The sequence below is a fragment of the Phaseolus vulgaris genome, chromosome 10 (assembly GCF_051622355.1).
Source record: "Phaseolus vulgaris cultivar YP4 chromosome 10, ASM5162235v1, whole genome shotgun sequence".
In the NCBI taxonomy this organism is placed as follows: domain Eukaryota; kingdom Viridiplantae; phylum Streptophyta; class Magnoliopsida; order Fabales; family Fabaceae; genus Phaseolus; species Phaseolus vulgaris.
This window is the reverse complement of record NC_143507.1, coordinates 6,452,198-6,524,286: the sequence shown is the minus strand read 5'-3', so window position 1 is coordinate 6,524,286 and position 72,089 is coordinate 6,452,198. Positions and strand designations below refer to the sequence as shown.

The following is a 72,089-nucleotide window of genomic DNA, read 5'->3' as shown; positions in this document are numbered from 1 at the left end:
TTTATATGACTTTTTATAATAAGTTTTTGTTTAGACATATTGAAATATTTTATGGTGCACGTTTAACACTTATAAATGGTTATTCTATGTATGCAAAAAAATGTTCATCTCTTTGTTTCTTCTAAGAGGATCTCGCAATGAATTGTTTACATAAAAGATCTCTTGAAGAACGAACTTAAAGTTGTTCCATGCAAACAAAAAGGAAAAATGTTATTTATGTAAAATAAATAGTCTTATTAGGTCTTATGCTTTACTTCTATTTTGAGAAAACTATCTAACTCAGGCCTCATAAGTCATGTCGTGTATTAGAGAGTTACATAAAGAAGATATATCAATTTCCTATTACATGAAGAACATTTAATGCATCTTCAAGCTTGAACGTGGATTGCATATTAGTAATCAACAACTAACTAAAGGAGAGTTTTTCTTAAATGATTTTTTAAAATTATTTTTTTATATCACGTTTGTTAACTTGAAGTTGCATCTAACGATCTTTATCAACGCTACCCTTACAAAAATTACTTGGTAGTATATCTATCAAGTTAAAACTTCATCTGATAAATTTTATAGATGCAGATTTGAGTAAACTTTCAAAAGTTTTTAAATACACAATTCAATCATCCCTTCTTGTATATTTTTGCTTGTTTTCACCGTGTAAATGTTTGAGTATGGATCAATACATTTGTTGAAAAAAATATAAAACACCCTAAATGTTTTGATTGTATGCTTAAACAAAACAAGTTGAGAGCTTGAAAGACATGAAGAAGTTGTGTGTGGAAAACATTGTGTCTAATAGACATTGATCAGATCGCAAATGCATATGCTTCGTTTGACAGACGATAGACCACTATGCCAAGTTCCACTTTGTTTGATAAGTTAATTGAATATCATTAAAATGATAAGTATAGACCAAGAATTCAAGGTGACATATGAAGAATATTGCAAAGCTTGAGTCTGAAGAAATAGAGAATGTCTTTTATTTCTGTCCCAAAAAGATCCATGACAAACAACAACGTTAAAAAAAACTATTGGATATGAGCTAAAGCTACAATGACCATCAACTTCTCTGACACAATTATTTTCAACTTTGGCTTAAATTTATCTTGTATGGTGTTCAATTTTAATCATTGTTTGGTGTAAAATGATCTACTATCGACGAATATAAGTATTATAATCTATCAGAGGGTTTGCATGAAGAAGATAATTTAATGTTACATGTCATGCATTTAATACTTGATCGATGTCATTTTCAATTAAATAAAATAGTATGATTGTAGATCATCTAATGTAGTGTCTTGGATCATCTGGTGCTCAACATAAACCATATATTGCATGAAGAGTCAACAAAACTAGAGCATTTTTTATTATCGGTATATTCTAAGTAGCATTTTGGAGTATTTATGTATAGTATTAAGTATTGGAAGTAAAATTTGTATAGTTTGTTCTTGAAAATATGTTCTCTGGTGTGTTATCACTCTAGTGGTAGCATACCTCTCAAGCAACGTCCAAGTGGTGAGTTATGAAGCTTTAAGCGTTAGGGTGTATAACTCAAGAGAGAGAGAGGCCAAGACAAAATCTCTCTCATTTAGAGCAGATGAAGCTCAAATGACAACATGGTCACTCAAGCATTGAATCTTGATGATGATGCATAAGTTTTGGAACATATAAGACTATGCAACTACATGTTGGGACTTAACCAATGGTATGATCATTCGTTCAAGGGCTAGTGGAGTGGTGTACTTTGTGTTTTTGGAACTTGTTATAGGTGACAAACAGGTGCATTGCTCAAGAATTGCGAGGACACTTAAGCAATGGGCGCTCAAGTATGGAATGAGCATTTGACTGAGTGAAAGATATAACTAATTATGCTCCCTGGAGTCATATCACTTAAGAAGTGTAATATTGCTCAAGCAAGAAGGTCTTCCTCAAGTAGGAAGCAATGCCATCAAAGCGAGAGGAACTCACTCAAATGACACCTAGTTAATGGTGATGAAGATATTATTGTTTTAGATGTGATGTTAATTATATATATATATATTTTGATGTTTGTATTGCATGTTACCATTCATGTGTGTGGCCCTTTATGGATGTGTTCTCCGTCATGATGTGTTTCCCTTTTATGAGTGTGTCGTAAGAATATCTAGGATGGTATTAGGCCCAAGATTCATAGTATTAAGTACAAAACTCTTGAGAAAAGGATATACCTCATGCTCCAGTGATGATATGATAACATAAATAGACTTCAAGTAGCGAGAAAATGAAGTATATTATTGTATCACTACTTTCTACAACAAATACAAGTAGTCACCTTGACATAAGAAACTGAGGTTGATTTTTTATCAATGGTGTTTGTGATGAGTCAAGTATTAGTCTCTAGTAGGACATGTTTAATTTGATACAATGTGATTATTATATGTATAAGGGTGTATATTGTGTTGCATGGTATTTCTTTTTAAATTAGTTTATCCTTATGTGTTTGTACAAATTCATATGATTATACTTTGTACAAAAATAGATGAGGTTGTTAGTAAAGTATGAAAAAACATTATTTGTTGATTTGATGATCCCTACACCTTTTATTGATGGTTTCTTTCTCCATTTCTCATATTCAATCAGGTCATATTAAACTTGATCGTCATTTTTTGAAATTGAAACAAAAGCTTGAAGAGAATAAGGAAGCAAATAAATATCATAAGAAGAAAAAAGTTATATTGACAATATTTCCAGTTTTTCAAGTGGATCCAATGAATGTAAAGAAGAAGAGGTCAATATTTTTTTATGGCAGATGTAGAATAATCAAGTAAAAACAATGTGAGTAGTTCTAATTTTGAAATTGACGAAAACTATGATCAATTGCTTGATGCATTTAATGGTATTGTCCGGTTTGGAGCTCAAAGTTTCGTCATGGTTTTGTCCTTAAAAGATGTCTCAAAGGGTTAAGGGACGAAAATGTATTTAAAGTGTTATTGGCCTCGTGACTCCTAAGTGATGTGAGACTATTGGGTGTATCGGAACAAGCCCCCGAGTGTCAATTATTGCATCTGATGTATTGTCCTTTATTAAGCTCGAAGCTCTATCATAATTTTGTCCTTAAAAGGTGTCTCACAAGGTTCAGGGAGGAAGATGTATTTGAAATTTGTTTGGCATTGACTTCTAAGCTATGTGAGTCTATTGGACATACCGAAATAGTTGGTATTGATTGTTATTATGCCATCAAGTTTGCTTTGTAATTCCTTATACTTAAATTGAAATAACGTTTCTACTTTTATATTATTTTTCCCGTGTCACATACTTGTTTTTTTTTTACTTTACTTTTTTCTCATGTTCAAAGGGGGGGAAAGATACTTATGTTAATTGTTTCAAGAACCAATGTCATGAATTAACAACATAAAACTGATTTTGGTTGACCATCATAAAAAAATGGGGAGATTGTTAGCAAAACATGATGTGTTAATTTGATAGTGATTTTGATGATGTTTGCATCTTTTATTGATGATTCTTTTCTTCATTATTCATTATCTTATTAAGATGATTAAAATATAAAGCATGAATCAATATCTAAGATAATTTTAAGCAATTTTGCATTTAAAAAATGAGTTTCTATATTTTTTAACATAATAATCGATTGTGTTAAGTTTATAACATAATAAGTTGTATGGATTAACTCGATGTAGATTTGAGAAGAATCGAACAATCATAAAATTGTGCGTGTTTTTTTTTTACATCTTACTCGTGTTATCTTGATTTTTTTTCATAATATTCATTAATTAACGCATTTAATTACACCATCAACAAAAGTTGCAAAGAAGATATTTTTAAAATCTCTATAAATTACTTTTCAAACCACTAATTCTCTCCCATTTAGTTATGTTGGCAGTGATTATTGTTTTATTGAGGTTACATACATCAATATCAATAATAGATTCCATACAATTTAAGGTATATTTTAGTTTTTCTTGTCTTTTATATAGTGAATATTTTTTTTTTGGAAAAATAATATTCTAGTTATATAGAGGTAAAATAAAGTATATATAAAGTATGCATGTATGATTGAATTATATTATGATAGAGGGAGTTGTACATAAATGTGACGTTACAAATGAAGGAAACAAAATGTTTTGTACCTAAAATAAATTTCTATTTTCTTTATCTGATGGCCATTGATGTTCACCTAAACTTGTGTCCTTCTCAATTGTTTGTGAGTGATTTAAGATCACATGAAACATAAACACACAGTTGTGATGTAATAATTTGAAAAGATGGCTCACGTGAGTCTCTTAACTTTTTCTTATTGAGATTTTGCCATACCACCAAATACCAAAAAACAAATAAAGCTACACTCAATTACTTTAGGGTTAGGGTTCTTTAATTGCCCTAATTTGCATCATTTTTCTATCATAAGCTTCATTATTATTGTTCTTCATTCTTTGTTTAAGGTTTAATAACTTACTTATCTCCACAATTTTGAAGGTTTAGTTACTATATTTAAACATTTTTCATCATAATACTATACACACTTTTCTTAATTTGTTTTGTTATATATATATATATATATATATATATATATATATATATATATATATATGTATGTATGTATGTATTAATTAGTTTGTGTGTCTATTTTTTAGATAACAAAAAGTATAGTTTAAAAATTAATTATAAGAATAATTATTAAAATTAAAAAATATAAAATTTTATAGTAAAATTTTAAAATATGTGTACATATAAAAAAAACAATCATAAAAGTAAATACTTTTTTATTAATTTTTACAATTTATAGTTACGTAATAAAAGCTCTTGAAATTTTTCATCAGAATAACTACCACTCTTAAAAGTAATAAAGTTGACAGTGTTTATAAAAATATAAGTAAAACAGTCCAAAAAAATTATGTTATTAACTTTAAATATATTGGTTAAATTATAAATTTAATCCTTCTTATGAGACTTTGATCTTTCTATTTTTTTTTCTGAGATTTTATTTTATAGATTTTATAAAATTAATAATTTTGATCTAGTACTAAATTTTACTTTCATTTATTTTTATTTACACTACAATAAAATCATGAAATAAAAACTAATTTTAGAAAAAAATGATTAGTTGCTATAGTGACTAAATTAGATACCATTTTAGAAACTATATTTTTTAAAAAATAGTTTCTATTATTGTTAAATAGTTTCTAAATTGGTATCTAATTAGCTATCAAGGTTTTAACTACTAATTGATACCAATTTAAAAATCATTTAACAATAATAGAAACTAATTTAGAAATCAAAACTTTTTTTAGTCTCTAAAATGGTCTCGAATTTATTCACTATAACAATTAATTATTTTTTTTCTAAAATTGGTTTCTATTTCATTTTATTTTATTTTATTGTAGTGTTAACATTTTATTTAAGATACCATTTAAAAATAATTTATTAATCAAACATAAATATAGAAAATAAAATGTATACAAAATTGAACACTGAACTTTTTTTTTTTTCAAATTCTGAAGACTATGTTAAGGAATTAATTGATAGAGATTACTGATATATGCAAATTATTTTTTGTAAAGTAGGTTTAAAGTAATTATTATATTACATGTTTTGTGTTTTTCACAAAAAACAAAAAAAAAGATAAACCTTCAATTTAGGAGATGAGGTGGACCAAAACCAAAACCAAATGTGAGAATGTGGGTCTTCTCAAAGATAAAGGCATTCTTCTAAAATCCAAGTTGGTGCTGTGCAGTGTTTGCCTTCTTCACGCAATTTTTTCAATCCATTCTTTTCAGATTACTAGTCTTTGTCATTCTCCAAAAATGGAGTTTTTTGTTTGTTTGTTTTACCCTTCTACTTTTACAATCACAGGCTTCAGTCTTTTTACAAAAATAACTTCAAACACTGCTGAAGAAGTGCTATATTTTAAATAAATAAAAAAACAAGGAATAAAAATAGGATTAGATATCAAAAGGGGTGAAATTTTGAATTAAAAAAATGATTTTTTTGAAGGAAAAATAGTAGTATTATATTGATTTTTTTGCTTTAGGAAAAGGCAATGAGTGATAGGCATATGGGTGTTAGGAAAGGGAAGATTTTGGCAATAAATAATTGGGGGTTAGCTCAAGTCTTTGCTGGTTTGCTTCTACTCCCAACAACACTAAGAATCATCATTTAGGTCCACTTATGAATCATACCTTAATAGTGAAAAAAAAACACTAAATTTTTCTATTGCATAGTGAATCACAATGGGGCCTTCCAACACATGCTTTTCCTGTGCTGCAAAAAGGACATGGAAGCTTCATGTTGCTTCTTCATTTGGGGTTTCATCACATTCATCATTAAACATGTGATTACCACTTTCTTATTGTTCTTCTTTCTTTGCTATTTGAAGTGCAAGTGTGATGAATTTGATTTGTGAAGCTAGATGAGAGCTTAGTGTAATAGGGAGAAGAATTTGTTTATGTAATTTGTCAAGATTTTAAGTCTATTTTTGTTCATTTTTATTTTACAACTTCTATTCAATTTAGTGGAAAGTGTAATTTGTCCAAAGTGTAGTTCTTTTTAATTAAAAATATAATAATTTATTTATTAAGATTTGATTGTAACTTCCTCTTCTACCACAAGATAATTGATATAATCCAAAAAAGTGTTTCTTTGATCAATAATCTTATTAGTTACTTTGTCCATCTAATACAACATGGAATAACTTCCTTCTTTGTTTTTGCTCTCATTAGGAAATGAATAGTTATTTTTTTTCATCAACGATTGAAACTAAAGATTCATATTAAGTTGGGTTTGATTCGGATTTAATTTTATATTAAGAGTACAGAAGGAAAAATTCTTCATAAAAGCTTTTAAGATATTAAAATAAAAAATGAAAATGAAAATATTTTTTTCAAATAAAATTAGTTTATACACAAATAAAAAAAATTCATATAAAATTTTTACAAATGAATTTAAATTTAAGGGAAAAAAAACTCATTTTACTAAAACTCATTTTACTAAAACTCGTACAGTTGAATAACAATATAATATGGAGACTTTTCATTAGCTATTTGAGCCTCAAATGAATAGTGATGAATTCAGCCCATCCAAGAGGAATGAACCAAGAGTTGGCAATTTCTTTCTACACCATATCATTTAAGACATGCACCCAACACAAAATTTAAAATCCAACATTATCTTTGACTTCATTTTTTTCTTATGGATGCAAATATTCATAACTAATTGTTATATACTCTGGATTTCGATATTCAAAAGGTAATTTTGTACTTTATTTAAGATTTTGGATGCTATATCCGGAAGTAAGTTATGAGTTTCAAATTTTTATATCCAGAATGATGTGCTGTAAATGGTGTTGAGGATTGAGATCTAGAACTCATTTATGTTTTCTTACGGATCTTGGCATCCAAAAGGTCATTTATGTTGTCCAAGTAAGCTTCTGGATGGTAAAATTCGAAAGTGACATATTAGTTTCGGACTTCTATATCCGGAATTTTGTGATTTTACTTATGGATATGAATATTCGGAAGACAAAAATTTTTAAATCATTAAAAAAAAACAGACATTTCACGTGAGTGTGTTGGACGGATTTGAATTGATATGGTGCAGGGAAAATCAGCCACAAGAGTTTCTCATACCATACGATGGTATTTCTTTTAGGGTGCTTCTTCCTGCACCCCAACAATTTTCTCCCTGCACCCCATCATTTTTGGAAAAGACAATTTTACATCTTTTAAAAATGAATTCTGAATTGTTTTTCTCAAATATTTCCACAACATAATTTTCGAAACACATTTTATGGATTATGGACTTACCATTTAAGAATTAAAAAAAATGTTTTTTAAAAAAGATATTTTGAAATAGTATTTTTTCTTCCGAATTTCTTATTTCAGAAAATTTTTTACTTACTGGAACATCCCTGTTCTGGAATTATCCAAAATTGTCAAGGGAAAAAATGTCACAACATCCATGTGGAAAATGTAGGTATCAAAACTGCAGGAAGAAAATGTAGGTATGCATGAAAAAACATCCTATGTTAGTGTCTTCGAAGTGTGGGAAAAATTTAAATTATCCATTGATTGAAAACCTTCTAGAAATATATTTTGAATTGTGAAATATGAAACTAAAAAATATATTTTAAATTCTAAATCTAAAAACATATTATGAATTTTAGAATTTAAAATTTATTTTTGGATTCAAAGTATTTCATTATTTAAAAATACATTCTGAATTATATAATCTAAAAATGTATTTTAGATTATCCAATTAAAAAATATGAAAAAATATATTATATATCATGTAATCTAAAATTTATATATATATATATATATATATATATTAATCTGAAAATTTAGAAATATGTTTCAAATTATGTATTTTGAACTATATTTCTAGATAACATCCATAGAGTATTTTCATATCTAAAAATATATTATAGATTCTAGAACGGAGAACATGTTTTGAAATTTCACATTTCAAAAATCTAAAGCATGGATATTTTAAACCTTTTCAATATTCCATATAAATGTACGAAAATAATCATGTTGAGTGCAAAAAGTAATTGTTATTGTCTAATGTAAATAAAGGTAACAATAAAAATTAAGGGATATGTTTGGATAAAGAGAAAAAAAAATGAGATAATTTCTTGTAGAAGTAAAACTTTCATATTATTCTCTAAAAATTATTTTTTAATTTAAAATAATTTTATGTATATAAACATTTTTTTAACTTTTTCTATCAAATATTAAGAGATTTTGAAATTGATTTTTTATAATATAGAATCTAAAAAATTTCAAATATAATATTATTTAAACTAATTTTGTTTATATAGAATATTTTAATTGAAATAAGTCAAAAAGTCAACTAAAAGAAACTCTAATCAATAATGCCAAAAAAATAACCTTAATTAATATACGTGTTTAAATAATTATACTGATATCAGTTAAAAATAATATCAAATAATGTTAATAAGAAACATTACATACTAATATTTTTAAAGTCTATTTAATATTAAAATAAAATTGTATATTTTTTCCTAATTATAATATTATATTTCAACAAGAAAATTAAATTAATAAATTTAAATTATTTTATGCAATTGTAATATTTAAAGAATTAAAAATAAAACTAATTCAAATACATTATATATGAATTTTCTGAAAATTCTAAAATTTTCTATTTAAACATATTATTAGTGTTTTCTGGGTAGAACTTAGATTCATATATGCATGTTTAATATAGTTTGTCATGGTTTAATTAAAAGATGGCATCACTATTGTTCAAAAGACGCAAATGAAAAAAAAAAGAGTCCACAAATAGTTGGTTCCAATAATACTCAATTTTTTTATCCAAATTTTGTGAATAAAAAATATGTTAGAATCTGTATTGTGATTCTTCTCTCCTCAAGGAGGGACTCAATTAAAAGTAATCTATTTGAAGATATTTTTTAATTTAATTTATATAAATTAATAAACAATAGATCCTTTCAATCAGCATAATATGGATATTCTTAATAATATTAAAGTGAAAAGTTAATATGAAATCGTTTTATATAAGATGATACTTAAATATTTTATTATTAAAATAAAAATATATATATATATATATAGAAAATTCAATTATTTAGGTTTCTTTTTAAAAGAACCACTTTCTTTCTCTAAGTTTTTTTTCCTTTCCTCTCCATTCTCTTTGAGATTTTGATATCCTCGCTTATCAGTTTGGCGATGGAAGTCCGCCAATAGACATGTTGGAAATTAATTTGATAATTGGAATTGAAACTGAAATCTCTTATTAGAAAAATTGTACTGATACAATACAAGCAATGCTATTTAACTGTCAAAAACAGAATGAATTAAAACATTCTCATAACAGAAGTATCTAGCTTTAAGTTTTGGATAGTTAGAGTTAACAACCTAACTCTTTCATTTAGCTTATTCCAACACTCTTCCTTAAGCTAAATTCTGCAACACTTCTAACTCCTAACCACTTTCATAGTTCTTCAAATATGTCTAATCTAAGTGGTTTGGCGAAAATATCAGTCACTTGCTCCTTGGTGTTGCAATGCTTCACTTCTAGTTTTTCTTTTCCAACTTGTTTCCTTAAGAAATTGACCTTGGTCTCTATGTGTTTATTCCTCCCATATGAGATTGGATTCTTTGCAAGGTTGATGGTTGATTGGTTGTCCACACAAAGTTGCACAAGCTTCACATGATCGAGTTTCAAATCATCAAGCACAAACTCAAACCAAACACATTGATAAGTTGCCTCTGCTGCAACTATATACTTTGTCTCACAAGATGAGAGAGCAACTATAGTTTGCTTCTTAGAACACCAAGAAATTGGTGCTTTCAGATATTTGAAAAAATATCCATAGGTGCTCTTCCTTCCTACTTTATTATCACACCAATCTGAATCACTTCAAGCCTCCAAACAGTCTTCAAATTCATCCAAGCTTATTGGAAACAGTAAGTCATACCCTGTAGTCTCCTTAAGATACCTCAATATGTGCTTTGTTGCTACCATACGAGAGGCTCTTGGATTACACATGAATCTGCTTATTAGTCAAACTGCATAGCTTATATCAGGCCTACTGTTGCAGATGAACCTCAAACTTCCAACAATCTATTTACACAAAGTACTATCTGCTGCATTGTCCTCCAGGGCTTCTGTCAGTTTCAAATTTACAGCAACAGGCACCCTAACTCCATTGCATTGATCCATACTGAATCTATTGAGTACTTCATTAATTTATTTCCTTTGATGTAGGATAACACCTTGATCTTTGTATACGAATTCCATTCCCAAAAAATAGCTAAGCATTCCCAAATTTGTCATTTCAAAATTCAATCTATTTTTGAAATGCTCAATCTCTGTCATTGAGCTCCTTGTGATTAACAGATCATCCACATATAGACATACATAGATTAGGCTTTGACTTTGTGACTCTTTTGCATACACTCCATATTCCACTGAGTACTTTGTGAAGCCTAGCTTGAGCATAAACAAATCTATCACTTTATTCCATACTCTAGGAGCTTGTTTGAGTCCATAAAGTGCTTTCTTGAGTTTAAACACTTTGTGGCTGACATCCTTTACTTCAAAACCTGGTGACTGAGTCACATAAACCTCTTATTCTAAAATATCATTCAAGAATGCAGATTTAACATCCCTTTGATAGATTTTTCAGTTTCTAGAACTGGCCACAACAATCACCAATATAATGGTTTCCAATCTGGCCACTGGTGCATAGACTTCAGTGTAGTCTATTCAATGTTTTTGCAGAAAACCCTTAGCAACTAATCTTTCTTTATGTTTGGCTATGCTGCCTTCAGACTTGAGTTTTATCTTGAAAACCCATTTGATATTAGTTGGCCTTTATCCCTTTGGCAAAGCCACTAATTCCCAGGTTTCATTTATCTCCAGTGATTCCAGTTCTTCAATCATGACACTCTTCCATTCCTTGTCAGCTATTTCCTCCATCCAAGTGATTGGCTCAATGTCTGCTAAAAATGCTAAGTGAACCAATTCTCCTTCATCAGTGATCAAATTATCACTGTAAATTTCATGACTTGTTAATCTAGATGAGGGAAATCTTTGCCTTTGTGATCTTCTAGATTCTTGCTCAACTGTATTTTCATGCTCTTCATCTTGTTGTTGCCCACTGTCTTCTAAATCACAATGAATCTGTTTTACAGATTTGCTTCAATTCCAGGATGCATTCTCATCTACAACAACATCTCTGCTGCTGAGAATTTGTTGGTTTACTGGGCTGAACAACCTGTATGCACCTGTTGGATGATATCCAATTAGGATAAGAGCTTCACTCTTATCTTCCAACTTCTTCCTCTTCTTATCTGAAATATGCCTATAACACAAAGAACCAAATATTTTCAAATGACTAACATTTGGTTTAACCCCAGTCCAAATTTTTTCTAATACAACTACCTCCAATTTTTTTGTAGGACACCTATTGAGAATATAGGCTGTAGTGGTGATAGCCTCTCCCCAAAAGCTATGAGGCAACCCCTTGTCTTTGAGCACGCACCTTGCCATATCAAGGAAAGTTCTATTTCTTCTCTCTGCAATTCTATTATGTTGTGGAGTGTAAGGACCTGTAACTTCAAATTCTTTTTGCAGCCCAAAATTCTTCCAGCTCTTTCAAATTGAATTCTCCACATCCATCAATTATGAAAATTGTTAAGGCATGGCTTGATTGCCTTTCAACCTTAGCACAAATTTTACAAATCTTCCAAACACTTCACCTTCTCCTTTAATAGGTAAATCCAAATTTTTCCGGTGAATTCATCCACAAAAGTGAGAAAATACCTATTACCTCCAAGTGAGTTGCTGTCTAGAGGGCCACATACATATGAATATACAACCTCCAAAGGCTTATTTGCTCTTTGCAGTCCAGAGTTCTTGAAATTCTTTCTTGATTGCTTTCCAAATAGGCAGCCTTCACATGTCTTATGAGATAGGTTGATTGGTGATAACCTTGTAACCATTTGTTTACTGCTTAGTCAGTTCAAACTCTTGAAATTCAAATGGCTGAATCTGTAGTGCCACAGTAGAAATTTGAAAAGAGTAATGTGGATGATGAACGTGATAGACACGTGATGAAATTGTGAAAATGTGTGAATATTGATGGTTTATGTTGATATTTAAAGTTTTATATTTGAAGTTTTAAAATTAGCTAGCTTACCCTACACTTTGTTTTGTGTTTGTTTTCTTTATTATGTGATGATCATGTTGATTTACACGGGAGCAGATGAGGTTGCAGGTTATAGGGCTCATCACTGAACAGTCAAAGGATAAGATGCTTTTATTTTTAATGTTTTTTTTTTAATTTTTGTGCATATATTAAAATCCCTAAGAAGAGGATATTTTAAGATACAATATGAGAATTAGTATATGTTTATTTGTTAATTAGATATTGCATGCTTAAGATATTATCAATTATGAGTAAAAATAGGGATGTTACATTTTAACTATTTTAAATTTTCAAAATTTTTCTTTTAATTTAAAAGAAACAAAGTTAAAACCCTCTAAGAGAATTATTTTTCATAATTTTCTTTTTCGATATTTAAGGAATATAATATGTAATCTACATTTTGATTATTAAATTTAAAAGAAAAATAGAGATGGAGAAGGAATCTACTCAACCTACCTTTCGACCATTTCTTTCTACATCTCATAGTTTTTATGGATCATTAAAAGATTAAAATACTCTTAATAAAATATATATTGTTATCCTACTTTTTTTTCTTCTTTTTCACTTAATTGTACACCTCCTTCATTGTTGTTATCATTGCTCCATCATTTGCAACACATTGCCCCTTAGTTGGTTTTGTAAAAAAAATAATTAGTTATTATTATTTACTTCATATTCATTGTTTGGGGAAATTTTTAAACAGCACAATCTAAAATGTATTTTTCAAAAAATTTAATACATTCTAGATTGTGTAATCTAGAAGACATTTCAAGATTCGAAATTGCATTTTAGATTTTGAAATCCATAAAAAATTTATGGATATGGAATTGCATTTCGGATTGCACAATCCATAATGTGTTCAATTTTTTAAAATGCATTTCGAATTGTACAATTCAAAATGTTTTTTTAAAAGAAAATACATGTATTAAAATTTTCTTTTGATTTTTGAAATAATTGATTGGTATAAAGCATTATTTATTTTAATATGTACAAATATGGCTATGAAAAAATGTGGTGTCTCTCGAGGCGATGGTAGATAAAGACATATGGCGTCACTCTGTAGGAGAGATCGTGAACCAATTGTTGTTACTAGTGGTGCTAATGAAAGGAAAGCACCTGCAAGAGGACTTGATCACCAAGACGAATTCCATGAAGGACTTGTTGATCTGTTTGTTTTAGTCCACTATGCTAATCATGTTTCCATGAGATTGTGGGAGGGTGAGGTAAGAAACAAAGACTTCACTTAATTATGATAATTGTATTTGTGGTATTCTTTGTACTTACAAACACCCATATCTTTTTTTGTTAGGATGGAGGGAGCTGAAGTTGGTGTCCCACTGTCAAAATTTAAATAAACTTGGATCCCTCATCAACAGATCGAGGTTGTAGTGCTTAACTCTAGGTTGTTGTTGTTATGCAACATCAGTTATGAGATTAACTAACAAGAAATTCATATTTTTCTTTGTAGTGAGGTAAAGTTAAAGTTGTTTTCTTGTTCACTTGCTAACAACATAAAAGCCACAGAGAATGTCAACCCTATGGATATGACAATAATGATCTCAAGTAAATACAACCTATATTTGTTGGTTTTGTATGTGTTTCCCATCAACAATACAATGCTAAATGCATTCAACAATTTCACTGAATTAAGGTGTTCCACAAAACATTTGTAACAACTTGTAAGTACTCATTAAACCTATTCAAGTGAATATATGTTTTACGCTTTAAGAACATCATTAACTATTACATTTCAATTATTGATCCCCTTTGTGATCTCCTATATTCTTACCTGACATTGTACACTTGTTTGATTGTGGTCACATTGTCTTCATTGTTTTTCTTCAAAGTAACTAAAATGTTTGTCGATTTCACTAAACTTTTAGTCATGTCAACGATCATGAAATGCTCATTAGGTTTTAATTTTTCACCACAAGGGTGACCTACTAATGTATCAGTCAATTCATGATTATGACTCCCACATATTACCTTCAAAACTCTCCCTCCTCCATTGTGAAATGATTTTTCCCATAATGTAAATAAACAATCACATTTTCTTGTAACAGTTACACTAACTTATAAATCATTTTTGTTTCTCCTATACTTACCACTCCTTTCACATCCTAACAACACATATGTCTTTCTTTTCTATTGTCCATTTGTTGTATTAAGCCTCAAAATGAAAATTAAAAAACCAAGTGTAAAGGTCATTCAAGGAAGTCATCACGCGTACAGAATACCAACACAAATACATTACAACTTAAGATACAACCCATGTCACATTTTTTTACCCAAATAATAACAAATTTAACTTACCTCATATGTTCTAAAAGGTTGACCACAATATTCTCCAACCAATTCACCTTTTATTGCCTCAAATTTCACAATATCAAGTTCATCCATGTTAGACCACTTATCAACTGCATCTGATATTTTCCTCCAAAATTTAGATTTTATTTCTATATTCCATAATCATTGGCGAAATAAGGGTAGGAGTAATAATGTAATACTTGATATTGTGGTACAATTACACTTTATAAGTATGAACTTAAAAAAGTTAAGAAAAAACTTTAAAATGTTGCACAAGTTTGACTTTTGGATTATTCCATTTGGAATACAAATTTGACTTCTGGATTGAACAATTTAAAATACATTTGAAATTCTGAAATATATTTTGATTTGCATAATCTGGGAATACAAATTTAAGTTATAGATTATGCAATTCAAAATACACTTTCAAATTTCAGATTGTACAATCTGAAAGTCAAATTTGACTTATAGATTATACAATTTAAAATACATGTAAATTTCTCATATTTTAAATTGTACAAATTGGAAGCCAATCTTAACTTCTAAATTGTACAATCCAAAAAATAATCTTAAATTTCAAATTAAAAATTTAAAACTCACAGAATATTTTGTATATAAAATTCAAAGTATACCATTCAAGATTAAAAAATCTTAAATTACACAATTCGAAAATTATATTTAAAATCATTAACTAGATAAAAACTACAAAACAAAACCACAAATTTACATTTCATTCCTTCAATATCTTTATTCATTTACACTTCAAAACATCACCATCAAGTATCACCACAAACATAAAGTGTATACAAACGCTTAAAGAAATCACAAACATATCAATAAAATCAACAGTCACTCTCTTACCATTTAATACAAGAAAGACAAACTTCTGAATTTTAAAATTTATGAAGATGCATATAAAAACTATGGTGCAGAAAAAAATAATGGCCCTACTTTTGATGTATGCATGTTTAAGTTAGATAAAATGACCCAAAAGAACAAATCATTAAAATAGTCTTGTCTCTTGTATATTATTTCATTTCTAAATAATTTTAATAAAAACATTATAATTCTTAAATTCATAAAATTACTAATAATAATTAATCATAACTGAGATTAATTTATGATTTAATACAGTGAAAAATTCCATAAATAAGCTAAGATTAATATACATTACCTACATAAACATATACACTAATCATATAACAAAATCAAATCCCATTTTTAGGTACAAAACTTCAATTTCAGTGTGGGGCATTGGCATTTCTCATAACTCTGACAGGAACAAAAAAAAAATATCTTTAAACTTCTGGTTCAGAGCTTTTACAACCAAAGTTCAAGTCCTATCAATGATTTCACCCAAAAGTACATAGAAAAAGACAAACTAAAACACCCCAACAAAAACCAAACGGTAAAAAGTCCAAAGAATAATTAAACAACAAAGACCTTGCCACAATAATCATGTGACTATATATATATAATGATGAAATCTTCTTGGTCCCTTTTGGAATAAATATCATCCAAATAAGTATCTGTTCTCTATTTCACTTGTATGTACATTGGCTCCTCAAGTTTCCTTGAATCTCAGGCAATGCATGTTGGTATCAAACAGCTTGGAAAGAAACACAGTCCTCTCTTCTGCATTCAACAAAAGGACAAGGTAAGATAACAATTAGAGGAAAAGGAAATTTGTCAACACTTTGGTTAAAGATGCAAAAGGAAAAGATTTGAGATTGAATGTTTGACACTATGAATGAACAAAAGTGTGAGCTTAGTGGAGAAAACCACAACACAACCCTCTTTTGTGCATTCAGAAAAAGCAGAAGATACAATAAAATAAAAATTAGAAAAGGAAGCTTGTTAAAACTTTTGCTAAAGATGCAAAAGGAAAAGGTTTGAATATGCAATGAATTATTGACATTATGAAAGTAAAGCTCAACAAAAATGTGAGCTTAGTGGACAAGAAGCACAACCCTCACTTCTGCATTCAACAAAAGCAAAAGGTAAAACAACGGTTACAAAAGGAAATTTGTCAAAACTTTAGCTAAAGATGCAAAAAGAAAAGGTTTTGAATATGCAATGAATTTGACATTATTATGAAAGATAAAGCTCAACCAAAATGTAAGGTTAGTGGAGAAAAAAAGTTAAAAGGGGGGTAATGTGTGGAAGTTAAAGAATTAAGACCTTCCTAGTTTTGGCATAAAGTAGCTCTGGTGAGATCTTGTACAAGTCTTCATCCACAGGTTTTGGTTTTGGTCTTGCAATTGGACTAGTTGGGCTAGGTAGCTCCTTCACATTACTCACCCAATTCTGCTTTTTTGCTTCTTTTTCATGCTGGCAACGTACCTTTTCCTACATTGTCAGCAACAGATTAAGAACCCCATCACAGAAAAAAGCTACCTTTCAAGTTACATGTTAGACATGAATGTTTACCCAGCATTGTATAATTCATTACTCATCATTACATTGAAAATTTCAACTTTGATTACTTTACTACCTTGGCATGACACCAATGGATCCCATTGTCTGTGTTTTCAGTGACCAATTTACATGGACAATAAAGCCTAAAGTTGCACCTATTGCACTAAGTCCTTTATAATCATACTTTATTGTAAAAATGCTAATATAAAACTGTTAATCATTGACAGATACACAACTTCTCCAGCACTCTGTGTGCTCTTGAAAAAGTTTATGTTTTAATAATTTCTCACCCTGTGGCATGAATCATGAATGTCATTCAATATAGTAGGGCCCACTATAAAGTGTCTCTATAAAGTATAAAGAAATTTCATAGAGAAAAGAAGAAGACACAACACTCATGATCTAACTCTAGGATATGGATGACTAAGGATATGCATGGAACATTGGAACTTCGTCTTCTAGTCATTAATTTTCACCTTCTTTTGATGCACCAAACTGCGTTTTACAAAATTGAAAATAGAACACACTTTATCATGATTAAGCACAACCTAACACAAGATAACATAAAAAAATGCTCAAAAGACATGAACCTTGTTAATGGGGTTAAGTTGATTAATGCCTATAATATTGTGCACACAGGGTTAATTATAGAACAATACTTGAGTGTCACTTTAATCACTTTAATAATCGCCTATTAACGTGAATGACTCATACAAGTAATGATTTACTTATTCCAGCAGAAAAAAAAAACTCTTGTTTCTGTCCAAGGAATTTTCATTTCTCTTTCAGCTAATAAGAAGCAAGTTGTGCTAAACCAACACAGAGTGAAGAAGAAACATAACTAAAATCAAAACTCATGCATGACTCACTAAGAAGTTTGATCTAAGAAGTTTATCCTAAGAAAAAAAACACTAAGGAAAAATTCAGAAAAAAGAACATAGAAGCATACCCTTCTACGAGGAACAACGATCATAGCAGGTGTGACAACATCATTCTCATACAAGTCCCCAGTGACATAAAGGTCTCTATCTTCAGACTCAGAATAACTATATCTTAACAAACCAGCTTGTCTTGCAGACTCAAAGCACTGAGTGAAGGGAAGATTATCATTCCAATCCCAGCTCCCAAATGCTGGCACATGATGCCTCTTGTAGTAATATTCCTACACAAGAAATCAACACATTACCAACAAATTCTAAACACAGAAACCTCTATTTCTTTGTATCACAAAAAAAATAGTGACAGTTTTTTAAAATTTTATATATAAAGGTTTAGTCACTTGCATGAGTTATGTTGACAGCACCAGTAACCAAAAAACATCATGGTTAAATAAACAAGTAGCATAACAAAAGACAAGACTTCGTTTGATTTTCTGACTTGGGTGTTTTTTCTAATCAGTTCAGAGAATCACTTCAGTTCCATATTGTTGATTACCCTTAAAAAAACATTAACACGTTGCCTAAAAACTCAGTTTTCATATTCAAGTCAAACCTTAAATTCAGTGTTCATATATTTAACTCAGTGTTCATATTGCTTCTGAAAAACTCAGTGTTCACATATTTAACCTCAAGTTTAAGAACTCAAATCAAAACATACACCATGTGGGACTAATATAAATACAAAATTACCAATAACTCAAACATGAAAGTTGAATAAACAAGTAGCATAACAAAAGATGAGTAGAACAAGAACAAGAACAATACAAAGACTTATCATGACTTACTTCCATTGCAGCTAGAGAAAGTGTTTGGCAAGTGAGTGATTGAAGAAGGAAATAGGCTTATGGTTGTTGGTGTCCAAGTTGGAGGAGGAGGATTTAAAAAGAGGAGAATGTGTGATGTGAGAGAGAGGGGTGGAAAAAGTGAAGTTGACAGGGTATGGAGAATGAATTAATGCAAAGTGAGGTGGTGGTGGTAAAAAGAAGAGAAGGGAGATAAAGAAGTTTCACAGTTGAAAGCAGAGGGACAAAGAGGTAAGGGTGTGAGAAACAATGAGTAAGGTGAAAATTGAAAGGGAAAGAAGATAAGTGTTATATGTTTATGGTTTTGTTTGGTTCTGTGTAGTATCCCAAGACAAAGTCACAGAAAAAGGGTACTCATAAAGAATTTTAAAGGAGGCAATTTTTTAATTCAAAATATTAATTATTTGCATGTTCTTGTTTTTAAGAATTTAATCTATTTTATGTGTCAAGCTTTTTTCTTCAAGCATGCAACAGATTCAATACTTTATAGAGTAGCCTTTTTACCTGTGTTAGACCTAAAAATTGAAACAAAAGTGTTCTACCATGCATGAAATTAATAGCAACATATTTTTTAACTAACAGAAATTAATTAAAAAAATTTGGTAGGTTTTATATTTCATTTAATTTTAATTAAATTAAACAAATAAGAGAGTGTATATTTAAAAAAACATGGTGTTAGAATTTCTCAAAGTACATGTTATCTACTTCACAAAGACATGGATCATATTAAATGCTCATTATTTTATGTTTTTTTCTTCAAAAAACCATTTTGAAATACACGTGATTTTTATAATTTTTTTTAATGTATTTGATTTTATGTAAAAAGAAAACTATTCTGAATACACCAATTTTACTATTAGCGTATTTTTTATAATAAAAATATCTAGACATAAAGCAGAACACTCAAAAGTCAACTTTAACCTAACCAAAAATTTATTTATTAATATAAAGAAACACTAAAATGGACTTCATTTCAAACGCACAAATTATCTCATCAATAAAATATAAAAACATGGTGGAATAATGATATTCTAAATTAAAGTTGGTGTTTACTATTTTTAATTTTACTTGTTGTATTTAATTTATTTTTTAAATCTCATTTATATGTTTCATTGAAATTAAAGGAAGAGTAAAAAATATTATTAAAATAAATTTAGGAATGATAAATATAAAAAGTAGTACTAGAATGAAAGTAAAAATGATGTTAAAAGGTGTAAGGAGTTGATTGGAATCCAAGAATGTATGAAAGTGCAGCAAGTACTGAAGTGTATTTGTATTCCACTTTTGTTTGGATTGAATATTTAAAAACTGTGGCATAAACTTTAATCAGAGGTAGCTGTGCTGCTTTTGCCCTATTTTGTTGCTGCTCAAATGTGTCTTCCAATGCATCAGAAAAGGACTAAAGGTTAAAGCTGGTTGCTTCTGGGCTACCCCTCAAATTTTTTATTAATTAAATTTAGAGAAAAATTTATTCAAATTTTTTTATAAAATTCATGTTAGATATTAAGTGTAATGACATGTAAAATAATATAAAAAAAAAACACACCAAAGAAAAATTAAAAAATATTCTTGAATATATGATGTTAATAATGAAAATTATGAAATAGAAATTGTTATAGTGATTGAATTAGATATTATTTTAGAGATTAATTTTATTTTATTTTTAAATAAATTTTTATTATTGTTAAATATTTTTTAAATTAGTATCTAATTAGGTACGAAGATTTTAACTACCAATTATTTAACTTCCAATTTAGAAATCATTTAACAATAATAGAAACTAGTTTAGAAATTAAAAGTATTTTTAGTTTTTAAAATGGTTTTTAATTTAGTCACTATACAACTAATTATTTTTTTTTTGTCTCTAAAATTGGTTTCTATTTCATAATTTTCTTGTAGAAATAAAAAATAATTAAATCCAAAAATTTAATTAGATTAATTTTTTTTTCATTCAGCAGCAAAGCAGTAAGAAGTAATTACTAATCATTTATATAATTACTAATTTGCTTTTGTTTTAAAAATTAAATAAGGTGTCTTTTTTTGTTGCTATCTTGAGCACAAGCAAACAAGAATAATTCCTAATGTAAAAGTATTTAATTCAATAAAAATGAAAAAAAATAAATGAAGTTGAAATAAAAGTAATAATCAAATTCACTTATTCTTACCCTTTTTTTCTTTTTATATATTGATTTTACTAAACAAACTCATTTAATTTCATCATTTTTGTTTTTATTCTTCCCTTTAACCAAGCAACTGTTATATTCAGGTTCAATTGGCTTTAGGTTATTGAATTAATTGATAACTTTTATTACATTGTTTTTTCTTAATTGAATATTTTGAACTTGTATTCATTTTTAATAGAATCATTTTTTCCGTTCGTTATAAAATAAATAATCACATGATAATAACTTTATGAATTCAATATGATCACGTGTAAATGTCTATGCTGGGTATTTTTTTACATCTCTATATTAATGGTTTCACATTTATCATGTTATCTTATGTCATATTATTATTCTCACTATATATGATCTTTTTAAAATTAAATATCTTAAATTTTATCTCATGTCAGTATATTTTAATGAAATTATTCCATTATATCTACATTTTAAGCTTATAATATTAGGTATGACTTACCCTAATTCAAGCAAATTATATTTTTATTCATTGAGTTAGGTTGAAATTTTATAATTTCACCATCTTAAAATTATCTTAAATAATATATTTATCAATTTTAAACTCAATGAACTTAATTCAATTACCTAAAAATATTATTTTTATAGCAAATTTTTATTAAGAATATTATTTAAAAATATTTTTAAAAGATAATATTTTTATATGATCGAACTTAATCCAACTTAATTATAGTTGGATTTTATATGGTTGAGTGAAGTATAATTTAACTTTACAAAATCGGTTTGGAAAGTGAGATTTGTAAACACTTATATAGTATGAATTTGTTTTATTTCTAGTTGAGGCGAGATTTCCAACACACTTGTCACATCCAAGTTGCTAACTCGTGTGTGAGACTAAATATTTATAGATGGTCCAATAACAACCTGATAATGTATAATACAATAAACTCAACATAAATTTTCGCTAAAATATGCTCTAAATGAATATGATATCATCTTAAGAAATAAACTTTAAATCTAAATCAACATTCACTACAAGAAAAACATGAAATAGAAACCAATTTTAGATACAAAAAATAATTAGTTGCTATAATAACTAAATTAAAGATCATTTTAGAAACTAAAAAAGAACTACTTTCTAAATTAGTTTCTATTATTGTTAAATGGTTTCTAAATTGGTATCTAATTAGTTACCAAGATTTTAACTACCAATTATTTAATTTATACATTTGATAGCAAAAACCTTGATTGTTAATTAGATAACAATATAAAAATCATTTAACACTAATATAAACTAATTTAGAAACAAAAAAATTTTAATCTTTAAAATAATCTCTAATTTAATCACTATAACAACTAATTACTTTTTATATACTTCATGATTTTCTTATAATTTTTACATAATAATATAAATTAACATTATATCTATATCTCAACATAAAAAGTATAAACTCAATCAACCCTATTAACTCCCAATTTATTTGACCATAAAGAGATGAATGAAAGTTGAAGGTATGAAACCCTAATTTCGATGGCCACCCACCCTATTCCTCGTGAATGAGTTAACCTTTTCAGCACCATGCACGCGCATCCATGCTCTTCTTCATTGTGCTTTGTGCAGTCACATGTGACCATGTCTGTTTTTTGTGTTGACGTCTGAGTGAGTCCAACCTTTGCTGTGCCACTCCTCAGTACAGTACAAAATTCTCCAATAAAGTCTCTGCACAAATATTATTTTCGACTATAATATTCATAATCTTCTTCATCAACCACTCTCTGTCTTTCATACAATAAGAAATTTCACACAAACGAATGAAGTTAACACCTGTTTTAACATCCATCAATGTTGCTCAGCCTCCAACAATGAATTTAATATTACAAGTCAATAGGGTCAGTGAAAAGTGCTACATTGCAATAATGATGGAGTTAAGGTTGTTAGGTCATGAGTTATTGCATAACAAAAAAGGGTTTTCATGGGTGTTCATTTTAGATTTGGAGTACCATGTTAGGGTTTCTTTTGGCAAAATTTTAATAGTTATTTGGTAGATAGTTAATATGTCACTAACTTATCATTTCTTAGTTGATAAATTAATTACTTGAATTAAAAGTATTTGATACAACCAATGGATAAATTAGTTGATAATATGATCGAGTTAATTTTGTTTACAAATATGAGTGATTTAAAATAAGATGAAATCTTAATATTTTATTAGTTGAGTTAAAAAATTTATAAATACAAAAAAAATAATTATTTAAATTTTATTTCATAAATTTTTTTCTTTTTCTAAGATATTTCTTTTTACTTTCTTTATATATTTTTAGTATATTTATTCATCTTTTCAAGATGTGAAAGTGTTTTAATGAAGTTAAGATAGAAAATAATAAACTACAAGAAAATCATTAAATAAAACTAAATTTAGATAAAAAATAATAATTAATCACTTTATTAATTAAATTATATACTATTTTAGAAATTAAAAAATGATTTATAACTTCTATTATTAATAAAAATTTATAAAATGATTTGTAAAATAGTATCTAAATTAGCTACTTATGTTTTAGGTAATGTTTTAGATTCTAAATTAGTCTCTAAAAGACTAATAGAGACTAATTTAGAATATAAAGTAATTACCTAAAATATTGGTAATTAATGGTTAGATACCAATTTATAAACTATTTTATAAATTTTTATTAATAATAGAAATTACTTTAGATATCAATAATTTTTTTAATTTATAAAATGGTCTCTAACTTAGTCAAATAGTAACTAATTATTTTGGTATCTAAAATTAGTTTCTATTTAATGATTTTCTTATAGTAATAATATCCAATAATTAAAATTAGTTTCTATTTAATGATTTTCTTATAGTAATAATATCCAATAATTAAAAATTTTATTTAAAATAATGTGATTTGCATGTTTAGGAAATTGTGTTTATATGTGTGATTTGATGGACAATAATGAATCTTTGTTAGTTTAATGTTTAGGGTTCTCTATGAACAAATTTGAGTTTCTGGTGTGAAAACATGTCTTATGTCAACTTTAGTTGGAATAAATTTAATTTCAAGTAAGAAAATTTACTTAAAATTTGATGAAATTATATGCTAAAAGTTTTAGAAGGCATAAACGTGACTTGATCATAATAAAGTATTTTATAAAAAGAATATATATATTATGTGAATTGTTGGATTGTTGTGTTTTAGAAATGCAAAAATATATGAATGATAGTTTTGAGATTTTAATTGTGTTTTGGTAGTGTGAAACTAGTTTGGAAATATTGAATAGTATTGTTGTATTATTGTTTAGAGGAAGATTTACAGAGGTTGTAAATAAAAGTCAATTTTTAATGGAGTTTTGTGAAATTATTTTTGTAAGGACAAAAAAAAATAGTCTTAAAGTAGAAGTGATACAGTTAAAATGACATTTGAATATTTTATTATTAAAGTTAAAAGAGTATATAAATAGAAATTCAGTTATTGAGGTTTCATTTTAAAAAGAACTGCTATCTCTATAAAAACTCATTTTTCCTTTCCTCTACATTCTCTCTAAGATTTTGACTACCTCGCTCATTAGTTTGATGTTCGGAGTCCGTCATTAGACTCCTGACAGTGAATATTACAAGACTGTCTGATTAGAATCTTTAATAGAGTAAGTTCATTTTTACTCTTCTCTATGAGTCAAATTTTGAACTTGTTAAGTTTGTCTCTGCATAGGCTTTGCATGTGACTCTTTCAGCTTCAGGGTTAATCTCTGTTAGCTTAGGGTCCTAGTGGTATAATTAGACTTTTGATCAGGACATTGTGGTGCAGGTTAGGCTACCCTTGAACTTTTGGTAGTTTGGAGCTCTTAGGGAGCATATGCTCAAGTTCAGGTAAGGGAAGCTAGTTTAAATTTTCAATAGAACCCTAGGCTAGAAGATCTGGATGTGGGGTGACGTGGTCACCAGTTTTAATTTTGGTCTGTAGGATTTATTGCTTATGAGTAATATGGTATTATTTGAAATAAAATGTGAAAAATGGTGATTTTGATATAATGATTTATGGTAGAAGTTTTTGTTTGAATATGAAAAATTTAGTTGATTTGTATAGTTGATTAGTACAAGTTACTTTTGAAATGGATGAGTTGTTGAAATTGTTTTTGTTTGACTTTGAATGGTGAAATTAGGCAAAATTATGCAGTTTTTTCTGTATATCTCGCTTAGACGAGATAATTCTCACTCAAGCGAGAATATAATGGAAAAGGAGGTGCACTCGAGTCCCTTCTCGCTCAAGTGAGTAAATTCTAGCTCAAGCAAGACCTAGGATGAAATTCTAGGTGCTCTCAGGTTGAATCTCGCTCAAGCGAGAGAATTTTCGCTTGAGCGAGACCCATTCTCGCTCAAGCTAGAATCTCTGTAAAAGAAAAAAACTTAAAATTTTTAGTTTTTCTTTTGAAAGCCTAGTTTATTATTGCATATTATTTTTAAGTGAAAATTCTATATCTTATTGAAAAATATGACTAAAGGAACTTAATTATATGTTTAAGTAAATTTTGAGATATTTGGATTGTTTAGAAAAGTTTAAAATATGATGTGATCGAATGGTGCATTGATGTGTTACATGAAATGTTGAATGGTGTGAAAGTGTGATTAAGACAAAGTATTTTTAGAAAAGGAAATATCGTGTTGAGATTGTTATTAGGGTGTATTGATTTGTGAGTATCATGTGAATGAGACGATCCTGACTCTATTGATATAATGGAATCACATAAATGAAGTTATTCAGTTGTGAGAATCGAAGGAGGTCCCTTTGGCTGAGTTTGAGGTTTGAAAGAACTTATCAGAGAATATTAAATGGATTCATCCTGTCATATGCGATGATGAAACATTGAGATGAGTATGCACATGACTACGTGGATTTCACAGTGAGTAGTATGACAGATACAGGTCTCTAGATGCCAAGTTCAATACACGAGTCTTCCGGAAGTAGAGTCAAATGTCTATGTGTTGTAAGTCAGTAGAAGTCTGACATGAGAAAGATGAATTTTGAATTTTTGATAGACATTTGATGGTTATGTGAAATGCATGAAAATGGATGGTTTTATGTAGATGTATAAAGTTATATTTATTATATTACAAGTTTTAAAAATAGCTAGCATACCCTTTGTTTTGTTTTGTGATTGTTTTCTTTAATATGTGATGATCGTGTATTTATACGGGAGCAAATGATGTTACAGGAGATAGAGCTAGCTTCTTAGTGAGAAGGTGGATGATGAAAATATTGTATTTTCTTTTGAAAAATTATTTTAATTTTATGTAAATACTTAAAGTCTTATGAAGAGAAAGATATTTTGAAACATTATATGAAAGAGTTGTAAACATTTGTATTATGTTTATATATTAAATTTGATATTTTATAGAAATTATGGTTATTAAATGTGGAAAAATATAGGGATGTTACAATTTTGATGGTAGTCTTATTTAATTTAGATATGATAAAATTATTGTTTCTATACATTTATAAACCATATCCATAATTTTGGTCTAAACTTTAACTGAAATGGTTGGACAAATTAGAAAAAATATATTTATATCATTAACTATCTTTTATGAGTGAGATTTAGCCAAAAATTATTTAATACTTATTCGGGTTGTTTTATAAATTTTTTATGAGTTTTCTAGAAGTAAATATCGAACGCAATTCTTGTACATAAACTAATAAAATAGATCAATAAATGTGGTTCATGCTTTTGTATTTTCAAGGTGATCATTTTATTTTATTTTGAGGGAAAGTGTTTTAAACGCAGGTTCTTTGATAAAACGTATATCATGTAAGAAAAAAATCCTATATAAAGTATTTTATGGATAAGTACTCTCAATTGAACACTTAAGAGTATTTAAATCACTTTGTTATGCTCATAACCAAGAAAGAAAAGATTTAAGTTTACTAGTACAAGTAAAAAATATTTTTTGTTAGGTACTGTACAGGCCAGACCTCGGTCATCGGTCTGAGAGAAAGACATTGGACATCGGTGGTCTGATAGTAATGGTGGGCCATGTAAGTTGGGTCTCACAAACAGTATGAATTAACATGAAGTTAACACCCTGATACCAGAAAAGACCTAAGTCACGAGAGGATCATGCATGGGGTGTGTATGGTACATTCGAGTACGACACAAGCAAGTGTTCCTTGGAGGCGCTAACACCCGTTAGGGTTAGGGTTTCCAGGGAAAGACTGCATGCATGACACATGAATACTTAGGGAACCTACAAAACAGATGATGTCGCAGCGCTGGTACATGAGTAGGTACCCTGGCGGCTACGCTGTTAGGTCTATGCACTCCAAAAAAGGGAAGTCCTATGCGTCAGATTATGCTAAAATTGTGTAATAGCGGTGCAAGGACATTCTCCCAGGAACCCTAAGCCCACTAAAAGACGTGGGAGCATCACAAAAGTAACCCTAGATACAACCTATAAAGAGGGTGGTAAGAACCTTAGCAAGGTACGCCGTTTCTAAGACTGAAATTGCTTTACACACATTACTGTTTCTTTAGCCCTTACTAACTTGAGTGTTAGAGTGCAAACGGCCGTAAGGGCGCCCTTTTGTCTTTACAGGTGGAGCGTTCTTCTACCTAAAGAAGATCCTTGAGTTCTAAGGAGACAGGAACTAAAGTCTGGTGGATGAACTATGGCCCTGTGATCAGAGCGTGATTAACGGTCAGGTGTGTCTTCTCTCAGGATTTATATACATCTTAGTCGTAGAGGATCATTCCTAGTTGTCACCATCTGGGATGGTCACAGGGTTGTCTGACAGACTCCTTCAAATATTTTTTTACCGCCTTTTCCACTAACTAAACCCAAATTGGAAAGGGCCTTATCCATATTTTAAAATCAAAGGGCCCAAAATTAAGAATATATGGGGATGTAGCTCAGATGGTAGAGCGCTCGCTTAGCATGCGAGAGGTACGGGGATCGATACCCCGCATCTCCATTTTTCTTTTGTTTTATTGTTGGATTGGCTTGTGTTAGAAACTATTTTACTTTGAGACAAAAGGATTTTTTTTCGAGATGTTGATATTTTTGAATAAAATATTGAGATAATGGACAATGTCTCAAATGATGAATAAAAAAAACCTATCTAAAAGCAATCTTGAATGAAATATAAAAGTCAAGGGGTGAGATGGATGAAGGCAAAATTGAACATACTTAGTTATAATGGAGTGACACTTGCACATGAATAAATAAACATTATGTCTAATAAGACTAATCTACTTAACAAAGGACACATAACAGAGTAGATGATTCTTTGTATATTTTACAACATTGCTTGGCTGTAGAAGTTGAATATTGTTCATTGACATCCACCTTGTGGGTTTAAATTGTTGAAAGGCTTTTATCGTGCCTTGATATCTCACATTTTGAACTTATGCATGTCTATTGTCATTGTCAAACAACCCTCTACATTGTTAAAAGTCTAATATTTCATGAACAAACAAAACATATCAAGGTTGATTATCACTTTGTTCAAGATGAGATTACTGATGGAAACAACCAGCCAACTTATGTCTCAACCCTTACACAATCGATTGACATTTTTACTTAAACCATCAAAATTTCATTCTTTAATGGTCAAGTCGGACATCCATAATCTACTTACACTAACTTAAGGAGGTGATAAAATTATTACTTTTATACATTTTGTAAATATCCATATTTTCAGGATAAACTTTAACTGAAAATGTTGGACATGTAAGAGAAGATATATTTGTTTCATTAACTACCTTTAAGGAGCAAAATATCAAAATTTATTTTAATATTGATTTGAGTTGTTCTAGGAATCTCTTTGAAGTTTTTCTAAGATTGAATATCTAAGAGACTCTGGTATATAAATTAACATCAGATTAATGAAAGTGGACAATTTTACTCTTATTTTTTTTATTTTGTTTGAACAAATTAAGTTGAAATGAATAGAACAAGAAATATAAGAAATAATTAGGTAGAATTGAGTCTTTTCAACTGATTAGTTAACAAGTTAAAAGTGTAACATTTGAATTATTTAGTAAATAAGTTAGTTTATCCTCCATAGTCTTCATGCGCATAAAATTTTGTTAGAACAACACATATCTGACTCTTGACACATTTGAACATATTTTTCTCTTTCTTGTCTGAAAGTATTTTTTATCAATCCTAATTACATCATAGTCCTCTTCCATGTCCTATTGTACTTCTTCAATTTTGTTTTTTTTTGTGTTTTGATGTCTTCCATTTTCTTTCTACCTAATGGGATTTGTAAATAGTTAGTTTTTCGTTTCCCCAATTAAAGTTCATCTATGATCCAACAATAGCTTCATATGATATATAAAATGAAGACTTCTAAGGTTTTTCATCTCCTTTAATCTTCTTTAGTCAACACCATAAAAGCCTTAACATTATCTTTCTTTCCTTTATTTCTCAAGCACTTCACATGTTTATACAAATGTCTAGTTGAAACAAAAAATTTACTTCTGTTGTTTCTATTTTGGAAAAAAATAATTCTAGAATGTATATGCTCTTTTACACATTTATAATATGGTGTGAATCATATAAAGTGTGACAAAATAATTGACATCATTCATTAATTTTGAGTGAGAAAAAGTTAACAATGAATTTTCCAATTATTTATTTTTATTTTGTAAAATTTTAACAGCTTTATTAACTAAAATATTACCAAATCCGACAACTAAAAATCACATTTAAATTTAGGAGACTAAAAAAGAACTTTTAGATTTGGGCAACTAAAAATATTTTAATTTATGGATTATAAAAATCATTTTTTTTAAATTTTAGACTATAAAAATCAAACTTAAATTTGAGAGACTAAATATATCACTTTTAAATTTCGAGGGTTAAAATAAAAAGTAATCTAAATTCAAAGACTTAAAAATATATTTTAACAAAAAAGAAGAAGTAAATTTTCACGTCATTATTTTTGTCATACAAGTCATTTGTTATGTCAACATCGAATGTGACAAAAGAACATTCTCGTAAAATGTAAGATTAAATATTGTTTTTAATTTTAAAACAAAACAATATTTCAAAATTAAGAACTAAAACATATTTTAACACAAAATAATTAACTAAATTTATTCAATTTGCAGTAAAGTTACTCAAGTGATTGGTTATTTAAAAAGTATAAAATGGTAGAAAAAAATTATAAAGATTGAAATATATAAGATATTTTGTCTCAAGTTTAAATCTGAAAATAAAGAAATAAATAAAATTAAGTTAAGGAGTGTGTAGAATGTCTCACATTTAATACCTGCTCTAATTGATTTGGATTACTAAAACTTCAGGCAAATTCTTCATGTACCGTAGCAATTACAACTAATTTTTTTTTTCACTGTATCAATTGCAACCTCTACTCAATTTGTTATTAAATGACAAAAATATTCTTGCAAAATGATAAAAATACCTTAAATGAGATGGTGTGGATAAAAATTACTTTTCAAACCCCTTTTTTGAATATGTTTCTGGATTTAAATTTCCAAAACACATTTATAAATTTTGGAAATTCTTTTCCATAATGCATTTCTAGATTGTGTTCCAGATTTTATTTTCTGAAATGTATTTTTTTCATTTTGAATTTAATTTCCAGATTAAACTTTAATTTTTGAATTCCGGATTTTCATATTCGGAGTAGAGGGTAATTTTGAAAGATGATAAGATGTAGATTCATAAGTGCAAGAAAAATTTGCCAAATTTCATCTCATTAATCCAGTCCAACATGGTTTCTTGAACTCGAACTCAACTTTGACAATTTCTTCCTGCACCTCCATGCTTTTTATTCCTGCACCTCCGTAGAAGACATGAAATGAAAATTGTCCTTTTCTTCATCTTCTTCGTTGACACTCCTTTTCCCATTCTTCTGGATTCTAAAATTCTAAACTATTTAAAATACAATTTTATATTATTCTAAAGTTTGGAAAATATTTTTTAGATTTGAAAATGCATTTCAAACTTTAGAATTTGGAATACAAGGTCTATAAATTATACAATTTGAAAAAAAAAAAAAACCTGCACCTTTTGCTGAAAAGTAATTTTGGAATTAAAAGATTTATGAAAGTGTAATTTTGGAATGAAAAGATTTATGAAAGTGCAGGAAGAAATTGCCCTCAACTTCCTATATCACATGAACTTCTTGGATTACCTCTTATTCATTCCGAATGTAAAAGTAGATTCACAAAAACTCATTTTAAGATGAATAAAAGGTGATTCAAAAAAATTAATATACAGGTAAAAACACCCTTAAATTCGAGTGAACCCAAGTGATCCCTTCCATGATCACTCTTGTCAATAGGCTGGGAATTCCAACACTATATTTTATGGTGAAAAAAAAGTATTTGAACAACAGAAAGAGAGAAAATGAAAATGAGAGAAAGAGTAGTATTGTATAAATTGTTATCAGGTGTACGAATAACCAAACTCTCTTATTATCACTTAGACAAGAACGAACATAGTTATTAGAAAAAAAGTTGGATAACTAAATTATAGAAGTTTTAGGTGCAGACTAAACCATAAAAAGTAAATAATCACCAACATCACCAGGAAGAGGATTGTGAAGCATGCACATTTGATCAATTAACCAACAAAGAGGTGTTCAAGAAGAAAATATATACAGATTAAATGAGTTTATCAGCTAAAATATTTCATCAGGTTCATTTCATGCTACTTTCAATTTTCCATACACTTGTTAGAGTCAAAACTTTGAGAGAAAGAGAAGTAAAGGTCAGTGTATTAATACATTACATATTTCTGTTCAGAACACAACTCCCTCATGAGCTTTAAACCAAAAAAATCCATTTTCCTAGCTGTAAACATTCCTGGAACTAGTTACAGTGGGAGAAAAAACTATCCTATCCCTTTCCATATGGTAGGCAGATTTAGTTTATTCTCCTCTCAACGCCTTTCTGTTTGGCTAAAATATCGATCAGTATCTAGCGGTTGGTTCCAACGGTTAGAATCATGAGAGTCAGGAAGAGATCCTCCATGCATCGGTGCAAATGCTGCAATGATGTAGATAGTGATAAATGATAAGTGACTTTTTTTATATATAACGAGAAAATACTGACAAGCTGAATCTAACAACCAACAGATCAAGCAACTTACGCAGAAGATAGTTTGCTTGAGATTTTCACGCATCACATGGTCATTCTATTGATAGCTAAATTACCTCTTCTCAGTCCTATTTATAGTTAAGTTTTCTCTTGGGATTTATATTACGTGCTCATTTTAGTGGTTGTGACAAAAATTTTCTATGTTTACGTGGGACGGATATCCTAACTTTCCTTAACCAATTTCTAGCGAATAAGGTAGGCTGAGTCTCTCCGTCTTGAGAGCGATAAGACTGTACTAGGTGGGTCAGCTATGATCCTATCACTATAGTAAACAATTGCTACATTTAAATTTTGAAGACTGAGCTAGCTGAATTACTCACATACAGAGTATACTCAGCTCACTGGCTAGTTCGCCTCTCTACATGCTCAACATTAAAAAATCAGGAAAACAAATGGTTCTGCACCACGATGAGGTAGAAGGTACCAGTGCTATTGTATAATGAGTTGGCCATTTCTAAAAAAATCACAAAAATATTTCACTGAGAAAAGTTATATACTGGGATTACTAGACTTCAGAATGGTGTGTAACCAGCTAGAAACTAACCTTTCTCTTTCATTCTTCTCTCTCTGTCATATTCAAATTTATCCCGAAGAAGGCTAACTTTCTCCAAGTTATCAGGTTGTCTGTTTCTTCCAAAAGTCTGGTCCTGAATTAGAATCCAATCATCAGAGAGAAGGTATCACAAAATTATACTAAACAACATTTCGGTCTTAATGATTACAGCTATCTCAAACAAATAGATATAAAATGGGAGTACGAGTTAGAGTCAAGTAGAAACAATATGAAAATCAAATGATGCAGAAGATAATTACTGTGCCTTAATATCACTGGGGAATTTGTCCCAGTTAACACTAAAAAATGGCCTATCATTCCTTCAAAACCAGATACCCTTACCAACAGGAACAAATTTATAATTTATATAATTCCTTTCCCATTCTGGATGATGTGAAATAAAATCCCTCAACTCTCATGTTGGGCTTCTTGAGTTGAAATTCCAACAGTGAAAGCCTAATAATGGGCAAAACTTCAATATGGGCAAAATAATTTCCTTTTTTATGTAATACAGAATAGCAAGATGCAATTAATTTCTGATGGCACTTTATTCTGCATAGCTCACTAATGGAACAATATCCTTAGAATCAAAGATATATATAGCATGACGCACAAAAGCAAGACAAAAAAGGCAACTTCTATACTATGTTTAAATCATTGTACCTTACTATATTCCATCTGAGGCTGAGGTCTTCTACTCCTGAAATGCCATATAGCAGAATACACCAATATTAAACACCATCCATTAATCTGATCGACCATGGAAAATTAGGTAATATTGTTAAATCAAAACTTCAGTGTAAAGGTTGTTACATGATAACCAACTACCAAATAGTGACCAGCACGAAATTTTGAAACAGAAAATTCAGAACCATAATAATATAAAGCTAACACAAAAGAGACTCTTCAGAATCTTCAAAGAATAATTGTTTGAATAAAACTGAGCATGACCAGTTCAGTCATCAAATTCATGCATGTGACAGTACAAGCAAAATATCATTTTCCCAAGACAAAAGAGGTCATAGGCCTTAGCAAAGAAAGAAAAAAAAAAGAAAGAATCAACAATGGAGGCAAACCTGTACGGGGAGAAATCCCTATCATCATCTTCAGCAGACTCATAGTTCGCATGATCCTGAGCAAGCTTTTTAGAGTAACCCTCATCCCAATAAAGTCTCTCCCAGTTTTCTCTAAGTTCATTATACAGTTCCATGTACCTTTTACACCAAGGATCATGCTCCTTTCAATACAAGGCAAGCATTTTAGACAACAATCACGATTTTGAATTTTACATTTTTTATTCATAAAAAATCACAAACGGACAACAACTACCAAGTCAACAATGCAACAGAATTATAATATCCATCACATTTTCACTCACATTAAGCAACCTAATAACCATGAAATGCAACTATGTATTATGAAAATTCAAACTGAAAAACACAAAATACAATGGGGGAACAATGCCTTAGGTTTAAATATGTTGATGGTATGGGAAAATAACAAAATATCCTGTTTTAATCCCTATAAAAAAAACGTATTCAATTTCAGTCCCTACCTTTAACAAAATGAAGTGATCTTTTGTATTTCATTGCACAAGTTTTGAATCCTTCACAAGAAAACTAAAGGTTCGTTTGATTCATTTCTCACCTGTTGGTTTTAAAATCGCACAACTTAGAAATCAATCTCTCATCCAAAATCTGTTAAGCTTTGCATCCAAAAGAACAAAAACAAGTGTTTAGAAAACAAAATAATAGAAACAGCTAAGAAATATTTTCTCTCATTTTTAGTTAATTTCATCGAATTCAACCTCTCCCTCGATTCCACTCCTGATTTGTGTCTTGCACCACCCTCCACTAACTAGCAACCTTGTTTAGTAGCATTTCAAAAACTACAAACCAGTTTCCGGAAGTAAAACTCAAATACACTCTAAACCTACATTTTAAAACAATATCTGTTTGGACTGCTACATCAAGGCTTCTGAAGTCTCCACAACCACAATATCTGTCCACAATGAAAAAATTGCGACCAGAACCGAGACTACAATTTTAAACCTTGAGTGTAAGAACTAAAAATCTTACAAAGACTAAAACACAACAAAGTAGCAGAACCTTGGTCTTAATCTCTACACGGAGTAACAGACTTGCCTATATCCTATGCTGCACAATTCTTCTCAACAAAACTATATTATCCCAAACAAAATATAATTATAAAATAAATAACAGAAAATCGAGAGAAAGAGTAAAGGACTAACGGATTCCTTAAGAACGAGGCGTGTTCGGCGCATGAATTGTTCTCTGAGCTGCTTGCGGCGCTTGTTTGGGATGTTTTCTCGGGGGATCACGAAGCGCTCACGTGGCGGCACGTGATCACCGATCTCGTGCATTTCGCCGTCCACCGCCCACCACTCCGACCGCTCCTCCGTCTTCCTCAGCGCCAACGGCGGAACCTTTGGCCGTGTTCGGGCATACCGTAGCTGCCCGAGGAGAAACGGCGTCGTCAGAGGCCGAAGCTGAAACCGTTTCGCGACAGAGAGCATCGAAACAAAAAAAAAAAAGCAAAGAAAAAAATAAAGGTTTATCAGTGAAAGTAGTATATAGGTTCTTCTGCTTTGCCTCTTGTTTTTAATATTTTTTTTTATATATCCACTATTAAATATAATCCACTCTCACTTTTATTACTTTTGCATAATTGTTGGTTAAATTACTTCTATAATTCTAATATTTATATAATTTATTTTATTTGATTTTATACTATTAAAACTTTCAATTCACTTTCCCATTTTGCAAATTAACATCAATTTTATTTTTCTTGTCACTTTGAACAAACAACTATTTACAAAGGATTAAATTGGTATTAATTTAAAATAGAAGAACTTAATTAGAACTTTGAATACTATAAATAGTAAATTAAATAAATTATATAAATACATAAACCAAATTAAATGAATTATATAAATAAAGAGAGCAAAGGAATAATTTAATCAAAACTATATAATTACTTATTTATTAAAATGTTGCATTGTCTTGACTCAAAAAATTATAATTAATTATTGATTAAAATTTTTGCATTGTGGAGATACTATTTCTAAAACAACTCAATTTAAAATATTTATTAATTTAAGAAAATAGATAAGGAAATGCAAGAGTGGTGGTTTAAAACAGGGAAATTAGAGAAAATAAAATGAGAAATGGTGAAATGTGATAAGGTGTGTTTTTTTCAAGTTCTTTATTCCCCTTCTCTTTGTCTATCTTTCATATGTGACTCTTTTTTTAAATGTTAAAAGTGATAAGATACTTAAGAGATCAATTTGCTTGAACTAAAATGTCAAGTAAAAGAAGAACAGTTCTACTTAGATACTTAAGAAGTCAAAAGATACAAAACTTACAAGACAAAACTTGACTAATTTTAAAGGCAATCCAGTTATTAAATTAGTGATGGAAATACAACATAAAAATGAAAGGGAAATAACAAGTGATACAATTTCATCCCCAATTTAGATACGTCTAGTTTTCCAATGTCAACAATAAAAGGGTTCTCCTAATAAAATGAGATTGCAAGTGTTATTATTGTCACTTTTGACTTATAACAAATACATAAAGTCACTTTTCACTATTTAAGTATACAACACCTCTTCAGAAAAAATACACAAAGTTTCTTCAAGCTATCCACTAAAACTCTCCAGAGTATAAGCACAAATACACAAGGTCTCTTTAAAAAAACCACAAAGTCTCTCTAATTTGTACAAGAATAAAGTTGTTTAATTAAAAGGTTCACACTCATGCAAACATATATGAAACAATAAGTTTCTTGATTCTATAGGTAACTTCATAACAATGAAAAATTTACAATTCAGATATTTCTCTTACTATAGTGTCTAGGAAATTAACTAAAACTTAAGCATGTGAAGGACTTTCAATACTCTCATGTGTTGTGTCAGTAGACTTTCACACTCTGATGATATGAGCGTCTATATGTTTTGATAATAACAAACATTATAAGGTGTATTGTGCTATGACAAAATTCACTCATGTGCAATATAAGTGTAGACAAAAACAATATAGAAGATAAGCAAGACCCATTAACGTCAACGCATCGGACGATACAAAAAGAAAAGATTGTTAGATGGAACAATAGTGCTCGTTCATAGCAACAAACCATCAAACAATCATGTCTCTGTCTAAATATTGGACAAACGACCAAGAACTCATAAAGATAATATCCAAAAAATAAAAAATGTGTTAGACGATATAGAGAAATCACCAATGGAATGGAATGGATCAGACGAAGTAAATAAGAAGATCATATCAGACAATCCTAGTATTCATGAACTCATCAGAAGATCTCGTCAAACGAACTTCTTGGGTAACACAAGACAGACGATATCAAAGCACTTGTTTATAAGCCATCAAACGAACACTGAAGAATGCACATATAAGATGATACATGTATCTTCAACTCATCAGACGAACCACTATGTCAAGGTAGAGTCCATACTTAATCTTTACATTCTTATAATGTTTTGTGACATCGCTTTTATGTTTTCAAATCTTACTTGATATTTATAAATCATATAAATATTATTTTTTAAATAAGATTATTGGTTAAATGATTTTGGAAAGTTTTCATATTTGAGAATGTAATACAGAAAACATGAAAATCTTAAATACCTTTTGCTTAAAATATTTAGGGAATGAAAAATGTTTTCCATATTGGTTTTAAAATGTTTTCGAATACATCTGCACAAATTGAATTATATATAAGACTGTATTGGAAAGTGTTTGTATGAACAATAATTTGCTGTGAAGTTTTCAAAAATCAGAGCATGAATATTTTTTATATCAAAGAGTTTTTCAAAATATGGTTAGTGGAATAAAATAAGTTAAATATAATTCTGCTACAACGTTCTGATTTTTTATTAACTTAAAAACAATTTAAAATTTCATTCAAAGTAAAATATTTGAGAAAGAAAGTTTAGGTAATTAGAAGATATTATAAAACTATTGTTTCAATGATACTTGGCAATTAATTGTTGATTATTATGTTAACCAATAATGATGTTGTTCCCATAAAATATTAAAGGGACACAAAGACGCGAGTAAAGATGAAAGATAAAGTTTTCATTTTCAGTGTGTAACGAGAAAACGATGAAGTTGATAAGCGAGATTTATAAATATCAAGAGTAAAACAATATGAAGGAGATGAAAAACAAAGATTTGCAAAGAGAAATATGTTTAAATCGCAAACAAGTGATAAAGCGTATTAAAGATACATATAAGAAGAACTTTCCTATTTGAGCATCTAATACAAAGAAATCTAAGTCTGGAGATGTTCAAACTGCAACACACAAAGTTAAAACCGTAACATATCCAAGTGATTCAAGCTTCAATGTTTAAATCAAATATAGTTAAAGAAACATTTTGAAATGTTAATAAAAATTGAAGATTTTGCATCAGAACAAAAGTTTTTATATCAAGCGTCCAATGTATTGAAGGAGAAAAACGTGACAGATATGAGCAGATATTTAAGTAATGAACAACACTGATATTGGAAGATAAAAAAAGTATTTGAAATACCTTACACGTTCAAGACACACAAAGATAAATCATAAGTAATTGGTTCTATATTAAGCATCTAACGACTACTATGAAGAATGAAGAACCTTGAAGTTGTAATGTTCATATTCATAAGTATACATAAAGACCTCAAGGGTGAAGAGCACAACAACAAAATACATACATGCGATATATGAAACATTCAAGTGTACATAAACGCTTTTTGTAGTTATGTTTAGATTTGTGCATACACTTTCATATATTATAGTGAAGAACGAATATGTGAGAATTAGGTTGTGAGCTTAATCATTATAAATCCTTCACATTGTGAAGTATACCCTGTGAGCTTTTATTGTTCTCTTAATAGATAGTTTTTCTCATTGTTAAGAGGTTGTGATCTTACGGGGAGATTACGACTAGTTTCCTGGAGAGTTAGAGAATACTTGGTGAACTTGTAGAGATTTAGAATATTGGGTGAACCTGTAGAGGTTTAAAATACTGGGTGGATCTGCAGAGGTGTAAGAATACTTGTGATTCTGAAAAGGTGTAAGAATACTTGTGGATCTGAAGAGGTGTAAGAATATTTGTGTACCTAAAGAGGTGTAGAATATTGGTTTACCCGGAGAGGTGGAGAATACTTAGTGAAAGACTCTTAAGTGAGTTGCTTGAAGGGACTAGACGTAGCCCTTTTTGTTGGGTGATATAGTATAAATCTCTACATTCTTCTCTTTATCTTCTATTTAACTAGATGTTGTTTTAAATTGTTCATACTTCGCGAATTGAGTTTAGACTCCATACATGATCTAATAATATACTCTTTTGCTTTCATCAGATACTCATTTTGGATTAGGTAGCATATATTATACAAACTAAAATGGTCTTATTTGTTATAATAAAAACTTAGGTGTCAATAACAAGGTTATAATATTAAGACTTATGTCTTATAAGAACTTAACATGTCTTTGCCTTAATAGTTCTTTTGGTGGGTTGGTTGTAGGGGAAGTTTCTAGTGGAGCAATTATGGTTTTGATAAAGCGTTAGGGGGTAGATTTAAAAATGGTTGTAGAAGATGGTGAAGGTATTAATTTAGGAGTGTTTTAGGGTGGTGGTCTGCTAACCATATATGGAGGTGGTGGGGTGGGTATGACTAAAGGAGTTGGAAGTGTTACTTGAAGAACTAGTGGTGTTAATGGAAAAACTAGAGTGGGCGTTAAAGTTAGTGGTACAAGCTCAAAACTAGGGATCAAAAGACACATGTTTTCTCTCATGTGTTCAACAAGAAAAGAAATTGCATGATCCAACTTATGTGTTTGACATTTTTCATGGTCTCGAGGCACGGTTTGCACCATGTCCATTATGGAAAATTGTGGACTGGTTGGTGTAGTGTATGAGATGGGCATATGGGACAAAGTTTAATTAATTTATGAGTTAAAAGACCTAGGAGTTGCTTAGGGAGTCTTCAAAGTTCGAACTACTTCTCTTGCTTAGGCATCAACCTCTACTTATGCTTTATTGTTTACTTCTTCAATACGTACTTGTAGCTTTGTATTTTTTTTTATTCAGTTGCTTCCCCCATAACTAGAGCATCTTGTATAGATTGACAATTAAAGAAAAAGTCTAATGCTTCAATATTTTAATTAGTGCTTTATAAAACATAGTCATACTTTGTCTGACGATAGTTTCATGAAAATAATAGATCATGGACGATGTAGGTGTTTTGTTTGACAAATGATACAACATTATGCAGTCTTCTCTAAAGTCTGAAAAGGTGCACACAAGAACAAATGAATGCACACTAACCATTAGAATATACGCATAGACTAAGTTAACCTCGTACTTCAATAAATATCCATATGCTTATTTTATGTTTGCAGGAAATGTTTGTCTGTCAAAGAGATTTGTTCAAGATTAAATATGAAACAAATATCAAAGATCTCTTGGAACATTATTTACAGTTATTTTCTTCATCAACATCCTGACACGAAGAGCCTTTCAAATTTTATCCAGCTATCTGCCATATACCGTATGCACTTAATAATGAATTGGTGGAAAAGGTTATGTGACTTAACAAGATAAAAATTGTTAATTATTAAGGACATTGCGAAGAAAAAGGAGTGTAAATCAAAGTTACATTAAATGCAACAATCACATTAAAGCTTTTCAGGCGCAAAAACATGTATAAAAACTGAATTTGTTGAATGACTATAAACGACCTCTTAATTGCTACCTCCTTCCAGAGTATATTAAGGTTTTCCATTCAAAAGAAGAAGAAAAGAGAAATGAGATATCATGCCAAATTGCTGCTCAAATCAAAAGAACTTCTCTAAGTCAAGAGAACAAAGGTTACACCATATCATAATGTTAATCGGATGATAAAGCAAACCTAACAACTTCATAGAAGGGTCCTCAAGCTTAAAGAAGAAACACATTTATAATGCTAGGATTCAGAAAAAGTTTATGGAAAACACTAATAGTGTGTTTCCAACTACGTAAGAGAGAGAACTTATCCATTGTATATGTCAAAAGACGCTACCCCTAGAGAGCAAGATGATTTGTATTATGAGAGAAAACCTGAATTGTGTATTTGTCTATAAGACGCTATCACTGTCTATTAGTCAGATAAGATGATCAGACAATCATTCAAGCTTACCATTCTTGTATGTTAGCTAGGAGTGACTAAAGAACAAAAAATATTCAGTTAAGCCAGGAATGACTTAGTAAAGAATACTTAGTTGAGAAATGAATCACTTGGAAATGAATACTCCTTGACATGGTCAGCTAGGAGTGGCTGCGATTCGAAAGAATACTCATTAAGTCATGAGTGACTTATGCCAAGAATACACAATTAAGCCAAGAGTGGATGTAGTCAAGAATACTCAGTTAATGCATAAGTGCCTTGTGTTAACAATACTCAAGGGGTTATTTAGAAGTGACTATGAGCCCAAAGAATACTCAGTGTATGCTAGGAGTGACTTATGTTAAGAATATTCAAACGGTTAGCCAAGAGTGGCTATGAACCAAAAGAATACTCTAATGTACTTTGCAACATTACTTTTTTTAGTTGAAATTTGTTTGTTGGTCAAGAACTGGATATAGTTTATACATTAGACAAACCAGTTGATGCTTTTTACGACAAGTGCATCACGTTGTCAAAAGTAATAATGTGTCCCTAAGGATGGATCGAACCCACAAGGAACAATTGAATAATCAAGTAAAATATTCGCTAAATATAAAATAGAATAATAAAAATGTGTGAAATTTGTTGTGATGACAATGATTAATAATAAAACAAGTCAAAGAATTTGTTGTGATGGCAATGATTAATAATAAAACAAGTCAAAGAATTTGTTGTTTCAATTGGAAAAATAGGGATTGGGTTTCATCTTTTTCACTCTTTTGTATTTTGATTATCATGGTAATATTATGCCCTTTGATTGATATTGATGCCTGTATAAAATCATATATATTGATTCATCGCATATAAAATTATTAAGATGCTTCATAAATATCGATTCCTCGCATATTTATAAAAACAACTTATTATTAAGATCAAATGTTGATAACAATTAACATTTCAAGTCTATTCCTAGCGCTCAAATATGTTAAGTATTATTGATTAGGTCAGAACCCTAAAGATACTTTCCAGTCAAATTTAAGATTCTAGATCAAGAATTAGAAGCAAAACAATAATATCAATAATCAATGAAGAACAAAATATTATATTCAGATATCACCTCAATACTTAAGAGTTTGAACAGATTACTCTCAATTCCAAAGGGTATAGTTAGCCACACATGATGAATATTACCAGTAGGGAAAGCATGATAAGAAGATCCAGGATGTTTCTCCTTGACGACTGCTTCCTCTAATGTTTCTCACACCTCCTATTCTCCAAATTGGGTTACAAGTCACTCAATGGTGTTTTCCTCTCAATCTTGCATATTAGGGTTGTGTCTCAAGCTCTCTATTTAACCTAATTTTTTTTGGGCTTAAGTGGATTCTCGATCAAGCAAGAATGGGCTTGCTTGACCGAGCAAAACGACGTCCAACCCAACTTCAAATGGTGCTATCTCGCTCAAGCGATATATAGCTCGCTCAAGCGAGCTCCCCTGATGGTGAGATGGTTCTTTTGTGCATTTTGGAAGCTTGGTAAGTGTTGATGCATTCCAACTTTTCCTTTTTAGCTTTGTATATTCTCATTTTGCCCAATCATCTCCATTCTCCCCTAGAATCCTAAAATTAGCACCAAATTTGGGAATAAATCATTCTTATTCAAATTAAAATCATAAAATATGTAAAAATGTATAAATTCATAAATTAGGGGTTATTTTATACTTATTTTAGAAATTAATACTCATAAGTGTCTATATTTTAATATGAAATATTACTAAAATTTGACACTTATCACCAGTATAAATTGTTATGGACATGTTCTTTCATTTTTATCTTCTTTTCATTACATATTATTATCATCTGCATTAACCCAAGAAGAAGAGTTTTTGTGGGAGTATTTTCTAAAAATATTGTTATCAAAGGGTTTGTAGATGAGATTTGTAAATCTGCATCTGACAAGGTTGGTCAGATGCAATAACTATGATCTAATCATTTATTAAAGAAAACTTAAAAAGTATGTTAGTCAAGTGGTTCAGTTGATTTGCTAAATTTGTTCTGATGTGACCATTTAGATTGGAAAAGCTAAGGATAAACTAAGCTCTTAAATATGTCCTTTTGATCATATTTGTTATAAGATATTGAGGAAACTTGTTTTATGTTTCAACATATGAAACTTGTTGAAAAATGTGTATGAAAATGTATGTCTTTTACTCCATTTTTTCAATGAATCATCTTACTTCAAACTTGCATTAGGTGTAGTCTATTAGACTGAAGAATGATAGTCTCACATTAGTCAAAGTCAATGAGAAAATATCACAGACAAAGAATTCAAAGAAGTTAGCAAGTAGCATTTTGACATGATACAACGAATGAAAGAATTTTAGTCTAATTGTTTTAAAAAATAAAATCACTGTATTAACACCATTAATCATATGATATTTTCAAAAAGACTTTCAAAATTAATTAAATTACAATTCAACTCACCTTTATTGTGATTTCCCTATTTTTCACATTGGCGTAGTTGGTAAGGAAAGTCTTGGAGTAATGATTTATAAGAACTGGCAAAAACCACTAGAGTCGTCTTGTAAGAACACACCACTATTATCATCTAGATGGTAGAAATTGGTTGGTTTGAAAAAAGTATAAATTCTCAATGGCAACATAAGAGCTAACCACATCATTAAAGTTAGACGACCTTGCTCTATTAGGGGTTTTGTAGTGAAAAAGAATGAGAATACATGGCCTATTGCTAGTATATCCTTTTCTTAACATTGGTGAGTGTCCTTATAAAAATGTTTTCCTTCAAAGACATGGTGTTAGTCATAGGACAAGTTAGAAAGAGTAATTTTTTAGGAGGCTAGCATGATAGGCTCAAAGAGTTCGTTAAAGATGTCTTTTTTATGTGAGAAGGTCAACAGGTGATAGATGCAAGGTTATCCTATCTAGGTACCACTAAAAACTAATGTTTGGGCTTTGATAAGTGCCAAATTTAAGTAAAATTTCATATTAAAATGCAGACACTTATGGATATTAATTGATAAAATCACCATAAAATAACCCCTAATTTATGAATTTATATTTTTTTTTACATATTTTTGTGATTTTAATTTGAATAAGAAGCATTTATTCCCAAATTTATGTTAATTTTAGGATTATAGGGAAGAATGGAGATGATTGAGCAAAAGGAGAATGTACAAAGCTAAAAAAGGAAAGTTGAAACGCATCAACACTCACCCCAACTCGTCTAAATTCGCCCAAGCCAGATGCTCTCAGGGGATTTCGCTCAAGCGAGATCACTCCAATGATGTTGGGCCTTTTTCATGCAACTCGCCCAGACGAGCCCAATAACGCCTAAGAGAGAAGTCATGTAGCCCAAATCCAACTAGGTTAAATACAAGACTTGAGGCACAACCCTAGCAAGCAATCATTGAAAGGAATATATTCATTGAATGGATTGGAATCCAATTGAGAGAATAGAAGGTGATAGAAAACCCTAGAGGAGGCAGGCGTTAAGGAGAAATATCATAGATCTTCTTTTCTTGCTCTTCATACTTGTAACAACCAACATGTGTGGCTAATTCTACCCTTTGAGATTATGAATAATTTGTTCAAACTCTTATGTATTGAGGTGATATTTAAACATAATATTTTATTCTTAATTGATGATTGGTATTATCATTTTGTTTGTAATGCTTGTTTACCATGATTTGGATCCTTAGATTTTGACTAGAAAGTACTTATAAGTTTCTAAGCCAAATGATAATGTTTAACAATTTGAATACTATGAATAGATTTGAAATGTTAACTGTTCTTACAACAGGGACCAAGAACACTCGAAATAGGTTAACAAGATTAATTCTTCATGCAAATCCTTCAATCTTGGGCTTGGATACTATCTTGGGCTGGACACTTGGTTTCTCTTCACGACAGGTGCTCTCGGCTTCTCCTCACGGTAGGTGCTCTCGGCTTCTCCTCACGACAGGTGGGGGGTACCTGCAAGTCGCTCCAATGCCAAAGTCAGAAATGGTTTAATATTCATCAGATAAAATCACTCTTACCTTTTTCTTACTCTGAACTCCTATTTATAAGGTTTCTTTAATGGGTTTTCCCCTTTACTCTTGGGCTTTCTTTCTACACCTTTTTTATTATTTGTGCACCCCTCTTGTAAGTTTTTATCTAATTGGGCTCTTATTTTTATATAATATTTATATTTTTGTTTTATTCTTTTATATGTCTTTTTCGCTTTCGGTCTAAACCTCTCGGTTTTAACCTATCATCTCTTAGTTGTTTACTATGTAGTTCTCGGCTTGAACCTCTCGGTTTTAGCCTACCAGTACACTGGCCCCCCAAGACAGAAATACTTTAAGCTTAGGCAAAAAGTATTTGTGTCTTAATAAAATATTATAATTTTGACATTTGATTTGATTTGATATTAAATGCCTCGGTTTTTGTGCTTTAGTTTGCTGAGTTTAATTGATTTGACGTGAATTTGTTGTTTTAACCGTTAGATTATAAATTTTTGAACGATTTCATATTGCTTGCAACGTTTCGAATTCTAGGGTGTATTTTTGGGTTATAAATAGGTTCTTCATTCAAACCTTTATGAATGTGTGTTTCGTTGCCTATTGAAAAAAGGAGCTCATTTTCAATCTGCAATCAGTTCTTGCAAAGGTAATATGTCTCTTTCAAGTTTTTCTACTTCTAATGATTTTTCGAGCGCGGGTGGTGAATCAACTGGGCGAGTGGTGCGAGAAGAAGATCATCCAGACTCGAAGTCTTCATCTGCTACTCCTTCTTGTATGAACGATTCAAATGGAGCGCCGACTGTTGATGCTCCTCAAGAATTCGGAATTGTATTGCCTCAGAAAAATCTTCGTCCAGGTTACCAATGGGTTAATCCTAAAGTCCGAGAGTATTTTTCGAAGTATCGTTCTGCTATCGAACTTCGTAGTTTTCTTTCCCATTCTCAAATTTATTATTCTGATATTGAAAATGATATTATTTCTTTTCGGCGTGTTGGAGATGTCGATAATGTTTGTCATGGCCGAGAGGGTGATAGCTATGAATTTTTTTATTTTTATGCTTGCTTTTTTAGAGATCTTCATATTCGGTTGTCTTTGAACAACTTTCAAATAGGCGTTCTTAACTTTCTTAATGTTGTTCCTACTCAACTTCATCCCAATGGTTGGGCTGCGATGCAAGCATTTAGCATTTTGTGTAAATTATTATCGCTTTCTCCCAGTCCTGCTTCCTTCTTGTACTATTATAGGTCTCGGCCTGGGAAGCGGCCTGGGTGGTTATCCCTTATCAGTAAATCCAATGTTTGTTTCCTTAAACCTTTTACATCATCATACAAAGATTTTAAGGGGGGTTTTTTCAAAATTCTAATAGAGCCTGTAGGAAGAGAGTATTTTTTTGATGGAGATTCTCCAAGGTTTCCTCTATATTGGACAAGGGATCCCGTGAAGTTTAATTCAATATCGTTTCACTCAATGGGTGCGGCCGATCGTCATGTTATCGAAGTTTTTAGTCGGCTCTCGTACCAGGTTCCCACTCGCGCCTTGCTACAACTGTACACTTCACCAAATCCTCGAGAAGATCTTATTGGTACGTGGTTGTTCCACATTTTCCTGCTTTATAGGATGAGTTTTTTAACTTTGCTAAGTTTTTTATGGATTTTCAGCTCTGATGGCAAGCACAAATCCGAAAGCTCGATCCTACTTTTCAAAGCTGTTGAACAAGGTAGGTGATGTAACTCCTCGGCGTGAAAATGTGGTGAATCCTGTGGTGGAAGTAGAAGTCGTGGAACCGGTTGCACATGTTGAAGTGGGTGAAGCTATATGTAATGTCGATGTTGGCGGTCCTTCGAAGAAGTCAAAGAAATGAGAGAGAAACAGCAAGAAATCACATTCGTCGTCTCGGTGTCATCGTCATGTTGAGAACATTTCATCTGAACCTCTTTCTGAAACCATCTTTAGTGCTTCAACAAAATATGCGAAGTTTGTTCAAACTTCTTTTAATGAACCATCTTACAACATGTTAAAGAATATGGGTGCTGCTTCGTTGGCGGATTCTATTATTGAATTGTCGAGTAGAGGTCTGCTGATTGGAAAAATGATGAAAGAGAAAAATGGAAACTGTGTGTCTTTGTCTGAGTTTGAGAAATTGAAGACGGATCTTGCCGAATATAAGGAAAAAATGAGCTCTTTGTCTTTGCAATTAGAAGAGATGAAGAAACAGAAAAATGAAGACGATGTTGTAAGGGGAGGTCTTGAGAAGGAAAATGCTGAATTGAAGAGTGAAAACTCGAGGTTTGGTAAAGAGAATGCTCAACTACTCACAGAAAACCAACTTTTGAACGAGAAGGTATCAACGTTATCCTCTGCAAATGAAACTGACAAGAAGACAATCAAACTTATGGATGAAGAGATAATTCAGCTGAAGACTAATGTTTTTGAGGCCAAAAGCTTTATCTTTGAACAACACAACCTTGGTTTTGAGAAGGCTCTTCAACAAGCAAAACATTTTTATAAGATTCCCATTGATGAAGGGAATTCTGATGTTAAGAAGGACTTTTATAATGGTGAGTTAGTTCCTGTTAATGAAATTCCGGATAATGATGCTGAAGATATCAATATCGAAAATTAGGGGGATATAGGTGCTTATCCTTTTGTTTATAGCTTCTCGGTTTGCTTGACGAGAATGATTTGGTTTTGGAATGTTGATCCATGTATGGATGTTTGCATTCTTAGTGTAACCTTTTTTGGAACTGCAGCACATAGAAAGTTTATTAGCTTCTTTTTAATTGGAGTTATTTCGTTTTATTACGTCATGCCTCTTACTTTTGGTGTATCATTTGAATGTTATCTAAACCTCTCGGTTGTTTCACAATCCTTTCGGTCCTACTCTGTTGGGACTATGCTTTTGGTTATTTTAAAATGCGTCTAAATAGTATATGTTAAATTCTTAACTACTGTTCTCGCTGCCTATAATCTCGAAATAATAAGATGACTTTTCGATTTTTATTACGTTGAAGGAGTGATTTTCTTTCGGCTTTTATTACTCGAAAACCATAACTACTTTTCGGTTTTTAGTGCCAAAATCGAAGATTTTCCAACCTAAGTGCAATCATTAGCAGACTAGGGAATTCTTTTGGTTTGTAACGTGGATGTATAGTGTTAAAGTATATACAATAATTTTATATACTTTATTCGTAATTTCATTAGTTGATAATTTTAATAGTAATAATTATGGATGAAAGATAAAATTTTAGATAAACTAATATAATAACTGGCTTTGGTCCTGAACTTTTTATTTATTTTTTTGAATTGATTGTTGATAGAGCTTATAATAAATTGCTAAGGTTGAAGCATAAATAAGATTGTAATAATTGGATGTTCCGTTCTTTTCGGTTTTTTGAGCGAGTTATGAGACATTGTGATTTCAACTGAATCGAAAGACTGAAAGCATTACGTGATTTTGTCCTGGAGTGAAAACTTTCGCCGGGAGGGATTTCACTTGCAGTGAAAGCATCCAAGACCGCGAAGAATTATTTAAATGTTTTGGGAGGGATTTCACCTGAAGTGAAAAACATCCAAGACCGAAAAGAATTATGTAAGCATTGTTTCGGGAGGGATTTCACCTGGAGTGAAAAACATCCAAGACCGAAAAGAATTATGTAAACATTGTTTCGGGAGGGATTTCACCTGAAGTGAAAAACATCCAAGACCGAAAAGAGAAGAATGAAAATTCAATAAGATGGTGTCAGCTAGTAATTCTTCTTGATTTAGATGATAAGTATGTACACGAGTTTTTCGCTTACATCAGGTATTTCAACTAAAATAGAACTTTAAATGGCTTGCATTCCATGTATTTGGTATTGCTTTTTCTTCCAGAGTTTCTAATCTATATACTCCATTGTGTAAATTTTCCATTATTCTGAAGGGTCCCTCCCAATTAGATGCTAACTTTCCATGTCGTGGATCTTTTCGAGTATCAGTTCGCATTCTCCAAACCAAATCCCCTTCCTTGAAGCCTCTTAATTTTACTTTTGCATTAAACCTCTTCATTGCTCTTCTTTTTACTGTTGCTTCCTTTATCTTTGCTCGTTCCCTAAGTTCTTCAATAAGATCAAGGTCAGTCCTTAAACATTCATTGTTGATATTCCAATCTTCCATTTGCCTTCGTAATGTTGGTTCAGTAACTTCCACTGGTAACATTGCATCCGTTCCATAAGTGAGATTGAATGGTGTTTCTCCAGTTGATGTTTGTGGTGTGCACCTGTATGCCCATAATATCTCTGGTAACTTTTCGGCCCATAAACCTTTAGCGCTTCCTAACCTTTTCTTTAACTGTCCGAGAATAACTTTTTTTGCAGCTTCAGCTTATCCATTTGTTTGCGGATATTCAACTGAAGTGTTTGTTGACTTGATTCTCAAATCTGCATAAAATTCCATAAGTTTTTTGTCAATGAATTGTCGGCCATTGTCAGTTATAATGGTGTGTGGGATTCCGAATCGACATATTATATTTTTCCAAACAAACGATTGGACCTGCTAAGTTGTTATCTTAGTTAATGCTTCCGCTTCTATCCATTTTGTAAAGTAATCGACGGCCACTATCATGAACTTGGTTTGTCCTCGTCCGAGTGGGAATGGACCAAGGATATCAATTCCCCATTTTGCAAATGGCCAAGGGGAAATAATTCCTTGCAACTCTTGCGCTGGTATATGATTTAAGCTTCCAAATTCTTGACATTTTTTGCATGCTTTAACATAAAGTTCACAATCTTCTCGGATCGTTGGCCAATAGTAACCAGCCCTACAAACCTTTGTTGCCATTGTTCGAGCTCCACAATGTAGTCCACAAATCCCTTCATGGAGTTCTTTGATTACATATTCGGCTTGTTCTTTTGAAAGACATTTTAACAAAGGCATGGAATATCCCCTTTTGTATAGTTCATCACCAATTAACACAAAACTGGCTACTTTCTTTGCCGTTTTTGCATCTGGTTCAACTCCTTGTTCTTGGCCTTTTATTACTTCTATGTATGTCTTTATCCATTCATCTTTGGAAATTGCAACATTGAGGCATTCTTCTAAACTGACTGTTGGCTGATTGAGGGTTTGTTGTATGATTGAGTTATATTGCCCTTGTCGTTGTTGGCTTGCTAACTTGGATAATGAGTCTGCTTTCATATTTAACTCTCTCGGAATATATTTCATTTCGGCCTTATTAAAACATTGCATAATATTCAATACTTTATGGTAATATTTCATCAATAATGGATCTTTTACCTGATACTCTCCTTGCAGCTGTCCTATTGAAAGTTGAGAGTCACTCTTGCAAATGACATTTTCAACTCCCATGTCTCGGGCTAATAGTAACCCTGCAACAAGAGCTTCATATTCGGCTTGGTTATTGGATGTTCTGAATTCAAACCTGAGCGCCATTTCTACTTGGAAGTTATCTGGTCCTTCAAGTACTATCCCTGCTCCGCTTCCTCTTTTGCTTGACGCACCATCTACATATAATGTCCACTGCTCCGGTTGCGTTGTTGTGGGCATTTGGATAATGAAATCTTGCAGCATACACTAATGTTAAGGCGACTTTTTCAACCTTGGGATATCTGGTTTCGGCGTTTTGAAGGGATCTGCTACCAAAATATATCGGTTTCTGTTCTGGATTTTCTTGTATTAAAGCTGCTCCTATGGCCTCATTTGAAGTTGCCAGGTAAACTATGATGGGTTGGGTTGACACAGGTTTAACTAAAATTGGTGGTTCGGCTATTATGCTTTTGATCTGAGTAAAGGATTGCTCACATTGGTCACTCCACTCAAAGGTTTCAGATTTTTTCAACAAGTTAACTATCGGCTTGGTTCTCTCGGCCAGTATTGGTAAAAATCTTGACAATGAATTCAGCTTCCCTACCAGCCTTTGTACCTCCTTCAAATTCTTTGGACTTCCCATCTTCATTATTGCCTCACATTTATCAGGATTTGCTTCGATACCTCTGTTTGTTAACATGAAGCCCAAAAACTTTCCACCTTTCACACCAAAAACACATTTTTCCGGATTAAGACGAATATTGTATTCTCTTATTTGTGCGAACACTTCCTCCAGGTCTCCCAAATGCTTTTCTACTTCCTCTGACTTCACAACCATATCATCCACATATACTTCCATGTTTTTCCCAATTTGATTTTTGAATACTTTATCCATGAGTCTTTGATATGTTGCTCCAGCATTCTTCAAGCCGAAAAGCATGACTTTATAACAATAATTGGCAGTATCTGTGGTAAAAGCTGTTTTTGGAACATCCGGCTCATACATTTGTATTTGGTTATACCCTGAATAGGCATCGAGAAAGCTCATCATTTCTTGTCCAGACGCCCCATCTACCAATCGGTCTATGTTGGGTAATGGATATGTATCTTTCGGACAAGCTTTATTCAAGTCTGTATAATCAGTACACATTCTCCATTTTCCATTCGGTTTTTTGACTAGCACTACATTGGACAACCATGTTGTGTACTGAGCTTCCTTAATGAAACCAGCTTGCATTAACTTCTCGGTTTCTTCAGTTGCTGCTTTTCTCCTTTCTTCACCCAACTTTCTTCGTTTTTGAGATATCGGTCTCGCTTCTCGACATACCGACAATTTGTGACAAATTACTTCCGGATTGATTCCAGGTATATCAGATGGTTTCCAAGCAAACAGGTCTTTATTGTTGCGTAACAATGTGATAAGTTTATCTAACAATTCTTCGGGCAAACTTCCACTATGTAAGTGCATTGCTTCTCGTCCCGACCCAATACTATAGCTGTTGTCTCTTCTTTCGGTTCCAACCTCTCATCATTCAACCTGGGGTCCAAGTCTGCCATCGCCACCATTCTTTTCAGTATCTCTATTTGTTTTTAAATTCATCTTTAAGCCTGTTGCATAACATTCCCGAGCATCTTTTTGATTGACATATATCGTGGCTATCTCCCCCTTCTCCGTTGGAATTTCATTGCTAGATGTGGTGTTGAAACTATTGCTCCCAACTTATTCAGAGAAGATCGCCCTAACAATACATTATATGATGTGGAAGCGTCCACCACCAAGTACCTGATTTTGATCTTTTTCGTCTTACTGGCTTTGCCGAATGTTGTCATTAAATCAACATATCCTTTGGTGGTGACTCTTTCGCCCGAGAAGCCAATAATTTGTTCCCGGAAAGGTACAATATCTTCTTCTCTCAAGTGCAATCTTTTGAAAGTATCCCAAAACAAAATATCAACTGAACTCCCTTGATCAACCAAGGTTTTCATGACAGCATACTCGGCTATCTCTACTGTTATCACCATAGGATCATCATGATCGGGATCGATTTCTTGAAAGTCTTCATCTGTGAAAAGCATTGGTGGCAAAGTTCTTTTTTTAAAAATGTGATTAATGGTTCTGATACTTCTCCAGTGTTGTTTTCTTCCTGATGAAGATTCTTTGCCGGAGAAACCCCCTGAAATTGTATTTATGAATCCTCTGACCGGCCTTCCCAGACTTCGTTCTCTACTTCGCCTAACCGACTGGGTGTTTTGATAAAACCTATCACCTCTTCGTTCTGGCCTTCCCTCCCTCCTATCCTCTCTTTTTTCGACTCTTCTATCTTCTCTTCTCTCATATCCTTCCACTCTTCTTTGTCCTATTTCTCTCCTTTTCAACACTTTTTTAGGACTTAATCTTGTTTTCGCATTTCCAACTTGGATGAAGCGTTTCAACTGTCCTGCTTGGATCAATTCTTCAATCCTATCTTTCAACCCGATGCACTCTTCTGTATGATGGCCATGATTTTTATGATACTCACACCGCCTGGTATGATCTGCCCTTTCTGGTGTTCTTGCTTTTCTTGGTGGTGGTATTATTTCTGCTGCCATGGCTTCTTGCAAAACTCTTGCTCTATTTGTATTCAAAGGTGTATATTGTTGGAATTTTCGACTTCTGAACTCTTCTCGGGCTCTTCTGACTGTAGGTTCGCCTTCTCTTTCCATCCCCCTCCGTTCACTTCCATCGATCCTCACTTGGTTTCGGAACTCTCTTAGCTCTTCCATCTGCATGAATTTCGAGGCTCGCTGCCTTAGTTCATCCAAATTGGTTGCAGGCTTTTTGCAGAGGCTATCGGCAAATGATCCCGGCTTCAATGCTGTTATCATATGGTGCATGGTAACCTCTGGGCTAAGATTTCGAATACCTAAGGCAACTTTTCCGAAGCGTTCCATGAACATTCTTAATGACTCCCCTTTCTCTTGTCTTATGTTCACCAAAGCAATTGATGTTAAATGATGAGGGCGACTAGTTGCAAATTGAGCACCAAACTTTCCCACCAGTGTATCGAAACAATCAATGCTCAAAGGTGGGAGGCGCGTGAACCAACTCAATGTTGCTCCTTTCAGCTTCGTAGGGAACACTCTACACATAATGGCATCATTCCATGTATACAAGCTTATCTGAGTAGTATATATTGTAATGTGTTCATCAGGGTCTGTGCTTCCATCGTATTTGTCAATTGTCAAATTTTTCCAATTGTCAGGTAACGGAGTATCAACTATAACGTCATAGAACGGATGCTTTCTGGAGGATGCTCCTGAAAAAACCCCAGAGGTTTCAAGCAATCTTCTTTTGGTCTGGGAGCTTTCGTTGTGATGAAGTCTTTCATTCATCTGTACTCTAGGTTGGACAGTTTCAAAGGACGAATTCAGAACTGTATCTACCTGCAATTTTCTCCTCATGTGTGCATTTTCGGCTCTCAACATGCTTAGTTCTTCCTCATTATTCTTTTTTAACATCTCAAACTCTTTTTGTAGTTGCACCAACATTGCCATTGGCATATTAACATTATCTTCCTGTTCTCCACCTTGTTCTCCTCTTTGGTCCATCTTGTCTTTAACCCTTTTCAATTACTTCTCGGCCCCACGGTGGGCGCCAAAATGTTCTTACAACAGGGACCAAGAACACTCGAAATAGGTTAACAAGATTAATTCTTCATGCAAATCTTTCAATCTTGGGCTGGACACTTGGTTTCTCTTCACGACAGGTGCTCTCGGCTTCTCCTCACGGCAGGTGCTCTCGGCTTCTCCTCACGACAAGTGGGGGGGTACCTGCAAGTCGCTCCGATGCCAAAGTCAGAAATGGTTTAATATTCATCAAATAAAATCACTCTTACCTTTTTCTTACTCCGAACTCCTATTTATAAGGTTTCTTTAATGGGTTTTCCCCTTTACTCTTGGGCTTTCTTTCTACACCTTTTTTATTATTTGTGCACCCCTCTTGTAAGTTTTTATCTAATTGGGCTCTTATTTTTATATAATATTTATATTTTTGTTTTATTCTTTTATATGTCTTTTTCGCTTTCGGTCTAAACCTCTCGGTTTTAACCTATCATCTCTTAGTTGTTTACTATGTAGTTCTCGGCTTGAACCTCTCAGTTTTAGCCTACCAGTACATTAACTGCTATCAACGTTTGATCCTAATGATTAGAAGGTTTAATACATATGTGAGGAATCAATATTTAGGAGACTCATTAATAATTTTATGAGAGGAATCAATATAAATTATTTTTATACGGACATCAATATCAATCAATGGATAAAATATTATCATGTTAATAAATAAAAAAAGAGTAAGAAGGATGAACCCCAATCCTTATTTTCCCAATTGAAGCAACAAACTCTTTGACTTGTTTTCTTATTAATCATTGCAAATATAACAAACTCCAACAAACTTTATTATTTTGTTTCCTATTTAGTGAATCTTTTACTTAATTATTCAATTGTTTCTTATGGGTTTGATATCCGTCCTTAGGGACAAATTATTACTTTTGACAACACGGTGCACGTGTCGTAGAAAAGTCATCAAGCTTATGTATAGATTAGGAAGGTAGATGATGACTTTATTTTTAAGGATATGTTGAATGTGAAGTTGTCAAAATCCCTTTAGGATGAAGACCTAAGGTATGGTTATGTTAGTATCGTTTAATGATATATAGACAAAGAAGAGGATGCTTAGAAAAATGTTGACCTAATCAGAAGGAAAAATGGTCAAAATGTCCAAAAGACAGAAAGAATAGTCAAAATGTCCAAAAGACTAGCAATTAGGGCTTGTTGTGAAGCAACATCCTTTTCAACTTGTAAGGTCACAACCTTTGTGATAAATTCATGGATGAAAATAATCTTTGTTAAAAGTAAGAATATTTATTTGTAGTTTTAGAATAAAAATTAATTTGGTTGTAGTTTTTAAATTAGAATTTACTTTAATTATATTTTCTTTCATTTTTTAATTTTCTTTTAATTTCTATGATTTATTTTCACTTAGGTTAAAATAGTATCATTAACCTACCTAGGTTTAATTAAGGCAATGTGTAATCCATTTAACCCTAAAAGAAACTATATGGTTTGACAAAGGAAGAAAGAAGAAGAGATGAAGCAAAGCTCAATGTAGAGCCCAATCCCAATTTTTGGCCAAAACACAAGGAAAGAAGGCAAGTCATTTCTCAAACTCATTCAATCACTCATCTTTACTTCAATCACGTATAAACTTACACATAAATGTTTTCGGATTACTTGTTCTAAAAAATCTTTCAAAAACTCAAAACTACCTTCGTTATTTCCCAAACTCATTCAATCGCTCGTTCTTACCTCAATCACTCGTTCTTACCTCAGTCACGTAATATGACCTTTTTCTCTCTTTCAAATCAAAATAAATCAAAATTTTAAGGAAATTTGAAGTACTTAAAAAAATTATACAGTGGTCCAAATGATAAAAGATGAGATTGATTGAGATGGATGAAGAGAAAACGTGAAAACCAAACATGACAGTGAAAACGTTTTGACACGTTTTGGAGTTTAGGAACGTTAGACAACACATACAACTAATTGATGTGTCGAAGCAGATAAGGATAAAGCAAATGACAAATCTATGTCATTACAAATGGACATTGAGAGATGTGCAAAAACCAAAATCCCTGCAAAGTGTTTCTTTGGAACCCTCAGAAAGTTAAAAAAGAAACTGAGAAAAAAGAGAGTAAAATTATTAAAGTGTTTGGTCAACTTGAGAGAATAAGTTTAAATTCTTAATATTTTTTTCCTTGAACTAAAAGAATGTCGTTGAATTGAAAAGAACTTATTCTAAACATATATTCCTCTATTTTCAAAAGGGTTTTCAAAGAAGCTCTTTTGTTTTAGCCTAGTTTAAAGGTTATCATTTTTGCATTCTGTATTTCAATGCATTAACATGTAATTATAATGTAATATGAAGATCAGTCAAGGTAATTCCTAATGGAGTGAAATTATAAAGAAAAAAAAAGGTTGAATTGTCTTAAAACATGGTGAAAAGAAAAACAGACATGAATATTAATTAAAAATGGGAAAGGGGAGAGAATAAATGAGCCTAGTACAAAACCAATCCAACAATAATAGCCTCCACCCTTTATAGAAGAACATATACCAAAACTTTCCCACTGTTCCCCTTAAATCAGCAAAACAATATCCATGATAAAGCAGTAATGGATGATCATGATGATAAAGCAGGTTCTGAATTTGCATGATCTTTGGTGGTGCTTGAAGGGTCTTTCTCAGAAACCTTTTTAGGGTATTTTATGGCATTGAGTTCAACCTTTCTCAAAGCAGCTTTCCCAAGATCAACACCACACATGTCAGAAAGCCTCACAAGATAAAGCAAAACATCTGAAAGCTCTTCTCCAACATGAACCTTTTCCTCTTCTTTCCAATCTGGAAGACCCTTTGGAACCTCTCCTTTCCACTGAAATATCTCAGATAATTCTCCCACTTCACCCACCTGTGGAATCATTACAAAGTGAACAAAAAAATATAAGATCAAACTTACCCTTTTTTGGAACAAAGGAGTGGAATTGGTAAAAAAAAAAAAGAAGTGGATAAAAAAAATCAAAACTTTATTTCTAAAAATCATTTTTTGATTTCTTTACAATTTCCATGAGATCAAAGAAAGAAAAACATTTAAAAAATAAAATTTTGGCTTCCCATATGTTGAAACAATAATTTTATTGTTAAAAAAATTACACTTTCAATCCATCTCTCATTTTGGTATGTAGTTCATTTTCTTGATTCAATTATATTCTAAAATACCATAACAATGGCTTAATTAATTAAGATGTAAGAAATAAATATTAAAAAAGACATGGGATTAACTAAAATTACAAAAAATTTAAAATAAAAATTTGAAATGTCTCAAATTTAAAATATAAAGACAAAAATGCAGCTTCAACATTCAAGAGAGTCCAAAATTTTATTTAAATATAAGAAAAACACATTATTGTTCATATTTTTCTCTTGCCTAATATTCCATTAGTCTTTTTGACACACCAATGCATCATTTGTAAAGGGCAAAGAATATATTTTGTGTGGGTGTCATCTTATATGTTATTAGTGTGATAGCTTGCAAAGTGTAATTTTACTAATCTTGGCAAATATAAAACGAAATTTTTAAAGAAAGAGGTAAAATATATTTTATTTAATTTGCTAAAAATAGAAAAAAAATTATTATTATAATGAAATAATAAATCTTCAATTTCAAGCCTTTGTCACCACCTTTCTACTATGTAAAATCTCACTAGTGAAAAAGAAACAATTTTCCATGTCCATAACCACTCTAATAAATCTTTTAACCTGGAATATATGCACCAATGCATAGAATGAAAAAAATAAAAATTGTGAATGAGATTAAAAGGTGCAAACTTTATGAGAATATATGCAATGTTTTCCAAATGCAGAAATAAAGATCACAAGCATCATCTGCTGGGTCAACATGCAAAAACACAAGATGAAGAATAAAAGTGATTAAAAGGACACCCGTGATGAAGAACACAAGAGAAAAGGAACCAACTTTAAGAAGAAGATAAAAACCATGTTCCCAAACCAATGTTCAAACACCCCTGATGAAGAAAACAACATCAAAAGAAACCAACTTTAAGAAAATTTCAATGTTCCCAACCCAAATGCATGAAAGAGAATAACAAACATCCTCTGGGTCAGTGCACAAACACCCATGATGAAGAAAAAAGTAAAAAAAACAACAAAAACATGACCTTTCCTTGGCTATAACACAAAGTGAACACCCCAACAAAATAAGCTTAAGAAAAGGTAAAAAATTTGACATGGGTGGGTTGAAAAATTAAAAAAATTGACATGGGTGGGTTGAAAAATGACAGAAGGAAACAATGTTGATGCAAAGTGGAGTGAGAAGTAGAAGAAAAGAAAGCATACCAAAGCCAAAAGGAGGTTCCTTGGGCTATGAAACTGCTCCCAATCCCTCTCCTTGGCAAATTCACTCATAAGCTGCTTAAGCTGGTCAAGAGAAACAGCTTCTTGTTCAGAAACACCAGTCATGTTTTGAGAGGAGACAGAATGAAAAAGATGAACAGACAGAGAGAGAGAGAAATGAGAATGAAGAAATGAAAACAGCTAGAACCTCATTATATAAGAGGCAAAAGAGAAGTAAAAGAGTGTGAAAAAGCTTTTGTTTTGTAAGGAAAGTGTGTTGAAACACAGTGTCATTTTCGGGAATTGGTGGACTTTGTTTTCTCTATTTTCTTCCTCAAATTCGTACAAAAAGAAAGTGAAACCCGTGGTGTGGACCCATCTTTTTTTTTTCCTTTTTAATTATTTTAATTAATTGCTTTTTTCCTTTTATAAGAATATTGCCAATTATATCAACTTATTTAAAAAAATTAATTATTTATTTGATATCGGTTCTGATTTCAAATTCCTATGATATTCCTACTTAAATTATCATATTTAACATATTATTTGTATTAAAATTAAGTTTAATTATAATTTTAAAAAAAATATTTCGATAACTTTAGAGAAAATATATATTTAAAATGTTATTGATCTTACTTTTGACGTGGAATTATTAGACTATCCAAAATTATTTCTTAACTTAAAAAAATTGAAAAAAAAATAAAACAAAAAATTGGTACAAACTAGAAAATAAAAAAATTATAAAATTATTAGAATTAGTATAAATTATCAGAAATACTTACTAATAAGATAGTCTAAATATGTTATTAAAAACTTAAATGGTGGTGTAAGAAGATCAAAAGATAATACTTGAAAAAGATAATTCATTAATTTTACCATTTAATGTTTTATCTTTTCCTTTAATATTTTGGTTCATTTAATATGAATTACTTGTTTTCCTTTAATATTTTTTTTTTCATTTAATATGTTTTACTGTTTTGCTTTTAATATTTTCTTTTAATGTAGGCTTCAAAAAATTAATAAGCATTTTATTTATTATTATTTTTAATATGTTATAAGTAACGTTTTCTCTTTGAAGTTTACATGCGTATTCATTAACTGTCATAGATTATTTATTCCCTCCCACTTCAACTGTCATAAAATTTAATTTCATTTTAATAAAATATTTGTACAATTATTGTTTTTTTATCTAATACCAAAATTGTATATGTAATTAATAGTAATTCATAGTAATTAATAAACCTTAATATGTGATATTGAATTTTTTAAATGATACATAAAAGTATAATTAATAGTAATTAATGTGATATTGAATTTTTAAATGATAAATAAGTATATTTTTTTAATATTTTAAATAAGAAAATTTTCATTTTCTTATTATTAATTTAATGTATATATTTACTGTTTCTTTTTTACCTTTTTTCTGGTTTTTTAAAGGACTAAACAGGCCTTACTATAACTTCTATAAGATTTTATTTTCTAAATTACTTGAAGAAGGTTATCGTTATTTAAGGTTTTTTTAATAAAAATTATTTAATGTTTTTATTTTTAATAAATTTTAATTAAATTACATATTATAATTTTTTAAGTTTTCTTAGTTTAATATACGTATTATTATATTTTTCTCTCTTTGTTATCATATTTAATTTAGTTTTCTCCACACTAATTAAATTAAGAGTACGATAAAAAATATTATTTTAAATTTGAAAAATAAATAAAATGAATCATTTTTTTATGAGATAACTGACAATTAAAAAGGAGAGTAATATATTAAACGCTACCTGTATTTAAATTGTATCAAAATCATTAAATGAAGTACTTAAATAAACAACATTGTTTTTCCCTTTAATATTTTATTTTAATGCATACATTAAATTTGTAATAATTATTTATTTATTATGTTTATTTAATTTTTATAGTTAATTAAATAAAAAACTTTAATACATACTTTCATATAAGTGTGGGGCATGCGTCTTTTATAAATTTTATAAATTTAAAATTTATTTTTCTACTTAGTATTTTCTTTAAATACTTACAATTGATAAATTTTATTTTCTCACTAAATATAAATGTTTAAAATAAAGGCGTGGAATTGTAGTATCGGTAAATAAATCTCAAGCATATTCTAATATAAAATATAAATGTTTACAATAATATATGAAATCAAATAATCAAATATTTTTTTTATCAACAATAAAAAAATAAAAAAATGGAAAGTATTTCAGATCATCTAATCTTATACAAAAATTACATTACCTTACATTATCAAATAGTCAAATGTGATAAAAAAAATTAAAGAGTTTTATAACATAATATTATGTTTTGGAAAAATAAATTTAGTATTTCTTATTTGAATAGTTTTATTTATGAACTGTGAACATATAAAATTTTAAAATTATAACTAACTTAACTTATTACATTTTTTACAATATACGAATTCAAGAATTTGAAATTAAAATTATCAACTATAGGCCCAAAACTGTTTAGTTTTAAACCAAAATAAATTTAAATTAAAATTCACTTATATATATTAAAATATTTCCTTTAAAGGTTAATTAGAATTTTTTCACCAAAATAAACCCATTTTAAAACAAAAATTTACCTAAATAAATCTATTCTTATTTCAATTCTAAATGTAAAACAATCTCATTTTCTGTTTTCCCAATTTTGTTTTTTTTAAAGTAAAAATTCAGCTTCTAAAAAAATCTTCAAGAATTTGAATTTCGACCTGATTTTTTAAATTTTTTATTTGAAAATTTGGAAAAAAAAATATATGATAATATTATTTATCATTGAGAATTCAGTTCTTCAAAAACTAAATTTTTAACATGTGAAAAGGAAATAGATTTAATTTAAAAATTAAACTGAGAGTAAGTTTATTTAACAATTCTTTTAAAATGGCATAGATTAACTCTATCAGTATGTATTTTATTTCATTAATCTATTTATTTAATTTGCCAACACATTTCTTTAATTTGCCACCACATGTTTCAAGAAAACGGTAGGAAATTATTTAATGTTTAGATAACTACATAAAAAATATATTAAATGCTAGTTCTATTTAAATCCTATTAATTCCAATGAAAAGGAGTTTTAAGAAGTAAAATTAAATTATTTACAAATATCTTTCAACGTGATGTTAATGAGTAGTCACAATAAAACTTAAAATTTTGAAAGATAAATTTTAAATAATAAAATATAAATATAAATATTCATAATTTTTTTTAAAACTTAATTTAGTTGAAGTTTCTATAAGTTTAGAGAATAATACTCGTTATTCTATAAGTTTAGAAAATAATTAAGACTTTGTTGTTTTGTTATATTACATCTTTGACAATATTGGTTTAATTTGGTGAGTTGGGTTAATGTTTTCAATGTTTCACTCTATTTTGGTTTAGTTCGTCTCTTTCCAAATTACCACGCTAGAAGGTATTGGGTCATCCTACTTTTTTTTACATTAAAAATTAAAATAAAAAATAGTTTAAAAATTATTTTTTAATATTATATTACTTGAATAATGTAAATATGTAATAATATTGTAACTTAAATCATAAAACTTATGAATTAACTTCCAAATGTTAATTTTAATAGAATAGTTTAACATACAAAAAAAAATATTCTATTAGAGATATTAATTAATCAATTAAAAATTTATAAAATATTTATATGATTAAATATGTTTTTTAGAATATATATTTATATATATATAAAGAAATTTAAAAAATAAAAAATTGAAGAAATAAGTTGGCGGGTTAATAACAGACCTGGTAAAACGAACCGAGTTGGTCTATTTTGTCACCTCTATAACAAGATAAGGATCAAAGTGAATCGATTAGAGTTTTAATTTGGGTAACTAGTTTAATTTTTACTAAGAATTTTATATTCTTTTCTTCTCATTTTTGGATGATTTGTATAAGAGATATATTATTGGTGAAGGGATTGACATTTAGCGATTTACTAGGACACTCATTAGATCTCTAGAATTATCAAAGGAATGTTTAGGTAGTAGGCACACTGCTCTAGGTAAGGGGAGTTGGAAGGATCTAGAAAATTATTTTAGAGTAGAAGTGGTATAATTTAAATGGTATTTGAATATTTTATTATTAAAATAAAAAATGTGTCTCTGTTAGTTCAAAGTCCTAGTGATATGTTTGGATCATTGATCGAAAATCCATGGTGCATGTTAGATTATCCCTATTTTATTTAGAAGTTGGAACTCTTTTTGAGCAGGTATACTTCTATAAGGGGAGTTAGTTTTACTTTTCAATAGAACTCTAAGTTTGAGGATTTGGATGTGAATGTGAAGGATTTATTGTTGAGTGAATTAGAATGGCTTGATTGAGATTGATTTAAAAGTTATATATATATATATATATATATATATATATATATATATATATATATGAGTTGAAATAGAGTGCATGTACATTTCTAAGAAAGGTGATGCAATTTTGATTTATATGTTTCATAAAATACAAAATTGGAGTACTGATTTTTGGGTGAAAACTTGAAAACTAGTAAATTTCATAAAGTTTCTTCTGATTTTTTTGCTCAAGCGAAAGATTTTTTCTCAAGCGAGAATATAGAAAAAATTACCTTGCTCTCGAGTATATTTTTTCTCAAACCGAAGGATTATCGCTCAAGAAAAAATAGAGTAAAAAGTTGGCTTACTCTTAGGACTATTTTTGCTCAAGCAAGGAAGTTTTCGCTGAAACGAAAGTAGTACTCAAACTAAGCTTGATCTTAGCCTCATTCTTGCTCAAGCTAGATTATTTTCCCTCAAGCTAAGAAAAAATACTCAAACTTTGAAATTTGTATTTGGAATACTATTGGATAATAGTTTATTATTTTAATTAAATCTTATGTAATTATTTATTTATATATGTAGTTGAAACAATTATTTTTTGTGATTTTTCTTTTCCACCTTTGGATTGTTTTAAAATATAAAATTCCTTGTGATTAAATGGTCTACTTAAGTGTGATATGAAATATGAATCATATGAAATTGTGATCGAGACATAATATTTTCTTGAAATAAGATATTGTGTTGAGATTGTTAAATGTGCATTGATTAGGGATTCATATAGAATGAGATATCATGAGTCTACTGATATATTGGAATCATATAGATGAAGATTATCAAGTTGTGAGAGTTGAAGGAGATTCATATGATTGAGTTTGCGATTTGAAAGATAATTGGTATGACCGATCATATGAGTTAAACATGTCATATGAGATGAATTGGCACTAATATTATTTTGTGCATGGATGTGTGGATTTCACAGTGGGGTAGTATGACGGGTACAAATCTTTGAGTCTAAGTCAATGGCATGTGTCTTCCATATGTAAATTCAAGTATTTATGTATGTTGGTCAGTGGATTTCTGACATGAGTAATATTGATTATGAATTATTTATAAACATGTGACTACTTTGTTAAAATATAGTGTATGAAAATTGATTAATTACATATTTGTGATTGGAAGATGGGGGTGAATTTTTTTTGCAAGACTTTTGCAAAGATTGGAAGTAGAATGAAAAGATCAGTTAAATCAATCAATTGATTTATATGTTCAACTGGTTTATTTAGTAGATTAATAGTTCTTAAGAAATATAAACCAATATTTTTATCGAAACAACTACTTGTTTAATGCATTAGAATACACAAAACAATTTATATAGCAGTTTTCAGAGTAAGGAAAAAGAGATTCACATAGAGAATATTATACTAGTTCACTCTTAATCAAGAGGTACATCTAGTCCTGAGCTAACCACTCAGAATCCACTAAGCAATCAAAGTCATATTACAAATTACACCAAGAATATTGATCTTGAACCCATCAAGAACACACAACACTCTTAGCCAAAACTACAGTTTCCAAAACCACTTTTTGAAATTGTTTAATACAATATTGAAAGAAAGAAATAGAGTACTCCTGGGCTTTATAAAGTTGTAGAACAATGGAACAAAAAACCTAGATTCCTACTTCACACACAGGCAATGATCCAAGATGACAACCGTGATTCTCAAAGCTTTTTTATCTTTCTCTTGAAAAACGTTTTTTATAAAACTTTCTTCTTCTTTTTGAAATGATCACAAACCAGTCTTTATTTAGACTTTAAGGTCTCGTTTGTATTGAGGCGAAGAAAAGCGAAGAAAAATGAAATTTTATTGTTCTCGTAGAAAACACAAAAATCGAAACAATAAAATATAATAGAATACAGAAATCGAAAAATTTTAGATGTTCTAAACTTTCTTCGCGAAAAAAGTTGTATAAGTATATATTTATTTAATTAATTTTAATTTACTTTTTTATCATTTTTATTTTAAATTCAAATTTTTATTTAAAGTAGAATTACAATTTAAATATAAAAAATAGAATTAAAATTATAAAAAATAATTATTATAAAATAACATAATTAATTATATTATATATATAATAAATTATAAATATAAATAATAATAATTATTATAAATGTATTTTTTAATAATAAAGAAATAAATTTATATAATAATTATTAATTAAAAAAAGTAAAGATAAAAATAATAATGTTATTTAATATAAAAATAAGTTATTATCAAATATTTATAATTATAAATATTTAAGTAAATTTTAATTAAAAATAATTATAATTTATAAATAAATAAAATTAATTTTTAACAATTTTGTAAATATAAGGATAAATTTGTAAATTTACATTTTTATCAATTAAAAAAAAATACAATTTCAATCAATCCATCATATCACTCACAAACTTTCATCTACTTTCCCCACACTTTCCACTCTACCTTAATCCAAACATCCTAACTTTCTTTACACTTTCTCTTCAAATCATCTCAAATTCACTCCCTCATTTTCACTCCCTAATCCAAACAAAGCATAAAAGAGGTTATAATAGTTTGATCATTAAATGAAATATATTAAAAGCATTTTTAAATCCATAACAAAATTCTTTTAAAACACTTGATTGATTTTCAAAATAAACTGATTGATTTCTTTTTCTGTTATAAATCTGAACATAAAATGTCAGTTCATTTATCGAAATAACCGATTGTTTTTGCTTTATAAAAAAGAAAAAAGAAAACAAATAATTTTTAAATCCTTTCAAAAACTCTAAATGTAATTCAATCGGTTATCACGATAAATCAACCAGTTGGAAAACTTGTTATAGTCACCAGTTTGAACAAAAAAATTTAATTGATTTAAAACATGAAATAACTAACTAAAATTAACACATGTTTTAGAAAACAAAATATTCAAAAGAGATTTAGAATCATATGAGCTTGAATTATAATAGCAGATTCTTCAAGTCTTCAAAGCCAGATTTGTAAATCATCAAAGAAACCTTGTTCAACACAATTCCCTATGAATAGAGGTATATTTTGAAATACTTTATGGTTGATATGTATATATGTATATGTTTAATTAGATAATTGCATGCATGATATATGATTTAGTTAAGGTAACTAGAGATGTTACATTTAATGGTATAAGAGCATTTCATCCTTAGGATGACTTGAGGGTAGTAATTTTGTTGTGTTTCTTATGCTCATAGATATTTGTTTGAGTCTAAATTAAAGATATACTAAATAACATTGTAATTGAATTTTTGAAACCATATGTTTACTTGAGTTAAATGTATGTTCTAAATAAAAATTAAAGTATTGAGAATGAAATAATCTTGATAAAATGGTGAGGATTCACACTCCTAACTAAATAAAGATGATTTTCTATCTTAATTCTAAAATTTGATGTTGAGCATATGTTTAATTCTAGTGTGATATGTTTCCTTTTATTAAGTGTTTATTTATTGATTTGGAAGTTTTCTTTTAGATTAATAGTTTTACACCAATAATTGTTTCATGTAGTACTTTTATATATTATAGGTGTTTTTTTATTGTTGATGAACTCAAATTCCTTCAAACCGTTTAGTATATGTTATTCGCATCAAACACTTTCTACACCTTTATCTTCATTACACTTGATGTTGTTGAGGTGTTTTCTTCTATTTAGTCTTAACAGATGGGTTGTTGGACCGTCTACTCCATGTAACCCCTAGTGATGTAAACCTGGTTTTGAATCCTTGCTTGCTTTGGAGTTTGAAATGTTTTGTGGATTCAATGGAGGCAATGCAAAAGTTGGGTGAAGGTAGAATTCATATTAGAAAGATGGATTTGATTTGTGGAAGTAGAGAATTAGAAGAGATGATGCCAACTTTAAAAAGTCCTAGGCTAGACACATAAATTGGTACTTACATAGAGTGAACTTGAGTCAAGTGAAACAACAATTTGGCATAAATTTCTTACTCAAATCATCTTAAAAATAAAAGAGAGGCGCACTCTTTTTTATAGGAAACTTGGATGTCTAAAATAATAAACTTAAAAGCTCTCCATTGTCAAGGTGACAAGTGACGCCACATGTTTCATGCTCGTGATCCTTTCAAATGGGAGGTTGACAAGTGTCTTCCTCTCATTTGAGATATTCCCCACAAATGAGAGGTTGACAAATGTCACCTCTTAATTGGTGGGGATCATTTCCATTGAGGAAGAGTCATGTGGACATTCATGCTTTTCATGCCATGCCCATGCTTCCCATGCCAAGTGGTGAATCACCTTACAATACACATCCATTCTTCTATTAGCCTAAATACAAGGTCCCAAATAAAATCCTAAACTTTATACAATTATTTAAACTAAAACTTGACCAAGAAAGATATTAATTTGGTCTTATTGAAGCCAGTTGAGTTCCAGTCGTTTTGTAGTCCTCTTACCAAGACTTTAATATTCTTTCATGGTTTGGAGATCTTCTCTAAAATACTTTATACATTTCCTTATCCTAGAGTTGTCCTTTTTATTGGGTCTACAAAAGATAGACAAAAGCCCAATTAGATCCTTATGTGTTAATAACTCCTTGACAATGTTGTAGGTTTTCATCCTCATTATTCTAAGTTCGTATACAAAAATTCAACCTCAACTTTCAAAAATTATAAAAAAATAATTGAAAACTCCACGTCTAACAAACCATATGTCCATTTTAAATTTCTAAATATATAAAATTCAATGCAATTAGAATCATTCAAAAATAATATATACGCACAAAATTATGATCAAAATAAAGACAAAGTAACTTAAAATACAAAACTAAAGTAATTATATATATATATATATATATTTATATTTATTGAATTCATTACATCTAAAATAATTATTTAAAAACTTATAATTTATAAATATTTTCAATATACAATAAAGTAATAAATATATGAAAAAAATGTGTCATCAACTTTACAATGGAGATGTTCTAATAGAAAATATTATATATAATTAATAATAAAATATACGGAGTTTATACACTAATTACAAAATATTAACATTGTTTAGTTTCAAACGTTTTATTTAAAAAAAAATCTTCAATTATTCACTATAATTATTTTTTAAAAAAAAGTCATTGATCACTAATATAAAAAAATAAATAATCTTTCAAAACTTTAAAAATATATATGTTGCTTTTTAATTAGTCTCTATACACTTTAAAATTAAAAATGAATATATAATAAAATTTATCTTTTAATGTATTTTTATAGCAAAATTAGTTTATTAACATGGCACATTAATGGCTATTTTATTCTCAATTTGATATAACATGTAAGAGTTAGCGACACAAAATATTAAACTAGAAGATTAATATATTGCTTTGAAATACTAATTTTTAATTTTCACCCTCATGAGTTAAACTACATTGTTTAATAATGAAAGGTTATTAACCTTAATATCATTGTAGCATCAAAATTTCAAACACTACAGTCTATGACTTCAAAATATCACCCAATCTCTTGCCACCATACATATTTTTATAGAGCATGATATTTTCTGAAGATGGTGAAACTTGTGGTATTTTACAAAAATTTTGAAACTCATGTTATTTTATGGAGGTTTTAAAATTCATGGTATTTTACAGAGATTCTTAACTCATGTTATTTAAGAAAGATTCTGAAAGATTTTTCCTTAAACCCCAGAAAACACATTTTTCAAAAATATTTAGCGAGAGAAACTGCAACATTGTGTAAATAACTTGATAGATATTTTAATCCTAAGTAATATAAAACTAAACCTCACTAAAACTATTTTGATTAATGATTGTAGTGTCAAAATCTCAAACAATTTATAAATTCAAAATATCGTCTAATCCCGTGCCACCAGTCTATAAATTCAAAATATCGTCTAATCCTGTATAATTCAAAATATCATCTAATCCCGTGCCACCGTAATATACAATAAAAACTTTAATTTCTTTTCTCTTTCTTCATTTACTATTAATATCTCCTTTTCCCCTCTCTTCCAAAACTTTTCTACAAGTTGGTGATGGCAGATACCAACAAAACTCAAGTTCAATTTAATCTCTTTTTTTTCCTCTTTCTCCATTGATTTTACCTCTTGAAGATGCTTCCGGGTCTTGATTTGAATGCTCCTTTCAACAATTCTCATCCCCTTCAAATCGTAACACCACTCATGGACTCTAACAGAACACTGCTTAATCATGAAAACCAACATGATTCAAACAATCAAGGTGCTGTAACTTTTCAATATTTATAGTTTCTTTTGATTAATTATGTGCTTTTTTTCAAATGGAATTCGTATATGCTTTATCCACTTTTTGAATATCTAATTTTTGAATACATTTAGTGCATGCAAAATTTCCAATTTTGCCTTTGGATATTGATCTGAACATCCCATACAATGAAGCATCAATGGTGGATTCCAATGAAGGATTTGTGAACCATGCAACCCAACATCATTCAAACAATGGAGGAAATCAAGAAGATAGTGACAAATTAACTCAAGGTGGTGTCATTTTTAACTCTTTTCTACACTAATTAGTTTGATGTTTATTTCATAAACTATGTCAAAATAAAAAGAAGACTTGAGGAAATGAAATGAGTGAAGATGTACTTGTTCAGAGATGGAAATAAAGTAAAATATTTTTATCTAAAAAAAATAATAAATAATGATTTAATTACAAAATTATTTATACATTTATTATATAGATGAGAAAAATAAAATTTACAAAAAAAACTAGTTTATTTCATAGTTTCTATCCTCTCTCTTCAAGTTTGAATGACTTAATGAAATTTACGATGTGTAAAAACGATATTTTTCTATATCGCTTTTTCGCATTGAATAAAAGAAATAATTTTGTTTTATTCTTTTCGTACTCATTTCTTATAATATATATTTTTATAGTTTAATAGTCTTCTTTTATCTTAAAATTGTGATGGTTTTTTAATTTAATTTTATTATTTTGAATATTCCTTTATTTATTTTTTATTTCTTTTAAAAACAAGTTAATTTAATCCTTTTACTAAATTAATTTAAAATAAATTAATATAATTTTAAAAACAAGATAATAATGTTATACTAATAAGACGTGGTATGAATAGTAAATGATCACTAAAAAATAATTAAACATAAATTAATTTAGAAAAAAATATAATTAGTCGGATTAAGTTATATATTATTTTATACATTGAAAAATTATTGTAATTTAAAGTAGTTTATATTTTTAATAAAAAAAATTAAATTGATATCTAATATTTGTTAATAAAGTTTTAGTTATTAATTATTTAGATTCTAATTTAATTACCAATAATCAAAGACTAATTTAAAATCTAAAGTGGTTAATCTAAAGTGGTTAGTAACTAAAATCTTGATAGCTAATGTTAGATATAATTTAAAAACTACTTTATAAATTTTTATTAGTAAAAAAAATTATTTTAGATATAAATAATGTCTTAGTTTATAGTAGGTGGAACAATTACTTTGATTACTCTGGAAAAATCAGATTTAGGATTTTTGACATTTTTTGTGAAGACAATGCATGTGCTAACAAACTTGCTAACTTAGGATTTATTCATTAGATAATAATTTCATTGGTATAACAGGATTTCATTAGTCTTTTCTTATATTTTTTTATTAATAGGTATAGATTACCTAAGTATCACTTTTCTTAAGTTTTTTATATGAGTTTTAGTCTAGTCCCCCATATTTGTTTGTATTTCCTTTATTTATTTATTTATTTATTTTAATAATATTTTTTTAATGCGGTGACAAATGATTATTGATATTTTAGGTGTCAGTTTAGTTGAGATGTCTAAGTTTCACAGTGATCACAAGAGCTTTTATAAAAAAATTAATTTAATTAATAAAATGATTAATTATTTTTATCTCTAAATTAATTGATATTTGATTATTTTCTCGTAACGGATATATTATTAATTAAAATTAACCAGGTAATAAAAGTAATTATGTGACACTAAGTAATAATTATGATAATAAATTTATTAAAGTTACATTGATTACTTTTATGAAAACATAAATGAAATTGAGAACATTTACAATATTAAAAAAAATTGAAAAATTATCATAAAATAAATTATTAAACTTTTTCTTTGAAAGATTAAATTTCCCTTCTAAAAAACACATGCATGGATTTATAATGTTTATAATATCAATTTCTTTTTATGTACTTTTCACTAGATACAAAGTTTTCAATCTTCCCTTTGGATCTTGATCTCAACATTCCATACATTGATTCCATTGTCAATGACAACGAAGCATCAAACAAAGGACTGATAAATGGTGGAACCCAACATGTCTCAAACAATGGAGGCAATGAAGAAGAAAGAGACAAATTGATTCAAGGTGTTATAATTTTTTTTTAATACTAATTTTTGCTTTCTTTTTTCTTTCTATGCCATGTTGAAACATAGCTTCTATATGCATTTATTTAACCTTTTAAACATCACTCTTTTTTTTTATCTCTTTAGGACGTGCAATCATGCCAAGAGACATTGATCTGAACACCTCATATGTTGACAATGAAGCATCAATGATGGACTAAAACAAGAGTGATGTGTCACCAATAAACATTAATGTGTGTCCATTGTATGAAGATGTCTCTAGAAATGAGTTTGAAGATGCTTTTTTTTCAGAAGATGATGTAGACAACAACAGTGTCATTCTCTAGATGAAGTTGACACCATGTTTAATTAATGTGAACTTCACATGGTTTTGTTTTAGTTTTATTTTTAGGAACAAAAAATAATCGGAATAATGAATGATTCAGAATTTAATGTCACCTTCATTGAAAGGATTGCATTATTTTAAATTTTGTTTTATTAATTCACATGTTTTGTTTGAGATTTTGTGTTTTCTAAATATAAAGCTAATTTATAGTATAAATTTTATATTTAAAGTTGATTTTGAAAGTTTAGTTAATTTTAATATTGACTTTTTAGATGATTGTATCATAATCTTTTAGATTTTTCGTAAGGAAATTTTGTGTTGAGTTTATAATGTCCCTCACTATCAAACCATTTATAAATATCTAGTTACACACAAATTAACAATGTGTTAAAAAATCTTAATTTACTATTTTTAAAATCCACTATTTTTAAATATTTGATTTCGTTAAGATGTTTGACATAGTTTTTACTATTTTTTTAGTTATGCTAATGTATAATATTATAGAATTAATAATTTATGAATATTGGTGTAATATATTTATTTTATTAAAAGTTTGCAATGGACTTATTACAAATTTTAGATAAATGCAAACTACAACTAGTAAAAAATGTTTTCACAAGGAAAATATAAATACTTAGATAAATAATATTTT

At 29.6% G+C, this 72,089-nt stretch overlaps 6 protein-coding genes and 2 non-coding genes across 9 annotated transcripts; 3 read left to right on the top strand and 5 right to left on the bottom strand.

Annotated features, from left to right (window-relative positions):
* Nucleotides 1–16,198: 16,198 nt before the first annotated feature.
* LOC137819207 (uncharacterized) lies at nucleotides 16,199–19,485 on the bottom strand. 2 transcript variants are annotated; one of them, XR_016516433.1, is made up of 4 exons: nucleotides 19,140–19,417; nucleotides 18,366–18,578; nucleotides 17,180–17,911; nucleotides 16,199–16,633 (listed from the first exon to the last, which is right to left on the bottom strand). XR_016516433.1 is itself a non-coding variant. In XM_068622985.2 (4 exons), the coding sequence occupies exons 1-4, from the start codon at nucleotides 19,143–19,145 to the stop codon at nucleotides 16,580–16,582; spliced, it is 441 nt and encodes a 146-aa protein (XP_068479086.2). In that variant the 5' UTR covers nucleotides 19,146–19,485; the 3' UTR covers nucleotides 16,199–16,579. The 2 variants fall into 2 exon arrangements, 1 of the variants encoding a protein (XP_068479086.2); XM_068622985.2 differs by having other exon boundaries at nucleotides 17,180–17,347; nucleotides 19,140–19,485.
* An 8,412-nt stretch (nucleotides 19,486–27,897) lies between these two features.
* On the top strand, nucleotides 27,898–28,087 carry LOC137819932 (small nucleolar RNA U3). Its single transcript, XR_011082492.2, has one exon. It is a non-coding gene; the product is annotated as a small nucleolar RNA U3 (small nucleolar RNA).
* A 101-nt stretch (nucleotides 28,088–28,188) lies between these two features.
* TRNAA-AGC (transfer RNA alanine (anticodon AGC)) lies at nucleotides 28,189–28,261 on the top strand. Its single transcript has one exon. It is a non-coding gene; the product is annotated as a tRNA-Ala (tRNA).
* A 3,676-nt stretch (nucleotides 28,262–31,937) lies between these two features.
* LOC137819038 (uncharacterized) lies at nucleotides 31,938–35,593 on the bottom strand. Its single transcript, XM_068622752.2, has 5 exons — nucleotides 35,228–35,593; nucleotides 34,053–34,213; nucleotides 33,640–33,676; nucleotides 32,968–33,070; nucleotides 31,938–32,312 (listed from the first exon to the last, which is right to left on the bottom strand). Exons 1-5 carry the CDS (start codon nucleotides 35,510–35,512, stop codon nucleotides 32,206–32,208), a joined length of 693 nt encoding a protein of 230 aa, XP_068478853.2. The 5' UTR covers nucleotides 35,513–35,593; the 3' UTR covers nucleotides 31,938–32,205.
* A 13,380-nt stretch (nucleotides 35,594–48,973) lies between these two features.
* On the bottom strand, nucleotides 48,974–50,593 carry LOC150024181 (uncharacterized). Its single transcript, XM_090296037.1, has 2 exons — nucleotides 49,970–50,593; nucleotides 48,974–49,492 (listed from the first exon to the last, which is right to left on the bottom strand). The coding sequence occupies exons 1-2, from the start codon at nucleotides 50,591–50,593 to the stop codon at nucleotides 48,974–48,976; spliced, it is 1,143 nt and encodes a 380-aa protein (XP_090152163.1).
* Nucleotides 50,594–52,123: 1,530 nt separating this feature from the next.
* On the bottom strand, nucleotides 52,124–54,055 carry LOC150024180 (uncharacterized). The gene has a single exon (XM_090296036.1). It carries the CDS (start codon nucleotides 54,053–54,055, stop codon nucleotides 52,124–52,126), a length of 1,932 nt encoding a protein of 643 aa, XP_090152162.1.
* Nucleotides 54,056–56,503: 2,448 nt separating this feature from the next.
* LOC137819514 (uncharacterized) lies at nucleotides 56,504–58,603 on the bottom strand. The gene is made up of 2 exons (XM_068623393.2): nucleotides 58,418–58,603; nucleotides 56,504–56,972 (listed from the first exon to the last, which is right to left on the bottom strand). Exons 1-2 carry the CDS (start codon nucleotides 58,538–58,540, stop codon nucleotides 56,688–56,690), a joined length of 408 nt encoding a protein of 135 aa, XP_068479494.2. The 5' UTR covers nucleotides 58,541–58,603; the 3' UTR covers nucleotides 56,504–56,687.
* Nucleotides 58,604–68,785: 10,182 nt separating this feature from the next.
* On the top strand, nucleotides 68,786–71,524 carry LOC150024179 (uncharacterized). Its single transcript, XM_090296836.1, has 4 exons — nucleotides 68,786–68,981; nucleotides 69,098–69,256; nucleotides 70,949–71,113; nucleotides 71,239–71,524. The coding sequence occupies exons 1-4, from the start codon at nucleotides 68,855–68,857 to the stop codon at nucleotides 71,310–71,312; spliced, it is 525 nt and encodes a 174-aa protein (XP_090152962.1). The 5' UTR covers nucleotides 68,786–68,854; the 3' UTR covers nucleotides 71,313–71,524.
* Nucleotides 71,525–72,089: the final 565 nt, after the last annotated feature.

Coding starts and splice junctions, on each gene's coding strand:
- LOC137819207 (XM_068622985.2), bottom strand. Junction 17,348..18,365: donor TCGTTGTTCCTCGTAGAAGG/GTATGCTTCTAT, acceptor CTGACAATGTAG/GAAAAGGTACGTTGCCAGCA. Junction 16,634..17,179: donor TTTATGCCAAAACTAGGAAG/GTCTTAATTCTT, acceptor TGTTGAATGCAG/AAGAGAGGACTGTGTTTCTT.
- LOC137819038 (XM_068622752.2), bottom strand. CDS start 35,512: ATGCTCTCTGTCGCGAAACGGTTTCAGCTTCGGCCTCTGACGACGCCG. Junction 34,214..35,227: donor GCCTCGTTCTTAAGGAATCC/GTTAGTCCTTTA, acceptor TTGTATTGAAAG/GAGCATGATCCTTGGTGTAA. Junction 33,677..34,052: donor AGGGATTTCTCCCCGTACAG/GTTTGCCTCCAT, acceptor ATGGCATTTCAG/GAGTAGAAGACCTCAGCCTC.
- LOC150024181 (XM_090296037.1), bottom strand. CDS start 50,593: ATGGCGCTCAGGTTTGAATTCAGAACATCCAATAACCAAGCCGAATAT. Junction 49,493..49,969: donor CTCGAACAATGGCAACAAAG/GTTTGTAGGGCT, acceptor ATTCTCGGACAG/TTAAAGAAAAGGTTAGGAAG.
- LOC150024180 (XM_090296036.1), bottom strand. CDS start 54,055: ATGGACCAAAGAGGAGAACAAGGTGGAGAACAGGAAGATAATGTTAAT.
- LOC137819514 (XM_068623393.2), bottom strand. CDS start 58,540: ATGACTGGTGTTTCTGAACAAGAAGCTGTTTCTCTTGACCAGCTTAAG. Junction 56,973..58,417: donor GGAACCTCCTTTTGGCTTTG/GTATGCTTTCTT, acceptor ATGATTCCACAG/GTGGGTGAAGTGGGAGAATT.
- LOC150024179 (XM_090296836.1), top strand. CDS start 68,855: ATGCTTCCGGGTCTTGATTTGAATGCTCCTTTCAACAATTCTCATCCC. Junction 68,982..69,097: donor ACATGATTCAAACAATCAAG/GTGCTGTAACTT, acceptor GAATACATTTAG/TGCATGCAAAATTTCCAATT. Junction 69,257..70,948: donor TAGTGACAAATTAACTCAAG/GTGGTGTCATTT, acceptor ACTTTTCACTAG/ATACAAAGTTTTCAATCTTC.